At 36.6% G+C, this 60,948-nt stretch overlaps 1 protein-coding gene across 1 annotated transcript; it reads left to right on the forward strand.

Annotated features, from left to right (window-relative positions):
* The first annotated feature begins 22,050 nt into the window (after positions 1 to 22,050).
* Positions 22,051 to 59,760, forward strand: A2M (alpha-2-macroglobulin). Its single transcript, XM_058558839.1, has 37 exons — positions 22,051 to 22,137; positions 24,348 to 24,531; positions 25,365 to 25,524; positions 25,688 to 25,740; positions 27,721 to 27,741; positions 28,019 to 28,187; positions 28,640 to 28,724; positions 30,031 to 30,151; positions 30,901 to 31,015; positions 31,163 to 31,272; positions 33,351 to 33,512; positions 35,974 to 36,201; positions 36,451 to 36,514; positions 37,664 to 37,806; positions 38,411 to 38,560; positions 40,519 to 40,686; positions 41,161 to 41,269; positions 42,729 to 42,849; positions 43,536 to 43,764; positions 44,504 to 44,630; positions 44,986 to 45,107; positions 45,488 to 45,539; positions 48,465 to 48,548; positions 48,826 to 49,002; positions 49,322 to 49,409; positions 50,207 to 50,363; positions 50,643 to 50,717; positions 50,945 to 50,947; positions 51,182 to 51,359; positions 53,713 to 53,936; positions 55,375 to 55,593; positions 55,758 to 55,885; positions 57,022 to 57,112; positions 57,718 to 57,786; positions 58,670 to 58,772; positions 59,259 to 59,300; positions 59,639 to 59,760. Exons 1-37 carry the CDS (start codon positions 22,052 to 22,054, stop codon positions 59,653 to 59,655), a joined length of 4,434 nt encoding a protein of 1,477 aa, XP_058414822.1. The 5' UTR covers position 22,051; the 3' UTR covers positions 59,656 to 59,760.
* Positions 59,761 to 60,948: the final 1,188 nt, after the last annotated feature.

Below are 60,948 nucleotides of genomic sequence, written 5' to 3' on the forward strand. Positions count from 1 at the left end.
TTCCTGTTATACTTAACACCTCTAATTTATTTTGTTCATATTGGCTGAAACCTGTAGAACAAACTTAGAGTAGTGGAGATAACCTTTTTGTCTTATGTCTGACTTACTGTAAATACCTTAATGTTTTCTTATTAGCATGGTACAGGTTTTCATGGGAAGGTAATATATATATACACACACACACATATAGTTATACATATATAACACTGCATAATTACGGAATTATTCATTGATTACCCTTTTACCGGGTTTTTATAAAAAGTGGAAATTTAACTTTGTCAAACCCCTTTCTGCATCTATGGAACTTCTTTAATGTGTTGTTGGATTATGTTTACTAACTTTTCATTTAAGGCGTTTTATTGATATCTATGAATGAGATTAGTTTCTCTGTGTTATCTTTGGCAAGTTTGTACATAAATGCTATACTCAGTTCATAAAAAGAATTTTGAGGGGCCGGCCCGGTAGCCTAGTGGTTAAGTTCAGCCTGCTGCGCTTTGGCGGCCCACGCCCGCGGGTTCAGATCCCAGGTGCAGACCTACACCACTCGTCAGCCATGCTGTGGCGGCGACCCACACACAAAATAGAGGAAGGTTGGCACAGATGTCAGCTCAGGGCTAATCTTCCTGAACCAAAAAAAAAGAAGAAGAATTTTGAATTCCTTGTTTGTTTGTACTCAGAAACAATTTTGACATCACTGGAATTGTTGCTTGTACTTCGCTGTAAGAAATTACTCCACCAGTGCCACTCTGACTGTCACGTTTGTGCAAGCAGTGCCAGGTCCCAATCACGAGTCCTCTGCATATGCCAAGATTTTACATCCACAAGTTAACAAAGAAAGAACCTCACCACATTTTGGGGAAGAGCTATTCACCTTGAACTCAGTGTGTGCTCAATAAATGTTGTAGATGATAGATAGATGGAAGGAAAGGAAAGGAATGAATTATTGGTACACAGAATAAAGAGGTAGCCATTGTCTAACATGTTATTGGCAAGGAATCTAAAGAAATCATGATATTTTTATGCAAAAAAATTACAGAAGTGTGAATTACATATTTGTTAGTGAATTCATAGCTTAATTCATAATTGAATTACTATACCTAGAATGTTAATTAATAAATACTTTTTAACTTGGAAAATGTTCTTTGATAGAACACTTCAGGCCCTTAATACTTAGTCTTTTCAGTTCTACATGTTATGCCAGTGACTAAATACACAAAAGGAATGCTTATCAGTTTTGCAAATAACACAGTGCTGGGAAAGGCAACTCTCCGGTTATTGGAATCACATTTTAAAAACTAAAGATAAAGACCAACCTTTGCCAACACACAGCCTTCTTTTATACATTGAGTTTAGTAATTTGTTCTTTCGGCAATTATTTATTGAGCACCTAACATGAACAACTGGACACCGTTCTAGGCATTAATATGTATATATACTGTATATATTGTGTATATATATTCTATACACACAATATCATTTAGTTACACGTAGTATATTTTATATGTCATATAGTCATATATATTTATATATAATGTTATATAGTGATATATATAATGAAATGTGCTGTGAAGAATAAAAAACAGGGTAAGGAAATATAGGACAGCATGTGGAGGGCTGCTATTTTGGATAGAGGGTCAGGAAGGGCCTTTGTGAGGAGGTGTAGGAAAGGAGAAATGAACGAAGTGAAGGAGAAAGCCATATGCATAGCCCAAGTACCCCAAGAAGGCAAAACAGGGAGTGTAAATGTCCTGAGGCAAAAGCGGAATTTGTGTATTCTAGGAACAGGAAAGACACCAGTGTGATTGTACCAGAGTGACTGGGATGGGGACAAATAGTAAAAGATGAGATCAGACCAGAGGCCAGAATAGGAAAATCCTGTTTTTGTAGGCTTTCATAAAAATTTTGGATTTTATTTTAAGGATAATATGGAGCTGTTAGAAGAGTTTCCCAGGGCATGACATAATTAGATTTTCATTTTGAAAGATATATTTTGGCTTTTGTAAGAAAGTGGATTATAAGAGAGCAGTGGTAGAAACAGGGAGACAAGTTAGGAGACTCTTGCACTAGTATAGGATGATGGTGGTTTAGACTAGATTGAAGGTAGACGAGATAGAGAAAAGTGAGCAGATCAAAGGTACATTTTGACTTGCTGCTAAACTTCAGGTTGGAAGTAGTAGAAAGGGAGAAACCAAAGATGAATCCACAAAGTTTTGGTCTGAGCAGTTGGTTGAATGGTGATGCCAGTTACCGAGGGAAAAATCCTGAGGAGACAGGAGGAATCAGTTTTGGACATGTTGAATTTGAGGTCCATTAGCGATACGGTACTTAGAGCCCCAGGACAAGGAGAGATCCCTTTGGAGAGAGTATGACTCGAGAAGAGATAAAGTCAGAGGACTGAACTTTGAGACACAGCAACGTTTAAGTGTCAGGAAGATAAATAGTCAGAAAGGGATTCTGAAAGTGATTGACAGAATCAAAGGAGTGTGGGGTGTTGAAATCCAAGTGAAGAAATGCCTTCAAGGAGGATTTCAAGAACAGAGTAAGCAACTATGTCAGTTGCTTCTGAAAGAATAAAATGAAAACTGAGAATTGACTTCTGAAAGTGGCAGCATGGAGATCATTGGTGACCGACAAAAACTGTTTAGGAAGAACGCTGGAGGTAAAGGCTGATGGGAGTAGGTTTATGAGACAATGGGAGAAGCAGCAGCAGAAGCAGTAAGTTTGGCCAAATATTGAGAGGAGATTTGTGAAAGTGGGAGAAAAAATTGGAGTGGTACATGGAGGGAAATATGTTGTTAAGGATTTTGTTTTATATAGATGAAATATATATTTCTATGCTGATGAGAATAATGAAGTTAAGAGGAGAAATTTTATGGTGCAATAGAGAGAGGTAAATAATTTTAGTAATGAAGTTTTTGAGTATACAAAAAGAGATAAGTCCAGTAAAAAAATAAAAGAATGGTTTGGATTTAGAGGCACAGACAGTTCATCCAGTACAACACAAGAGAATGCAGAGTACCCAGGTACAGATGCAGAGGAGCTGGTAGTTTTGTTATCGGGGCAAGATGATCCGAAGTTTTAATTCTGATTGCTTCTGTTCTCTCAGTGAAATAAGAAGCAACATCATCAGTTGAGAGAAAAGAAGAAAAACAGCATTTGGAATATTGAAGAGAAATCAAATGTGTCAAACAATGACCTGAGAGCGTGGGAAGATGAAGTTACTTGAGCAATATAGTAGCACTGTGTTTTTATCAAAGTTTGTAGTCATGAGTTTACTAAAGTGAGATTTGTCAGCATGCTCGCATGTTCTCAACAGCCATATTCTTTCATTTTGATGCAAGCAAATGTAAACTCCCCAATGACAGAGACATGTGGTTTTTGTTAACCACAGAACAAGTACCTGGTACAAAGTGTGCATTAAAATATATGTGGACTGACTAAATAACATCCCTCTTCTCCACTTGGCTGCTTTACTCGTCACAATGTCCCCAGTACCCGATACAGAGCCTGGTTCATAGTAGGCCTTTAAATATTGAATGAATGAATGAATGACCCAATTAATCAATCTGGTTTTTTCCTTAATTTCTGAACTTGTTGCCCAGTACGCTATTGAATAGCTTCACTGGATATCTCAAGAGAGCCTCAAATTCAACATATCTAAGATTCTACTTCCTACTTTTCCTACATCTGTTATTAGCAAGATCATCCATGCATTTGCCCCAGTGAGAAACCTCGAGTCATCCTTTATTTATCATCTCTAAATCTCTAAATTCATCATCTCTAAAAGGTCCATAACTATTTCATAAATTTCTGAGCGCAATAAGTGAAACACCAAAGTAAAATGCTTAGCACAATGCCTGATATATAGTACCTACAAATATTAGCCATTATCAACTTTCAGTGTTTCTAAGATACACATCTTTCCACATCTCTTTAATCCAGACATGTTTTACAATCAGTAGTGTATCATAATCTAATTAGATGGAGGTTTTTTTAGTAGCATATTAGATAATGGTGTCCTTATTATCAATGGTGCCTTAGATCTGATAAAATGCAGTACTATAACTTCTTTCTTCAATATGCCCACCAATATTAAACTAGTAACTAAATCATGTCCAATATACTTCAAATTCATACTTTTCTCCCTCTCTCTATTGTTGCAACCTTACTTTAGGCCCTCATTTTCTCTCACCAGAATATTGAAATAACACCCTGAATGGCCTCCTTGCCACCTACACTGCCCTTCTCCAATGTATGTACCACATTCTTATCAGAGTGATCATGTTTCTCCCATGCCTAACCCACTTCATCGTCTAATTGCCTACAGAATCAAATCCAAATTCTTTCTTATGGCACACAAGGCTCTAATTCTCTAATCTTATCCCTAAGCCCCAGCCAAACTGGACCCCTTTCTGTCAGATCACCTAACACCCCATGTTGTTTCACAACCCCATGTCTTTGGTCACAATGAGCTATCTCTTTGGAACATATTTTGTATCTGTCTGTACATCAGCTAGGAATTCCTCTGGCAATAAACAACAGAAAAGCAGCTAGCTCGCTTAAATAAACAGGGACGAAGTCCATAAGTTGACATTTCAAAGTTTATACGATTGCCCAATAATGCTGGCAGAGACCAAGGCCTTTTCTATCTTTTGGACTTATTTAGCAAGCAGACCTTCATCCTGCTGCTTGTTGCTTCATCATCTCAAGGTGGCCGTTGAAAGTTCAAGCATTATATCTATGTTCCACGCAGGAAGAATGAGGAAGGACATTCAGTGTTGTGCCCACTGAAATTTTCTTCTTTTACTAAGAAAGCAAAAGTTTTCCATAAGCCTCACCCAGAAGTTTTCCGCTTACATGTATTGGCCAGAATAGATCAATTAACCACCCATTGCTTGAAGATGGCTAGGGGGAAAGATATTGTGTGGGTAGTTAGGCCAATGAGCAGTGTTTGCCATAGTCCACTTGACCTCTCATTTTTGATACTTAACTCAAGAGTTATATCTTAGAAATTTAGAAAATTTGTATATATATATATATAATATACACGCATATATTATACATATACCTTCATTGTAATAATATTTATTTATTTATTTATCACCTAGTACGTACCAGGTACTGTTCTAGCCGCTGGGGATACAGCAATGAACAAAATCCTTTCCCTTGTGAAACTTCCATCCTAGTATTGGTCCACTGATCCAATATTTCTACTTCTAGTAATTTATCTTACAGACTACTCTTCAAGCACAAGGATGCTAATTGATACAATAACTAGAATAACAGAAAAATTGATTGAATATTGATGTGGTATTGATTAAATATAATATGTAAATATAAGGTTGTTATTCAAAAGAATATATCTCTCAAGATAAATATTTATGCTGACTTGGGATGTTATCTCCAATATATATTTTCATGGAAAAATGGCAGAGCAAAATGCATAGTATAGTAAAATTGCACTTTTTAAAAAAATTCATCCCCAAATTCATATGAAACTTCAAGGGCCCCTGAATAGCTAAAACAATTTTGAAAAAGAATGAAGTTGGAGGATTCACACTTCATGTTTTCAAAACATGACAAAACTACAGTAACCAAAACACTGTGGTACTGGCATAAAAATAGACAAATAGATCAATGGAAGAGAATAGAGAGCCCAGAAACAAACCTTCATGTATATATGCAAGTGATCTGGAACAACAGTGCCAAGACCACTCAATGGGGAAAGGATAGTCTCTTCAACAAACGGTGCTGGGAAAACTGGATATCCACATGCAAAAGAATGAAGTTGGATCCTTGTCTTGCACCATATATAATAATTAACTCAAAATGGATTCAAGAAATAAATGTCAGACCTAAAACTATAAAACTCCCAGAAGAAAACATAGGGGAAAAGCTTCATAACATTGGACATGGCAATGATTTCTTGGCTATAACACCAAAATTACAGGAAACAAAAGCAAAAATAGGTTATTGGGACTACATCAAACTTAAAAGCTTTTCTACATCAAAGGACACAATCAACAAAGTGAAAAGACAACGTATGGAATGGAGACAATATTTGCAAATCATATATCTGATAAGGAGTTAATATCCATAATACATGAAGAACTCCTACAATTCAACAACATAAAATCATATCATTGGAATACTGAAAAAAAAAAATGAGCAAAGGACTTGAATAGACATTTCTCCAAAGGTGATATACAAATGGCCAATAAGCATATGAAAAGTTCAACATGACTAATAATCAGCGAAATGCAAATTAAAACCCCAATGAGATATCATCTCACACCCATTATGATGGCTATTATCAAAAGAAAAAAATAGGATGTGGAGAAATTGAAACCCTGCGCACTACTGGTGGGATTGTAAAACAGCACAACCACTACGGAAAAGAGTATAACGGTTCCTCAAAAAATTAAAAATAGAACAGCCTTACGATCCAGCAGTCTTAGTTCTGGGTATATATCCAAAAAATTAAAAACAAGGTCTCAAAGGGATATTTGCACACCCATGATCATGGCAGCACCATTCACAATAGCCAAAAGGTAGAAGCAACCTAAATGTCCATCAATAGATGAATGGATAAACAAAATGTTATATAGACATACAACGGAATATTACTCAGCCTTAAAAAAGGAAATCCTATCACATATTGCAACCTGGATGAACCTTGAGGATATTACACTAAGTGAAATAAGTCAGTCACAAGACAAATACTGTATGATTCCATTTATATGAGGTACCTAAAGTAATCAAAGCCATAGAAAGAAAGTAAAATGGTACTTATCAGGATCTGAGGTAAAGGGGAAAAGGGGAGTTGTTATTCAGTGGATATAGAGTTTTGAGTTCCAAGTTTCAAGACAAAAAAATCCACAAATCTGTTTTACAACAATGTGAATATATTTAATACAACTGAACTACTGAACTGTACATCTAAAAAAGATTAAGATGGTTAAAAAAAGTATACATACAATAATATACATCTGCATGTATATTATTATATACAATAATATTTGTAGACTAGAAATATCTGGAGTGGAAGCTCATATATTATTTCCTATTTTTTCCTTGCCTATGTATTTGACATGTGCATTATTTTTATAATCAGAGAAATATTTGAAAAACTTGAAAATGTTAAAGTTATGTTCTTCTCTCCAACTCTCTTCTCGAATAATATTGACCATTGCTTCTTGCTTATATTGTCACCAACAGAATTTATAACATTTACTGAATAAATTAATGAATTTATCATCCACTAGTGATAATAAATAATGCCTTCAACAACAATCTATATTTAGCATCAATTTAAAAATTAAACTTAGTATGGTTCTTCATTTAATAAATATTTATTGTTATTAAATGCTTATGAAGTGCTAGACTATAGGTTTTGAGTAACTGAATATTATTTTTTCCTGCAACCATCTTTTGATAAAATAAGAGAGAAAAAAAGAGAGAGGTTATGACAAGCTAGTGACATTAAAAAACAAACCACCTAATGAAATCCTGCAACAAGCCAAGACAATACAACCCAGATGTGTAGTTGTGGTTTGGTTTTACAAAAGTCAGAGCCTATATATATAGTTAAGTGAATATATTTAACATGCTTTCAAAAAGTGTAACTGAAAGCATGAAATAGCTTCTGACTCCAGACACACCACCCCAGCTTCTGCCAGAGAAAATTGGTGGGAGAACAACTATCTCTTGACTTAAAAATTCATTGCATTCTTACCAACTATAAGAATTTTTGTGGTGAGTTATGCATTCTTCCACAAAAATTAAGGAGCCTATACCAGGTTCACACAAAGAGAAGCAAGAGTAATAGGAGACAAAACTCAAATTTTCCTCTCAAAAGGTCCTATGTCACATAAAGAGCTGTTTCATAGAGTATATTTTGTCCTCAACAGGAAATCTCAACAGTTGTTACTCCTTTGAAATAAAGTTTCAATGGAAAATCATGATTACATAATATTCAAATGAATTGTAGTTAAAACTTCAACTAGTCTTCACTTAAGAGATCACTAGATAAAATAGCATTCTTCATTTCAGAAAAATGAAACCAGTGAAATATTAAATGCCTGTGGCTAACCATAATCTCTAATATCCTCACACACTTTCGCTCCTAATAGTTGAGCTATGTGCTTGCTCAGAATTACTTGTGGTATATTGCCAAATCTGTTATGCAGCTGCATACACAGAATCATTGTGGGATATTGCCAAATCTGTTACACAGTGGCACACTCAGAATCACTGTGGTATATTGCCAAATCTGTTATGCAGTTGCATTATTACAATTACAAATTTTAGTAATATATTACATGAACTGATAAAATATAAATATTGAAAAGGATCTCAGTTTTTATATAAAAACTAGGTTGAAGTCATTGGAAAGACTCAAAGGAAATGAACAATTTAAAAATGCCATTGAATTAGATCTAGGGGAAATAAGCATAAATTTTAAAGAAAAGTATAAAGAATCTAGGAGGATTTGTAACTCCAATTACTTCACAAAAGAGAGAACCTGAAACCACAAACGTAGTCAATGTATTGAGATGTGCTTTATGCAAGAAAGATAGTGCACAGGATTTAATCAGTTCTTTAATTTTTATTTATAAAATTACATCATAAAATATTTATTCCAATAACAATAAATCTTCAACTTATTTCATCTAAAAAATTAACATTTTTTACTTTCTAATAAAAATTAAAACATGTGAATCACATCAGCAAGACAGCAGAACAGGAAGTCCCCAGCCCTCATCCTCCCACAGAAACACCAATTTGGCAACTATGCACAAGCAAAAGTGCCTTTGTGGGATCTTTGGAATCCAGGTAGGAAGTTGTGACACTCCAGTGGAGCCCAAGACTGAAGAAGACTGCTTTGAGAAGGCAGGCCCATGCCCTGGTGGCAGGCTTACTGACCGTGGAACTGACCACAGATCTGAAGTGGCCCCATCTCCCTGTGGACTCAGCTCCAGCCTTGCTCTTCCACAGCTCTGCCACCAGCCCCACCTGTCCACAGACCTAGCAGGAACCACGCCCGCCTGTGACCCCAGTAGCAGGCCTACCTGCCACGGACCTGATTGCAAACTGGCAGCAGCCCTGTGATCCAGCTCCAGCCCACTCAACCAAAGACCCGAAGGCGGTCCTGTCCATCCAGGGACTCCGGAGGAGCAATACCCATCTGCACCCATGGTAACAGGCCCACTGACCCTGGAACCAACTGAGGACCTAAAGCATCCCTGAGACCTGACTCCAGTCCACTCAATCACAACCCCAGTGCAGATCCATCAGTCCAGAAACATGGCAGAAGTCTTTACCTGCCAAAACCAGTCTGTAAAGACTGGAAGAGGTGACTGTTCATTCAAATGCAGAGACATCAATGCAAGGCTTCAAGGATCATGAATAATCAGGCAAATATGACACTACTAAAGGAAATTAACAATGCTCTAGTAACCAACCCTAAAAAAAAAAAAATGGAGATTCATGAACTGCTTGACAAAGAATTTGAAATAATCATCTTAAAGAAACTCAATTAGCTACAAGGGAACACACATAGACAACTAAATGAAATTAGGAAAAAAAAACAGGAACAAAATGAGAAATTCAATAAAGAAATAGAAACTATTAAAAAAGAACCAAACAGTCCTGGAGTTGAAGAATATGACTGAACTGAAAAATTCAACAGAGAACTTCAAAGGCAAAATCAATCAAGCAGAAGAAAAAATCAGCAAACTCAAAGACAAGCCATTTGAAATTACCCAGTTAGAGAAACAAAAAGAAAAAAGAATTGAAAAGAGTGAAGAAAGCCTATGTGACTTATGGGATCTCATGAAGCAAACCAATATAAACATGAGGGGAATACTAGGAGAAGAGGGAGAAAGGGGCATTAAAGAAATAATGGCAGAGAAGTTCCCCAGTCTAGGAAGGGAAATAGACAACTAGATTCATGAAGCCCAAAAATTCCCAATAGATTGAATCCAAAGAGGTCTACATAGAGACACATTATAATTAAATTATCAAAAGTCAAAGGCAAGGAGTGAATCTTGAAAGCAGATTGTCACATGCAAGAGAAAAGCAACTTGTCACATGCAAGGGAGCCACCATATGACTATCAGCATACTTCTCAGCATAAACCTGGCAGACCAAGAAAGAAGGGGGTGACATATTCAAAGTACAAAAGAAAAAAATTGCCAACCAAGAATATTTCACCAGCAAAACTGTCATTTAAGAATGAAGGAGAAATAAAGACTTTCCCAGACAAACAAAAACTGAGGGAGTTCATCACCACTAGACCTGTCTTACAAGAAGTACTAAAAGGAGTTCTACAAGTTGAAACAGAAAGATGCCCAACAGCAACACAAAAGCATATAAAAGTATGTATCTCACTGCTAAAGGTAAACATAAAGACAAACACAAAATATTGTAATAATGTATGATGGCACCTAAACCACTTTTAACGGTAGTATATAAATTGAAAGAAAAAGTAGTGAGAATAACTATAACCACAGATTTCTTAATGGAAAAACAATATAGAAAGAAGTAAAATCTGACATCGATTACATAATGTGGGAGAGGAAGTAAAGTGTAGACTATGTGATTGAAGTTAAGTTGTTATTAGCTTCAAACACACTGCTATAACTATGAAATATTCAATGCAAGCCCCATGGTAACAACAACAAAACAAATACAGTAGACATACAAAAAGATAAAGAGAAAAGAATCAAATATCCCACTACAAAAAATCAACCAAACCACAAAGAAAGACAACAGGAGAGGAACAAGAGAACTACAAAACAGACAAGAATAAACAAAATGGCAATAGTAAATCCTTCCCTATCAGTAATCACTTTATATGTAAATGGACTAAACTCTTTAGTCAAAAGTCATAAAGTGGCTGAATGGATAAAAATAAAACAAGACACAACTATATACTGTCTGCAAAAGACTCATTTTAGATTTAAGGACATACATAGGTTTAAAGTGAAGGGATGGAAAAAGAAATTGCATGGAAATAGGAATCAAAAAACAGCAGAGGTGGCTAAACTTATACCAGACAAAATAGACTTTAAGTCAAAAACCGTCTCAGGAAACAAAGAAGTTCATTATATAATGATAAGAGGGTCAATTCAAAGGAAGATACAATGATTATAAATATATGTGCACCCAATATCAGAGCACCTAAATATATAAAGCAAACATTGACAGAACTGAAGAGAGAAATAGGCAGCAATACAATAATAGTAGGATACTTCAATACTCCACTCCCTAAAAAGGATAGATCATCCAGACAGACAATCAATAAGGAAACAGCAGAATTGAGCGATACTATAGACTAATCGGGCCTAACAGACACATATAAAACATTCTGCACAACTCATTCTTCCCAAGTATACATGACACGTTATCAAGGGTGGAGGATGGATCACATGCTACGTGACAAACAACTCTTAACAAATTTAAGAAGACTGAAATCATTCCAAGTATCTTTTCCAATCACAATGACATGAAACTAGGAATCAATAATAGACAGAAAATGGGAAAATTCACAAACACATGGAAATTAAACAATACACTTTTAAACAAATAAAGGGTCAAAGGAAATTAGAAATTATCTCAAGAAAAACAAAAATGAAACACAATACACCAAAATTTAAGGGATACAGCAAAAGCAATACTGAGAGGGAAATTTATGGCAATAAATGCCTATGACATAGGAGAAGAAAGATATCAAATAAACGATCTAACTTTACACCTCAAGGAACTAGAAAATGAAGAACAAACTAAACCCGAATTTAGCAGAATAAGGACTATCATAAAGATTAGACCATAAATAAGTATAATAGGGAAAAGAAAGCCAATTTAAAAAATCAAGGAAACCGAGTTGGTTTTTTGAAAAAATAAACAAAATTGACAAATCCTTAGCTAGACTAAGAGAAAAAGAGAGGATTCACATAAATAAAACCAGAAATGAAAGAGAAGATATTACAACTATTCACACAGAAATAAAAAAAATCATAAGGGACTATTATAAACAATTTTAAACCAACAAATTGGGCAATCCAGAAAAAATGGAGAAATTCCTAGACATACAACCTACCAAGACTGAATCATGAAGAAATAGAAAGCCTGAACAGATGAACAACAAATAAGGAGATTGAAGGAATAATCAAAACGCTCCCAATAAAGGAAAGCCCAGGGTCAGATGGCTTCATGGGTAAATTCTACCAACCATTTAAAAAAGAATTAATACCTTCCAAACTTACCTAATATCTTAAACTCTTCCAAAAAAACAGAAGAAGAGGGAAGACTTCCAAACTCAAATTTTATGAGGCCAGCATCATCCCAATACCAGAAGCAAAGACATCACAAGAAAGGAAAACTACAGACCAATATCCCTGATGAACATAGATGCAAAAATCCTAAACAAAATACTAGCAAAGTGAATTGAACACCACATTGAAAGAATCATACACCATGATCAAGTTGAATTTATCCCTGATATGCAAGGGTGGTTTGATATACACAAATTAATCAATGTGACACACCACATTAACAGAATGAAAGAAAAACCACATGACCATCTCAATAGATGCAGAAAAAGCTTTTAACAAAATTCAAAACCCTTTCATGTTGAAAACTCTCAGTAAATTAGGTATAGAAGAAACTTATCCTAACACAATGAAAACCACTTATGAAAAGCCCACAGCTAACATCATGCTCAATGGTAAAAAGCTGAAAATTTCCTTTCTAAAATCCACAACAATGCAAGGATGCCCACGCTCCCCTTTTCTATTCAACATGGTGCTGGAAGTCCTAGCCAGAACAGTTATGCAAGAAAAAAAAATAAAAGGCATCTATATTAGAAAGGAAGAAATAAAACTATCTCTGTTTACAGATGTTACGACCTTATAGGTAGAAAACCCTAAAGATTCTACACACAGGAAAAAAATTGTTAGAGCTAATAAACAAATGTAGTAAAGTTGCGGGATACTAAATCAACATACAAAAATCAGTTGTGTTTCTATACACTAACAACTTATATGAAAAGGAAATTAAGGAAACAATTCCACTTACAATGGCATCAAAAAGAATAAAATATTTAGGAAAACTTAACTAAGTAGGTGAAAGATTTGTACACTGAAAACTACAGAACATTGATGAGAGAAATTTTAAAAAACACAAATGGAAGGACATCCTGTGCCTATGGGTTGCAAGAATTAATAGAGTTAAAATGTCCATAGTTCCCAAATTGGTCTATAAATTCAAAGAAGTTCCTATCAAAATCTCAATAGCATTTTTTGAAGAAACAGAAAAATCAATCCTAAAACTCATTTGGAACTACCAAAGACCCTGAATAGCCAAAGTAATTTTGAATAAGAGCAAAGCTGAAGGTATTACACTCCTTGATTTCAAAACATATTGCAAAACTACAGTAATCAAAATAGTGTGGCATTGACATAAAGACAGACCAGTGGAACAGAATAGAGGGCCCAGAAATAACCCCTCCCATATATGGTCAATATGATATTCAACAGGGGAGCCAAGAATACACAATGGGGGAAAGATAGTCTCCTTAATAAATGGTGTTGGGAAAATTGGAAATATAAATGCAAAAAAAAAAAATAAAATTGAACCTCTATCTCACACTATATACAATAATCAGAAATGACTTAAAGACTTAAATGTGAAACCTGAAACAATACAACTCTTAGAAGAAAATAAAGGGGAAAGTTTGTAGACATTAGACTGGGCAATGATTTCCTGGATATGACACCAAAAGCACAAGACAACAAAGATAAAAACAGACAAATGAGATTACATCAAACTGAAAAGCACCTGCACAGCAAAAGAAACAATTAACAAAAAGAAAAGGCTACCTACGGAATGGGAGAAAATATTTTCAGATTATCTATCTGATAAGGGGTTAATATACAAAATATATAAGTAACTCATACAACTCAAAAGTAAAGAAAAAAACAAATAACCTGATTTTAAAATGTGCAAAATATCTAAATAGACATTTCTCAAAAGAAGACATACAATGGCCGACAGGTACATGAAAAGGTACTCCACATCACTCACTAATCATCAAGGAAATGCAAATCAAAACCACAATGAGGGGCCAGCCAGGTGGCATAGTGGTTAAGTTCCAGCACTCTGCTTCAGCAGCCTGGGGTTTGCAGTTTCAGATCCCGGGCACGGACCTACGCACCGCTTATCAGGCCATGCTGTGCTGGCGTCCCATATAAAGTAGAGGAAGATGGGCATGGCTGTTAGCCCAGGGCCTGTCTTCCTCATCAAAAAGAGGATTGGCAACAGATGTTAGCTCAGCTAATCTTCCTCACATACACACAAAAAAAACCACAATGAGATATTACCTCACACCTATTAGCATGGTTATTATCAAAAAACAAAGAACAACAAGTGCTGGTGAGGATGTGGAGAAAAGAGAACTCTTGTACATTGTTGGTAGGAACATAAATTGGTGAAGCTACTACGAAAAACAGAATGGGAGGACCAGCCATAGGCGTGGATGAACCTTGAAGGCATTATGCTAAGTGAAATGTCAGACACAGAAAGACAAATACTGTACGATTTCACTTATATGTAGAATTTTAAAAAGCTGAACTCATATAAACAGAGAGCAGAATGGTGGTTGACGGAGCTGGGGGTGGGGGAAATGGGGAAATGTTAGTCCAAGGGTACAAACTTCCAGTTAGAAGATGCACTAGTTCTGGAGATCTAATGTTTAGCATGGTGATTATAGTTAACAATACTATATTATATATTTGAAAGTTGCTAAGACAGTAGATCTTAAAAGTTTTCACCACACACACAATGGTAATTGTGTGAGGTGATGGAGGTATTAACACTATTGTGGTAATCATTTTGTAATATGTATGTGTATCAAATCATCACATTGTACACCTCAAATTTATATAATGTTATATATCAATTCTATCGCAATAAAGCTGAGGAAAAAATTACAGAATAAATGGATAATTACTAAAAAAATTAAAATGTTAGCAGTCTATACCATCTCTTTAATTACATGGGAAAAATTACATCATGATGCCTAACTAATTAATGAAGTTATTTGTGATTATTGCCAAAAGCCAAAGACCAAAGTTTGATACACACACACTTATTAAAGGAATACCACGCCTTTTTTTCATACCCCTTGCTTCATAAGTAACTTACAATTTTACTTTCAAATTATACTGCATCATTTCAAATTAAGTAATAGAAGACTATATATTTATAACTTGCTGTGAAAACACATGAATTAAAAGAGCAATACAATTTAAAACAACAATTTTTAATCAGTTATTTAAAAGACTCACAATTCAACTAATGGTTAAATAACCTTTGGGCATGACAAAAATTAAATAAATTAAAACATATAAAGCTCTTAGAACATTACTTGGCACATTCATACAGTAAGTACTATGTAATTACTAGCTATCATTACTATTGTTGCTGTTAGTATCATCATTTATCATCTAAGTAATTAAATAAAGCTTGACAAATACTTTCATCTTTCCTTATTCTTAAAAACTGACTCCAGGGGCCGGCCCGGTGGCGCAGGCGGTTAAGTGCGCGCGCTCCGCTGCGGCGGCCCGGGGTTCGCTGGTTCGGATCCCGGGCGCGCACCGACGCACTGCTTGGTAAGCCATGCTGTGGCGGCGTCCCACATAAAGTGGAGGAAGATGGGCACCGATGTTAGCCCAGGGCCGTCTTCCTCAGCAAAAAAAAAAAAAAAAAGAGGAGGATTGGCGGATGTTAGCTCAGGGCTGATCTCCTCACAAAAAAAAAAAAAAAAAAAAAAAAAAAAAAAACAACTGACTCCAATGTTTGTTCCCAGACTAAATATGTTTCTCTAAAAGGAAAGTTTTGACACTGAAAAGTTCCACAGTGAACATGAGAGCCACAGAGAACAAAGAGGATTCACATGGTCAAGAGTCAGGAGACAACTATGCATGCAAGCACACTCACACACGCACACACATACACAAACATTTTTTGCTCCCAAAGGAAAGTTCCCCCTGCAACATATCCCCTACCTTGCTTTGTATTCAAAAATAAACTACATACAGTTAAAGATAAAAATATAAAACACAAACACTTAAATTAGGGAAAACATATAGAGGAATATTGTTAAAATTTGGGGATACAAAAGGACTTCCTAATCAGAAAATAAAACCCCAAGTACAAGCAACAGACAATGTACAAGTACAGACAAGTACAAGCAAGTGACAATGATACAGGACTTCACTAGTAATTATAAACTTGAAAAATAAAAAAATATATATATCACGCACCCCTTCCTATCAGATTGTGAAAATTTAAAAAGATGTGAGAAAACGCATGGCCTTAGGCATTGCTGGTAGAAGATAACTGGCAGAGTAATTTTAGAAAGGTGATGTGACATCATCTATAAAAAGTTTTAAAAGTCTATACTTTCTGACAGCAAATTCATAGTATAGATTCATCATACAAAAATACTTCTACATGCCCCAAAGCATGTTATGTTAGGACAGTCATTGAATTCTATAGTTTGTAGTAAGTTGTTTTAATTCAGGCACTAATTCCTCTGTATCACAACATACGGTCTAGTAAAATAGATTATTTGTGGGTATCACTACTCTTTAGAAACCTAAAGGAGCAAGTGGATTTTAACTTAAAGGATAAAACACAAACTTTTTGATACTTTTGAGAAACTATAGCAGGCATATTGTTTGACTAGAAGCAATCTGAGGATTTGTTATGCTTTTATCTCTGTACATTCAAATATTTTTCTCAATAAAAATTAGAAAAGGTGGTTAACGAGACAGCACAAATGAGAAATACTGACATTGAGAACATCTCTGTGGATCATATTGCCCTAACTCCAAGCTTTGCCCAAGATGCTTGTGCAGAGACAAGGCAAGCGCACTCTGACAGAGCGAGTATGGTAAGCCATCGACAGAGCTCTCTGATTTTGAAGGTGGTTAATATGTAACCAGCTGAAATACCCTTCATTACCATTACTATCAGGAACTACACATAGCCTAAATCCTCTCATTTCTCAGGCAAAGTGAACTAAGTGTAATAATTGGTACCATCAGAGAAGCTATATTCGGTTCCTGGCAAGCACTCCAGCAATAAAAGAGAAAAAAAATGTTTTATACCTCTTAATTTTTATACCTCCTAATCCTATTTTTTTCTCAGTTCCCAAATATTCCTCCTTTGTTCTTAACAGCATGTGTTTTCCTGTATTTTGCTCCATTACGTTTTTTCCATGAACTGCCTTTCTTCTTTCTCCTACTTTCTTTTCTCTCTTACCTCTTTACCTCAGCTTTCTAACAGCAATTATTTGCTAAATACTTCAAAATTGTATAGAACTTGTCCAAGTTGTGTGCTCTTTTTTCAGTCAAGGACTTGTTATTCAAGTAACCTGGCTTGCTTTATTTGGATGCTGTTCTAAACCGCAGCCTAGAGCAGATATGAAACAGACCACTTCCTCAGTCATTAAGATTCATAATATAAATATTAATTATCACTGGGACAGTAAGGTTTACAGTTTTAAAAACTGTTCCATATAGCATCTTGTGTAAAACTATCCCCATGAAGCTGAGAGCACAGTTGTTATTATCCCCCTATCTATTGGCGAGGAACCTGAGACTCAGAGCAGTTAACTGAGTTATCCGGGCCCACATGGCTGAGTCAGAACTAGGACTCGGGTGTCCTGACAACTGACCTAGTCATTTTTCCCCTCCAGCTCATTTTCCCTCTTCCCAAGAAGAGAAAGTTTCATTTTGGTGAAGGGGGCATCTCTCTCTATCTGTGGTTATACTGAAGTGATGTTGCTTCTCCTGAGGAATTCCTCCATCCACTTACTTAATACATCTATCTCAGGCATCTTCCGAGTCCTCTCCTGGGATTATGTATCACTTCTCTTTCCTCCTTGTTCAACCTCTCCCCCTTCATTTGATCCTCCCACTCAGCATTTAAAGAGCTAACATTTCATTTAAACTTGTTCAAGACTCTCTCCCCTTAAAGAAACCTTTTCATTCTAACATCTCTGCCAAGTACTGCTCTATGATTCTCCTCCCTTCAGACAAACTCTGGGAAACTGGCTCCAGTTCCTCACATTCCTCTTACTCCTCCACAAGCTGCAATCAGGTTTCTGCCCTACAGAGACACTGAAACAGCTGGGTCCCAACGTTCTCCTTGTCCCTAAATCCAGCAGAAAAAGGATCATTCAATCTTTTACTTGATTTCACAGTGACGTTTGACATGAATAGCCAGGGACTTAGCAATAACAATCTTTACAGATCATCTTTGTAATCTATGATAAGGCAACAAATGAATGTTATTAATTAATCTTGCAAACAAGAGTTTAGTTAGTTCTAGTTTCTTAAAAACAATTTGAGTTCTGTTACATTTTGGATCAACGCACTATAAAATCACGCAAGCTTTCGGAATGATTTTTTTAAAATTTTGTATGCTATTAACATTGACGTCTTGGCATAAAGCCCCAGTCACTCTGACTAGCAAAAATCTTCTCTTGACTATTGTCTTCAAAATTGTCCCTTCTTTGGGATTCAGAAACTCCACAACCTCCTGACTGCGTTTCTCTCTCTCTCTCTCTCTCTCTCTGGCCCTTCTTGTTCCATGTGGGTGCTTCTGCCCGTTGCCTGGACACTAGTATTCCTTGGGGTTCTGTCCTGGGTTCTTTTCTCTTTTTATCAACATATCCTACCTGGGTATTATGATCCATTCCCAAGGCATCAGCTCTCCCAATAAGTTGATAAATCTCTAATCTACATAAGCAGGCCAGATCTTGGTAAACTAGTGGTGTTCAGATTGCTTTAACCTATAAGAAATTTTATACATTCTCATTAGTTCACAATGTAACACTGTAATCACATTTTCACAATGTAACTTCTACTTTGTGACCTAGGACACTCATAGCTAAGGATAAAGAGGATCAAGATAGAGAGAGTGATAAAAAAAAAAGAGAAATGAAATGATATTGATTAGGATACAAGTTTTACTGCTCTAACAAAGAGATTTCAAAATGCAGTGACTTAAATCGGAGAAATTATTTTTCTCTTACACGAAAGTCCAGTGGCCTTTGGATGATTCAGGGACTCAGACTGTGTCTTCCTTGTTATTCTGCCTTCCTTGACAAATGGCTTCCATCTTACGGTCTATGATAGAAACTCAGATACCGTCATCACGTCCACTTTCCAGCCAGTGGTAAGGAAAAAAGGGATGGCACAGAACCTAACCCTCTTTTCTTAAGTCATAAACTGAAAGTTGCATACATCCCTTCCACTCACACTCCAATCACCAGAACTTAGTCATATGCCATACCCAGCTTCAGGAGAGAAGGCTAGGAAATAAAGTTTTAGCTCGGCAGTTTGTGCCCAGCTAAAACTCAGGAGTTCTGTTAATAAAGACAGAATTGTAGAAAGGGTAATAGGGCACAACCAACAAGTTCTGCTGCATATATGTGAAACAGATGTTTCCAAAATCAATATTTTCACTTATTCTGTTTGATACACTGTATTTTCTATTTTATTATATTCTATTTTTAAAAATCTTGATCATGACTCAGTGATCATGATATCATAATTCACTATAGATAGTGACCCATACTTCGAAAAACATTGCTCTAAGCACACTATGTCAAATATGGTAACCAGTAGCCGCATGAGCTATTGAGCACTTGGAATGTGGCTAGTCTAAATTGATAAGTGTTGTAAGTGTAAGATCCACACCAGATTTCAAAGACTTAGAACAAAAAAAGAATGTAAAGTATCTCACTAACAATTTTTATATTGATTAAATGTTGAAATGATAATATTTTGGTTATATTGAGATAAGGAAAATATATGATTAAAATTAATTTAATGTTTCTTTTTGTCCTTTAATGTGGCTAACAGAAAATGTAAAATTACATAAGAAGCTCAAATTATATTTCTATTAGACCACACTGCTCTAAGCTCTAGATGCAAATGTTAAACTCCCCATGAATATTAATACTTAAATATCCTACAAGCACATTCTAAAACTGGACTCTTTATCTTCTCAACCCTCATCCCTCCGTCCTCCATCTGCTCCCACCCTGTGTTTCCTCTGTTTCCCTCAGTCAGTTCAAGGCAGCACAGTTCACTCAGAGACCAGCCAGGAAAATTGAAAGGCACATTCTCCTTTATCCATCACACGCATATACTCACTGTGAACTATAATTTTACCTCTTAAATATGAACTAAATCCATCAACCACTGTCCGTTCTCATCATGAACACCCTAGCTCAAAATGCCATCGTCTCTCATCTATATAATTGTACCAATTCCCAAGTGGTCTCCCTGCCCCCTGGACTGCCTCCTTCCAGTCAGTCTTCCAAATTTCAGTGAGAGTGATCTTTCCAAGAAACAGATCAGGGAAAGTCACTCCACTGATTTCTCCCTAAACACCTTAATAGTGCCAACAAGTTCCTTTTTGATTTGAAACCGGCTTGCTTCACCACTTTTCTCTTGTGTGTGTGTGTGTGTGTGTGAGGAAGATCAGCCCTGAGCTAACATCTGATGCCAGCTCTCCTCTTTTTTTGCTGAGGAAGACTTGCTTTGGGCTAACATCCGTGCCCATCTTCCTCTACTTTTACAAGGGACACTGCCACAACATGGCTTGACAAGCAGTGTGTCGGTGCGCGCCCGGGATCCGAACCTGCGAACTCTGGGCCGCCGAAGCACAGCGCGCGCACTTAACCCCTTGCGCTGCCAGGCTGGCCCCCACCACTTTTCCAAGTGTATAGATATTTTCTCCATTCCAAATACTTCTCACTTCACTGAACGTGTCATGATTGTTTTCACCCCCCAGAGCCTTTGTGTGTGTCAATCCTTACCTGCACTTTCACCTCCTTCTTTCCTCTAGCTAACCACTATTCTCACTTGAGAGCTTAATTTACATTTTGCTTTCCCTTAGATTTCCTTTCCAAGGCCCATGTCTGCATTATGTACCCCTCTTATGTGCTCCCAGAGCACTCTGAACTTCTCCGATAATAATGCTTGGCTATTGTATTTTTGTTGCTTGTTTATTTGTCTGCTTTCACACCCACAAGAAGGTAAGACCTTTTAGTGCATGTTTATTTCTACATATTTGATCATTCCAGCTCCATGATTTGGCATGCTATCTAGCCCTACCAGGCTCAACAAATACTTATAAAACAACCAAATGGAAGATGGATGGATGGAGTTGTTCATATGATTAAAGATTGGTGAGGAGCAGCATATTTAGAAGGCAATAACGAAATTTGTTTGTATAGTAGCTGGTAAAGGCAACTGGATCTTTGTTAGGCACAATAGGTCAAAGCTTGTTTTTGAGGTCATCCTACTTCTCCTTTCATCTTTTCACTTTCTTAACACAGGAAAATATTTTCTGTTATCATTCTTCCAGGGCCTGGCTCTGCATCTGCAGTCCAGTCATATCACTAAGGTCAAAAACCTATTAGCTTCATCCAACATCATTTCCATAGAGGACTACTGAATCCTGAAACTGCTTCAACATTTAAGGTAGGCATACCTAATGGAGGACTTGCAGGCACACTGACTTGTAGTGAAATATCTATTTTCAGCCTGTCCAGTGTTGCTTAAATTGTACCTTCCCTTGCCAATCATGCATGCAAGAGATGTGAGGAAAGCCATAAAAGGCGCTGTGGGGAAGTGGAAGGAAGGAGTGAGAGAAGGGGTTGAAAAGCCGATTAGCTGCTTTACAGTAAAACCCAGAGAAAGTGAGCACTAACGAGAATGTCGATTTTATCCCTCCGGAAATTCTATTTAGCCCGCTAGGAATTAACCTTGACTCTAATTAGACCCCTGAGAGCAATGACCCTTTCAGAAAATGTTCAGAGACCTGTACTTTGTTTAGACACCTTGTGTGGGTGGAACTTCCCGTTTGCACAGAGAGCAGCATAAAACCCAGTTGCTCTGCAGAATGTTTGGGACCAGACCAATTGCAGGGAGTGGGGTACAATACTCTAGGTCTGGTCTGCAACATGGGAAAGAACAAACACCTTCATCCAAGTCTTATTCTCCTCCTTTTGGTCTTCCTGCCTACAAATGTCTCAGCCTCTGGAAAACCGTGAGTTTCACATAGAGCATAAACTTCAAGAGTCCTTACCTTTATTTCAGAGTCCTCTCTCTATCATTCGTCTTTCCTATGAAACTCTGACTTTCTTATCTCTAAGGTCTCTTCCAATGATGAGATTTCATAAATCTGGCTTGTTCATTCTTCACTTTTTCTCAACCATTTTTCTCCAACACTCTGGATCTCTGACTCTCTAAATTCTCTGGGAATATACAAAGATTTTCTAAGGGGCATTGGAAATTGACACTTTTAAAGGAATCAATTTTCAGATCCTCACATTCCTACTGATCTGCTTGAGACCATGCTATTTATCCTTTCTTACCTCCCCTTCTTAACTGCCTATCTAACACTTTATAAGAGAAAGATAAACCTTTCCCTCAATCAGATGTTACCATGGAGCATTGTCATGGAGTATAAAAACCTCTAGAATGCCAAATAAAGGAACAATTTGAAATACTGATGTTGACGTTGAGAAAGCAAAGGGCTCTAATGACAGCGGAGAAAATCCTTTCGCAGATCAAGTGGTGGCGAATTCTCTGTTTCAAAAAAATTGAAGGAAGATCTAAAGGAAATACCAGCTGATAGATGATTAGAAGCAATTCTTGATAATAGGGCACTGGGTGATTTGGCACATGAAATGCAGAAGGAGTTACAAGAACTGCTAGCAATGATATAATTGTTTTCTCTGTCATTTATTTACTTTTATGTGAACAATTTTTCACAGGACTTACATCTACACAAACCAAAAATAGCAACAGAATTAATGTTAGACTTTGTTTAATTCTTGCAATAAGGAATATCTATCCATGGACACACAAAAACAGCTCATCATTCTTATTAAAGATGTGCTTTGAAAGTATTTTGATTTTATATTTAATATGTATGAATCATAATTTGCAATATATTTATTTTGTTTTGATCTGTTGTATACTAGTAAGACTTTTGAAAATAGCTCAATCCAGAAGAAACTGTTTAATATTTACAACTTTATGGTCACATTAAATTTAAAAGAATTAAAGTTAAATTTATATACCCACATATAATATTATATATGTGTGTGTGCATATAGATATATATCTATACCTATATATACTTGTTAATAAAGAAGCAAGAGTGATCCATGAAATATTTTGAAGCATAAAAATCTTAGGATAAACTTGTGTGGAAAGTGGCATGGAAATTCAAGTTCAAGAAGGAAAAAAGGGAAAGATGTTAAATTTCTGATCATTACAAAAAGAACATTTTGATGTATTTTTAAAGTAGGTCATATTGGGTATCTTATCACTATGGTATTTAAGATTCCAAGGGAAACTTAAAATGTAAGTTTTAACTTAAAATATCATCAAAAATAATATATTTTGCTCTTACTTAAACTTGTGATTAAAAAATGGATGTTTACTTGAAGATATGTAGGGAGTACATAATGTTAACAATTTTTTTAGGAGTTCTGTAGGCAAAAGTATTTGAAAACTACAGGATCAATAAAATTATATATAAGGGTATTGGGAAAGTTTCTGTTCTGCTCCTGAGTTACCAAGAGCCAAAATTCAATCACTAGAAGGCCATTTTTGAGTGGAGGCGTTGTCTAGCTGTGAGTTGAAAGACAAATATTTAAAGTGCAAATGTCCAGGGTTAGGTAACACACTAAGATTTCATTAGTTGCTTTATCACAACTGAGACTTTAAACTAATGACTCACTTTCTTTGAGCCTCAGATTCCATATCTATAAAGTGGAAGCAAGGACTTGCCATACGATTTTCACAGGGTGGTTGAATATATATATTTCTTTTTTCAATGAAATTCTGTAAATTGATTTTTGTAGTGTCCCACCTGAGAGCTTGCTTGCTCTTTAAAACAAGCCTAATGTAAAATAGATTTACAAAATGAATAAATATAATTAGTATATTTTTATTTGAATTGAGATGCTCACATATTTGAGTTCCTTACAGTGAGGTATACCTGTAAATTTTAATCTATTTGAGGCTCACTTCAAGTAAAATGTTCACTGCCATGGCGCTGATGATGGAAAGGGGAACAATTCTCACCCATGTCATTCAACAGCAGAAATCAATTTCACGCTTATCAATAGTCTTCTCTTGGTATAGAACTAATGATAGTAACAATAGTTGTGATGTTGAATAGTGCTGTTGATAACAATACCTCTCCTCCTACACTCTCCTCTAACTGGACTCGCTCATTCCCAGGCACTATATGGTGCTGGTCCCCTCCCTGCTCCACTCTGGGGCCATCGAGAAGGGCTGCCTCCTTCTGAGCCACCTGAATGAGACAGTGACTGTAAGTGCTTCCTTGGAGTCTCTCAGGGAGAACAAAAGCCTCTTCGCTGACCAAGTGGCAGAAAAGGACTTATTTCAATGTGTCTCCTTCACTGTGAGTATGGCTACTTGACTTAATATACTTGGTTCTATTGGTTAGCACCATAGGGATCTAGAATTCAGTCAAGATAAGGCTTTGGGAGGCTGGCAAGAACTTCAGGAAGGAATCTAAATGTAGATGCTAAGTGTAGAAATTAAGAAGCAATGCATGAACTTCCAACCATGGGAGACAAATATTTACAAGCATATTAAAAATCAACTTAATAATAAAGGAAAATTCCTATCAGCCAGAAAGAAAAAAAAGCAGTATGCACCAAAGGGAAAATGTGACTTCTTAAAATTAAAATGGAAAAAAATATTAATAAAGCAAACTAGGCCAACGATCACATAAGCCCCAAGTGGGTTGACGGGAATGTATTGCCCCATGCTCTTTCTAAAGGTGAAAATTGTAGAAATTGCCATGGACAACTATTCAACATCTCTTCAGAGTTGCTCATACGAAAATGCTCACAGCCTACAGCCAATAAAATATTGTAGTTTTCTTCCTCATAGACTTATGATATGCTTCTACCATGCCCTTTTAGCACATAATATCAACTTAGTCAAGTTCAGTGTATAATTAAATCGAGACTGTCTCGGCTTGATCTATAAGGAGATATGAGTCTCATTTATGACCTCTCTTACCGATGCATTTTCCTCCATCTTGTGTTCTGTCTCCCCATTTGTAAAAGGGCAGAAGTAATTCCTGTCCATGCCAACTCTCCCCGATGAGAATGAGGGAGTGAAGTTAAGTAAAAGGGCCAAGATCTCCAGTGAGGAGTGGAACAGGGGATTGGGGAGGACACTTGAGAGACTGATTGGGTTCTCAGGATCTCTCCTGTATTTCAGGTCCCAGAATCTTCATCCAATGAGGAGGTAATGTTCCTCACTGTCCAAGTGAAAGGACCAACCCAAGAATTCAGGAAGCGGACCACAGTAGTGATTAAAAACAAAGAGAATCTGGTCTTTGTCCAGACAGACAAACCCATCTACAAACCAGGGCAGACAGGTATGAAGAGGCCTACAGTCAGGACAACTTCAAAAAGGAATGATCTTTCTTTCCTGTGTATTCTCCAAAGGCCCTATAATTCTGATTCCTTAATAGTTTGTCTTACCAGCCTATAGGCCTGGTTTAAAGTTTCTGGAGCTCATGGAAAATATTTCTGTTTCAGTGAAGTTTCGTGTTGTCATGTTGGATGAAAATTTTCACCCCCTGAATGAGTTGGTGAGTTTCCTAATACCTATATAGAATCATTATTATCTGTATAAACAAGCTGGGAGTCTGTTTTTGGTGCTGAAGAGCTACCAGGGGGAGGAAAAAGCTGGTATCAATTACAGTAATTTCTAGCATTACAACAGTGCAAGATCTTGTCAAGAGAGGAGTTAATTTTTTCTATCTTGGTACTGGTAGTCAGTTGTCACACAATTAAACTTACTCCTCCTTAGATAGTTCTCAATTAGGCAAATTAGAAAGACACATTAAATAATAGACACATCTAAACCATAAAGTAACTTAAGTTCAAATAATTTCTCAAAGATTTAGAATTTTTCTAAACACACCAACCAAAAACTCTTCTATAAAGGAAGATGAGTGTAATCAATGTTTGTTCCTCAAGACTAACACTTGACATTTATGATAAGAAATAACTCAATTTTAATGCAGACATCAAACCAAAGTCTTAATTTTTCTCTCCCAAATCTATTCCTCCACTACATTTTCTTATCTCAAAAAGAGGCCATTATTTTCTTCTAGTTCCTAAGGAAAAAGATTATGACATAATCCTTGCTTCTTCTCTCTCACACCTACATCTACTTCATCAGTAAATCATGTTAGTTTAAAATACATCCAGATGTTTTTTACCACCTGAATTGCTACAACCTCATCCTGGCCAATATCACCTCTAAACGAGACCATTGCAATAGCCTTAAAACAGGTCTCCTAAAATCAAACGCCTCATCCATCACTCTGTCAGCTTAACCCTGCTTTATTTTTTCTTCTTGACACCTACCACTACCTGATAGGTAGACAGATGATAGATATCTGAGATATATATGATATACTTATCATATATATAAGGTTTATATATTTGAGATATATATGATACTTACATACATATATATGTATATACATAGATATATATTGAGATATTTATATATTATGATATATACATATATACATATGTGTATATACATGTGTGTATGTATACACTTAGGTATACATATATATGTATGCATCATAAACATATAAATATCTCAATATATATGTAATATATATCTCAAAAATATATGTGCATATATATACATATATGTGTGTATTTTTCTTATGTATTCATCCTTATTAGAATGTAAGCTCCATAAGAGCAGATATATTGTTCTTTTGTGCACTGCTGTATTCCCAGCACCTGGTATGATACACAGCACGTGGTAGGCACTTAATACATATTAATTTTAAAAAATGAATAACCACTGATAGTAGAGGAGGTATTCTCTTTCCTCCTTATTCTTAGAACTACCTAAGAATTCTGCGACTCATCTGAATATTTGGATCTGAACATGGTTACAGTCCCCCTGGAGGGCCCCCACAGATACCAAAATCTGTGGATGCTCAAGTCCCTTATATAAAATGGTGTGTAGTATTTGCATATCACTTACGCACATCCTCCCATATACTTTAAATCATCTCTGGATTACTTAAAATACCTAATACAACATAAATGCTATGTAAATAGCTGTTATACTGTATCGTTTAGGGAATAATAACAAGGAAAAAAAGTCTGCACATGGTCAGTACAGATGCAACTCTCATAGGCTTTTTGATCTGCAGTTGGTTGAATCCTTGGATGTAGAACTCACAGATACAGTGGGCGAGCCGTACTTATAGTTTTGTTAGTGTCTATTTCTTAAACTGTAAAATTTCATAGCAAAGGAGTGTTCTTTACTGGGACTCTATAAGCGTTTAAGTAATGTTAGTAAATTTATTCCTAATGAATAGCAGTGCATACATATATTTGTTGCTGATGGCCTAGTAAGGTTTTATCATTATTTATTAATTGTTTAAAATGGATTAATTAAAAGTTAGGTAAAATTTAACCGGAAATTTTTCTGCGTTTAACTACAGATAGAGCTATTCTACATAAAGCTGTCTTGCTTATAAACCAGAATTGAGAACAATTCTAAACTGCTTTCTTTCTCTTTTGTCTTTCAGATTCCACTCGTATACATTCAGGTAAGCAACATGAAACATTTGATAATTATAAACAAAGTAATACAGCCAGGGGAAATGTTCTTATTTGAGAGGTTCTTACAATCTCCCAGAAATTTGTCATTAAGGGAGAAGCCTTCAAACTCATATAGTGCTAGATGGTTCTAACTCATCTCCCCTTCCCACCCCTCACCATGACCCTATTTGTCCTCTTTGTGGATAACATAGGGGTTTCCTAGAGTTCCTTTATTGTCTCTAATGCTCTAGACCCTTTTGTAAGTTATAATTAATGTATCCATAGGACCCCAAAGGAAATCGCATCATGCAATGGCAGAATCTCAAGTTAGAGAGTGGCCTCAAGCAATTGAAGTTCTCCCTCTCATCAGAGCCCTTTCAGGGCTCCTACGAGGTGGTTGTACAGAAGGAATCAGGTGGAAGGACAGAGCACTCCTTCATCGTGCAGGAATTTGGTATGGATTACGGAAAATCATGGACCATTTTTCTTCATATTTAAACTTCTAGGGCCTAGAATTTGAGCTTATTTGGAGTCCTTCCATTTCCCATGGGTGAGATTGGGCTTGGAGTAGAATTAATTATATCTAACTTCAGTGAGGACCATCAATGATTTGTGAATAGGACTTCGTATGGCTTGGTTATTTTTGTAGCAATTTTTAATTTCTAAAAAAAGAAATGTAAAACATGCTTGTTTTAGTGGAGTCTTCATAATTCATTAAGGTTACAGTGATCCTTCATAGTCCTTCAACCAGAATCTCCATTTGAGAGTAAGGTAGAAATACTGGAGAGTAGAGTTATCTTTTCAGACCCTAAAATATTATTAGAGACTTGTTATAGAGAACCTGAAAATACTAATTCCCCAAAAGTAGAAAACCAATCACCAACTTCCTTTATCTCCAATGAACAGTGCTTCCCAAGTTTGAAGTGCAAGTAACAGTGCCAAAGATAATCACCATCTTGGAAGAAGAGGTGAATGTCTCAGTGTGTGGCCTGTGAGTTGATTTTTTTAATCTTTTGAGGGTTATTATGTAAAGGAGACTCACCATTTGGAATATTCTGGCTAGTTTCTCTAGAAGCAGTGGCAGTACAAATACTTTAAGTACATGGGAGCATCTCTATCTCTAGAACTTTCCTGTTGCTTTTCTATTTTTCCTTCTTATTTTCTTTCTTTTCCTTACCAGCATTATTATAACTGTGACGAGGCAGGCAACTGTTCCTAGAGAAGCTCTGCTACTAGGATGGATTCTGAAAGTGACAGAGCTGCATGTGCGCACACACACAAAGGGGACAGTGTTGAAGGGTACTGACTTTCCCTTCAGCAGATTGTAGAGGAAATTCAATCAACAACAGGTCATTTACCTGACCTTGCATACATAATGGAAAAATAGCTTAGATTCAGGATTTGTAGAAATAAGCATATTACCGAAATCTCATCTAACTGATCATTCTACCTAAGGCAGGTCGCATACCTCTCTGCACCGTCATTTTTACTGATGAGACTGGACATGTTCTTTCAGTACCATGTTCCCAGGATCTTATGCTTCCATCTCCAGTGGTCCAGCAGTAGCACTAGCAGAAAGAGCAGACAGAGTGAAGAAATCTGTCCTGCCTAACAACCGCACATGTAATGCCCCCACTATTCAGCTGAGTCCCTGCCCCAGCACTATCTCAGAGTAACGGCCACCAAGTTCCTGTTCCCATATAACTGGTGAGCCAATACTCTTGCAAATAGAGATATAGAGGATATTTTAAATAGGGAAGGAAACAAATGCCCTCGAACACACAGCAATCCTCAATGACATATTTATGGCACAATCTCATTTTTGTAAAAAGTAAACAAGTAAAACTCTATATAAATATAGATGGCTACATATGGGGAGATGAGGGTGGAAGGAGAGACACTGTCATATTAATAATTTGTAGTCTTAAGTAGAATTGAGGGTGTTTGTTTCTTCTCTTTGTTTTGTTTTCTTGGTATTGTTTTTTCTCTTAAGAACAGGTTTCGTTTTTGCAGTACGAAAAATATTTTTTTAAAGATGAAATAGAAAATACAAAATTAAGGAAAAGAAAGACATAATAAAAGAAAACTAGTAGATTTCAGCGTGTTGCGCTGGAGATTTTTTAAAGAGAAGGGTCATTGCGTAGTTCACTTGCCCTCAACACTGTGAGCCCTGCAGAGGTTTGAGGGCAGTACAGAGAGTAAATGCACAGTAGCCAAAGGGGAAATATAAACAGGCAGAGAAGGGGGATGTTCAATGTCTGTCTGCTTTAATTCATTTGGCCACATTCTTATGACAGATACACATATGGGAAGCCTGTCCCAGGACACGCGACTGTGAGCATATGCAGAAAATATAGCAGCCCTTCTAACTGCTTTGGTGGAGAGTCAGAGGCCGTCTGTGAGAAATTCAGTCAGCAGGTAGGTGGAAAACCATTCCTTCTAGAGATAACAACAGAAGCACTGCTGATAAATGGTGAGTTTCAACATGATACTAACTTGGAAAGAGAGCAATCTATAAGAGAATTCTATGCTAGTTATTGTAGTTTTTCAAAAATTCAGTGATTTGGCACAATAGGAATTATTTATGTCTTGTAATTTTTCATTGTGGGTGTTCTCGGCACATCAAGCACCTAAAATGATGGAAGTTGAACCAGCTCCAATACCTGGCATCCAAAGCTTCCTTGGGCATCTACTTGTATGATGAAGAAGAAAAATCATACCCCTCTTAACCACCTTGGTTGGGAAGGGTGTCGGTTTTGCTGTCTTTCTATGAGCAAGAACTTGTCACATGGCCCCACCTAGATGCCAGGGAGGTGGGAAACAGTCCCCTGATGGGCAGCCATTCCCCAGCCACAGCTGTAACCTATGGGAGGGGAACCCGACTTTGATAAAGAGTTAGCCGCCTGCTATACTGAGATTACCCCCAAATGTTTAAGTTATTTCTATCTCATCCACCCTAAGGAATATCAGGGACTAAGGAATACACTTGCCAATTATAAACCAGATACAGCTATGAAATTTAATAATAATTAATCCCTAGAGAATATTTATTGTGTTCTTATCATATAAAATGCGTAGGCCATGTTTCCTTCTAAACTCCCAACAGATTAACTGACCACTGATCTGTCTGGTGTTATGTTTTTGTATTTTATTTTTTTCCTTCTTAGCTAAACAGTCAGGGCTGCTTCTCTCAGCAAGTAAAAACCAAGATCTTCCAGCTGAAGAAAGTAGGATTTGAAATGGAACTTGTAGTGGAGGCCAAGATCCAAGAAGAAGGAACAGGTTTGTGTACCACACGGATATGAAAGAAAAAACAATGGACATTGATTTATTCTCTTTGCTAAATTATAAACTGAAGAGACGCGGTCGTCTAAGAAGTTCAGGGAGATCATTTTTCTAAAAAAAACTTATTTTTTTCTTCTTTTTCAGGGGTGGAATTAACCGGAAGCGCATCCAGTGAAATAACATCAACCATAACCAAAGTCTCATTTGTGACAGTGGACTCAAACTTTAGACGAGGGATCCCCTTCTTTGGGCAGGTGGAGTATTTTACAATTCACAAATCAGACTGTGCACTATCACCTAATAAGTACAGCAGATTTTGCTAAAACCATACCTGGCTAATGTTATCTGTTGATTAATACAACCAAAGATATAAAACCACGTAAAACTAAATCTGTTCCTCTGTAACTTTGTCTATGAAATCTATAAACTCATTCTAAAGGCACTATCAAAGTAGGAGGTTTTTTTCACTTTTGCAACAGCATTGTGTGATGTCACTCAATCTCCTCTTCCTAATTTACCAGGCAGTCTCAGATTTCTATATTTTCTCACAAGAATCTCAAAATTCATGGTGGCCACTTACATTATCCTTCTAACATCAACTTTGTATGGAAATGACTAGGTAGTTGGCTTTAATTTTTATTTTGAAGTATAAAAGACTCTACTGTACCTAGCTTTTTTTTTGTGAATATTATATTTACATTACTTTTTCTATAATAGCAAGTATATTTTAAATACAGTGCATATAAAGGTAAAATACTATTTAAGGTTCCCAGATTTTAAAATTATAAACTTTCTCACAGGTCTACAAAAAAATCTTCTATTGTTATTTTTCTGTTATAAGAAGATGTGCAAATGGATCTTTCTGACTTGAGAAGTCTGAGATAACAGTTGTATGTACCTCAATGTCTAATTATCGTGTATCATGTTCTTAATGGATGTGCTATAGGATTTCAGCTGTGGAGAGTGTAAAAGACAGAGAGAACAGACTCGACAAAAGAGTGATGGAGCAAATTTTAGAAAGTTTTGATTATGTTACGACAGCAAACATATTCAGAAACTTTGGTCACTTCCTAAAATGAAAGCATAGTCCATTTTTTAAAATTTCTCAGAGGTATATCGTACTTTTTTGATATTTTATTCCTGCTAAATAACTATCTCATTAGTCATAAGACTCTCTCACCAAAAGAGTAAGAATCAGAATTGTGTGCCTATCCTTGTCTTCGTACATGCAGCCGACATTTCATGGTCAAACTTAGATTTTGTTAATCAGTTACAAATACTGATTCAAGTCTGCTATTCAGGCTTCCTTCTGCCAAAGAAGCTTATACTGAAAAATAATCACCATCTTTACAGTCTGAACTAGACTACTCATCTGCTGAGTTCAATTATTAGTAACTTGACTTACACCCTTATTTAATACTGTGTGAGTCGTCTCAATTTTACTTTTTTCACATGGGAAGAGCCTCATAAACTCTGCCTCCCTTCCAAAAGATAGAAAAGGTTGAAAATCTAGGTTGAGAAGCAGATATCATATATAAAACAACTAGAGAAGCACACAGGACAACGTATTAGCAATTGCTTACTTGGGCACTCATTATACTTCAGCACACTAGTCCATAGAAAGTTAACAGTCTGTCGCAAAATAAGTGTTTGTGGCTCAATTAAATTTGGCTAATGGGGGGCTGGCCCCGTGGCGTAGCGGTTAAGTGCGTGCGCTCCGCTGCTGGCGGCCTGGGTTCAGATCCCGGGCCGCACTGATGCACCGCTTGTCAGGCCATGCTGTGGCGGCATCCCATATAAAGTGGAGGAACATGGGCATGGATGTTAACCCAGGGCCAGTCTTCCTCAGCAAAATGAGGAGCATTGGCGTGGATGTTAGCTCAGGGCTGATCTTCCTCAAAAAAAAAGAAAAAAAAAGTTTGGCTAATGGGTTAAAAATTTTTATTACTATATGACTCTCGTGTTCTGTGACTCTCCAAGAGTTATATATAGTGCACAGCATTTTCAAAATATCCACAGAATACATTTTTCAGGTCATCCCTATTATCATCTCCATCATTCTCTATCCCTTTACACTGCTTTATTTTTCCTCTTAGGATTGATTACTACTAAATAAGTATATATTATTTATGCATTCATTTAACACCTATCTCCTTTACTAGATTGTAAGCTCTATGATGGAAGAAAACATTTTGTTGACTGCTATAGACTCAATGCCTGGAACCATGCCCAACATGTAGGACACACTCAATAGGCATTTGTGATAAGATGAATATGTTTGGTGTCTATTGGATATTAGCCATCTAACTGATCCACACCTTTTAATCTTCAGGTGCTCCTAGTAGATGGGAAAGGTGTCCCTATCCCAAATGAACTCATCTCCATCCAAGCAAATGAAGCTAACTATTCCTCCAACAGTACCACCGATGAGCATGGCCTGGTGCAGTTCTCTATCGACACCGCCAATGTTGTGGACACCACCCTCACCGTCAGGGTAATTATTTGGAAAGAAGTTACCAATGACATGAAGTAGCCTTGGAAAAAAGGTTGCAACCCAAAAGTGACGAAATTTCCAAGTTGTCTTTAGTCCTATGGAGAGAAAAAAACCTAGAAATTAGAAAATAATTTAAGGTCAAGTTTGAAAAAGTTCACAAAAAAGGAGGCAGTATAGTGTTGTGGTTAAAAATGTGGGTTCTAGGGCCGGCCCCGGGGCGCAGTGGTTAAGTGCGAGCGCTCCGCTGCCGGCGGCCCGGGTTCAGATCCCGGGTGTGCACTGACGCACCGCTTGTCAGGCCATGCTGTGGCGGCATCCCATATAAAGGGGAAGAAGATGGGCACAGATGTTAGCCCAGAGCCAGTTTTCCTGAGCAAAAAGAGGAAGATTGCCATGGATGTCAGCTCAAGGCTGACCTTCTTCACACACACACAAAAAAAAGTGTGGGTTCTACTTGTGCACTGTTGTTGGGAACGTAAAATGGTGCAATTTCTATGGAAGACAGTATGGCAGCTCCTCAAAAGATTAAAAATAGAATTGCCATATGATCCAGCCATCCCACTTCTGGGTATATATCCAAAAGAATTGAAAGCAGAGTCTCAAAGGGATATTTGTACACCCATGTTCATAGCAGCACCATTCACAATAGCCAAGAAGTGGAAGCAACTCAAATATCTATCAACAGATAAATGGACAAACATAATGTGATATATACATATAACAGAATAGTAATAAGCCTTAAAAAGAAAGGAAACCCTGTCACATGCTACAACATAGATGAACCTTGAAGATATTATGCAAAGTGAAATAGCCAGTCACAAAAAAACAAACACTGTATGATTCCACTTATATGAGGTTATCTAAAGTAGTCAAAGTCATAGAAATACAGTTGAATGGTGGTTGCCAGGGGCTGGGGAGAAGGAGAAACAAGGAGCTGTTATTTAACGGTTATAGAGTTTTAGTTTTGCAAGATGAAAAAGTTATGGAGATCTGTTGCACAAACTCTACACTTAAAAATGGTTAAGATGGTAATTTTATCTTGTGTGTTTTTTTACCACAACTTTTTTTTAAAGTATAAGTTCCAGGATCAGATAAATTAGGTTCAAATCCTGGCTCAATTCTATATTAAGAGCAAATAACTAAAAACTTCCACACTTCATTTCCTTATCTGTAAAATGGGTGCAATATTAGTACTTAACTGTTTGGGTTGTTGTGAGGATTAAATGAGATAATACATGTAAGCCCCCTTTAACAGTTAAAGAGTATTACTATAAAAGCCCATTTCAATATCATTAGCATTTAGTTTAAGTATATACACCCCGTAAATTACTTTTCTTACTTTATTTTTGCCCTGCTATTCTAATTTTCTCCAGATTCTTGTCCATATCCATATAGCTTGCTTTGTATAGCATACAGTCCTCCATTCATCAATGGAGACATAGATATACATTTATAGATACATGGATACACAACAAATATTACATAATAATAGTTATGGAAAACTCCTGCCTCTTAGGATTTTCCATATAAATATAAAAAAAGGAATAAATAATATATTTTATTGATTCAGCTTTAAATAGATGGCATAAAAACCCATACCTCCAATAACTCAAAATTGAATGTTCACTCATTTATTCAATCAAGAAGTGTCTTGAATGCTTTCTATGTGCTAGGCACTGTCCTAGTCCTGAAAATGAAAATATTATTTTTAAATGCTCCCTCTTTTTGATGATCTTTTATACATTATCACTAGAACATATATTGAGTTACGAACCAAGTGTTTTGCTGACACGAGGATTCACTCATGCTACTTGGGAGGTGAGGATGAGGGTAGAAGAAGCCTGGAAAGAATAAAGAACCACTTCTACATGGAGAAAAGTTGAAACACAACCCAAAAAGGGCCTATAGAGCTTGGGAATCCAGAACCACAGGAAGCATTAAAAATAATCAGCCTAAGACAGCACAAGAAACGTAGACTTCAGTTAATTCACCAACTCAACTCTTGACCCGATGCTATTTATAGGAAGTGTTCTCAAGCCCCAAAAGTTGCAATATTACATTTATTCATAATACCTATTTGAAACCCATCATGAGACATCTACTTCCTGAAATGCGATCCTTTGGTTTCTGGAGGTTATTTAGTCTCCTCAATGAGATCTCATAGCTCCAGTGTTTTCTGTCTGCAAAGGTAAGGTGGCCAAAGAAATGTCGAACAAGTTAATCAGAGCAAAGGATGCCTCCTTTCATGCTCTTCCAAAACCAACCAAGGAGCCTCTGCAGTGTAAAGGCCTGCAATACAGATGAACAGAATAAAGGGCCCTTCCCTCTCACTTGTTACTGTGCAGCAAAATATTTCTAGGTACTAGTTAGGGTACGAAAGTAAACAAATGCAGTTTTGTGAGAACATTGATTCTCTATGACATATAATCTATAAAATAATATTGTTTTTCTCATTCATTAGGCCAAACACAAGGATCATACTATCTGTTATGCCCACCAATGGGTGTCAGAAGAAAATGAAGAAGCTCATCACACTGCTAATCTCGTCTTCTCCCCAAGCAAGAGTTTTGTCCACCTTGAGCCCCTGCCTCGTGAACTGCCCTGCGGCAAAACTCAGACAGTCCAAGCACATTATATTCTGAACGGACAGGTCCTGCAGGAGCTGAAGGAGCTTGCGTTCTATTATCTGGTGAGAAGGGAGGCCACTGCATTGACTCATCTGTATAGACAAAAGCTCTCTGAGGGGCAAGGAGTTATGAAAGGCTTAAGACATCACTATTTTGACTTCTTATCCATGTTTCTTTTGCAAGTTTGACTTCTCTCGGGGCTAATTATTGCCGGCAGGGGCTCAATAAAACAAGCATATCACACGGAGGGTAAGACTTAGGGTGCCATCTCTGTCAGGCAAATTAAACCCTTTTCATTTCCTTTTCTGCAGATAATGGCAAAGGGAGGCATTGTCCGAACTGGGACTCACGTCCTGCCTGTGGAGCAGGGAGACAGTAAGTGTATCCGCAATTCCACATTTCTGCCCTACTCCGACACATTCGACCTTACACTGCAGAAATACTAGGAATAGTCTCAAGTAAAGAGACATAACTTCCACCTAACCCAAAAAAAAGGAGTTGTTGAGAGGAGAAAGCAATAATGTTTCTTTTTTTCACCCTTTATCACATATTTCTTTTCTTTTCCTTCATCATATTCTGTTCAGATTATTTACAATGCTGATATTGTTGTTTTATAATCTATGCTTATTCTACATTTTCAAACTATAAATATTCATGGACCTTCTTCCCAAAATGACATTTCAAAATTGTTTTTAGACAGTAGAGGGAAGGTAAAAATTTGGAGTTTCTTCTATATATGAGGGCTTGTGCTGAGGCATTTATATCTTTATACCATATTTCTCTTTTGAAGATAGTTATGATTTATGAAGAGTTAAATTGGATACTTCCACCATTGAATTAGATTCTCCCCATGAACAAATATGGAACAATATAAATCTTTGAAGGTGTCTCCTCTTCTAAGGAAAAACTATCAGGGAACTACTCTTCTGTTGCGTCTTCATAGCAACACGAAAGCACCATGGTAGACTTACAGAAGTTTAATGCAGCCTCTAAAAAGTCTACGTAGGCATCAAAAAATAACTTTTAAAAGAGCACAGTACTCCTCTTAAGAAGAAAAGAATAGAATATTTGGTTCATAGAAAGTTAAAGAGGATGTGAGGATAAATACAATGTGTTAAACTCTTACTATTATATCTCACAATGTCAGGTTCTATTTCCCTTCTCAGTGTGAGGTCTAGATCAAATCGTAGCCAAGTGGATGTCTCCATACCCTTAGATAGCATCAGAGCCTTGTATAGTTGAGCTAAAACTTAAAACTGGTGAGAAATGATTATGATTTAAGAGACGAGAGAGGACCTTGATAAGATTTTTTTCTAAAGCTAGAGTTCTTAGAGATATAATGTTTTTAGAGGTAGTCATCCATTTATTACATCTACTGTTTATCATATCTATTACCCCTACTAAGAGAAACAGTCATTAACCAGACCAGGCTCCTAAAATGGCCTTGTGCAACAGAAAAATTTCATTTCATCCTTGGGGAGATGTCTAACCCATAATCACTTCTTCATTCTCTTTGTGCCCCAGTGAGAGGCCACTTTTCCGTGTCAGTCCCTGTGGAGTCAGACATCGCTCCGGTCGCTCGATTGCTCATCTATGCCATTCTACCTGATGGGGAAGTGGTGGGGGATGCTGCAAAATACGAGGTTGAAAATTGTCTGGCCAACAAGGTGGGTGCTCTATATCACAAATTTTCAACATTAAAACTATAAGTTACTATTGTTATCAATTATTTTCTACATGCACACATTGGAGCCAAAGGGGTTAAATGAATTTCTCAGAGAATTTCAGCAAAGTAATGACAGAGTCACATTAAGAAGCCCTGTCGCTTGACTTCTAGTGCAAAATTCTCATGCATTGTCTCTTACCATATGGTACAGTTCAGAGTACTTCATTCCTTTCTATGATGAAATGTTGGGAGATTGGTAAGCAAGTTTTTAAGACTACTAAAGAGCCAAAAAAGGAAAAAATACAAGAGCATCCAGAACAATTTGCATTCTACCCACAGGTAATACACACTTCACCGGGCATCAAAGGTAAAAATAGTATTTCAAATCTAATAATTTATAAGAATAATTAGATATCATTATAGTGACTCAACTGATTCTTGAGAGCGAAGTGTAGGGGAAAAACAGTCTCGAGTCTCACACAGTGCCAACCACCACGAAGTCAAAGTGATTATGCATTGAATTTGAGGAACACTCGGGAAATGATAGCAAATGCATGATTAAATCAGGAAATTTGTTTTTCTGACCTTTCTCCCCGATTCCACAGGTGGATTTGAGCTTCCGCCCAACACAAACTCTCCCCGCCTCACATGCCGACCTGCTAGTCACAGCTTCCCCTCAGTCCCTCTGCGCCCTCCGCGCCGTGGACCAAAGTGTGCTGCTCATGAAGCCTGAGGCTGAGCTCTCCCGGGCCTCGGTGAGTTCACATCAGCCTCAGCGGTCGGGAAGGGCCAGGCAAGAGTCCGCAGACAAGAAAAAAATGCCTATCAGAGTAGGATAGGATCTATTACAATTATATTTACCTAGGAGTTAATAGTTTTGAGTTCTTTCATGTGCACATTTTTTGGTGAGGAAAATATTACATATGAATATATATATATATATATAAAAAATCATGCGTCGTTCAAAGTCTCTGAAAACCTAGAGCTCAATAAAACCAGTAATAGGAGTTTTCAAACTGGTTTCAACATTTTGAAAAGCCTAACAAGATGGTACGTTTACCTGCACTAAGACTGCACAGGCTAAATGAAATATCAAATTTCTGTCAATATAAGAATTATAGCCATTGAAACACCGGATGTCCCAAGATGAACACAATTTCTGAAGGAAGATGTGTATTGTCTCTGATGAATAAAAATTAGGAATAATGCATTACTATATGATAAAAGACATTGATAAATGAAATCTTTTAAATATTGGGTTAATAGAAGAAATAACAAAATGATATGCTGGAGTGGAACAATAAAAAACTACTTAACATGCACTAATAGTCATTTGCTCATATCTTCAAAGTTTCAATAGGAGGCCAACTGGAATATTCTCTTAGCGAAGTTTTTTCATTATTAAAAGTTTACAAAGGGAAATTTATATCTTTACTTCCCTAAAAGAGAAACTTATAAGAAAAGATTTCTTACTCTTTGGTCTTTCCAATGGGATTTAATTGAAAATATTATAATAATTCTAGAAGAAGCGTTAAGTACATTTCAATAGTGGAAGCAAAGGAAATATATGGAAAAATAACATTAATGTTTTACGTTTATATAACATAATTTTATAATTCTCAAAGTTTTTTTTTTTATTAAAACAACTCTGGTGGATAGATAAGGCAGAAAATCCTATTTAATTTGTTAATAATAAAGCGGAAGCATTCAGATATATAGTAGTATTTCTGGGTTAGAACACTAGTTCCTCTCAATCCTTAATAACGTTTTACTAATGAAACACTTTCCTCCTAGTAGCATGTCATTCATTCAACACACATTTATTTAGTGCCTACTGTGTTCTAGGTGTGCCTACTGTGTGTCTAAGTTCTGGGGATCTAGTAGGGAACTACTGGAAAGACAAAAATCCACGCTATCATGGAACTTCCATTTTCCTACATGAGACAAACAGTAATTATGTGATATGCTTTGGAGAAAAATAAAGTAGAGAGGGGAGATGGAGAATAGTAAGAGGGAGCTGCCTTTGAGAAAGTGTCTAATTTCATTACACTACTCACTTTGCTAATCTATTCTTGTCAATCAATTTTAGACTCCTATAGATATAATACAGTACGCCTATCAGCATTTTTATATTTGTCTTACTGTTCCCCTTCAAATGAATTTGAAAGCCTCATTTCCAGTATTTTACAGTTAAAATTTTCTGTGTTGTGTGAAGATCTAGAGCATTTTGCTCCCATGAATAATACCTAAGAAAATACTATCCTAACCTATATAGAGGTTATATACTTATTCATGTGCCTTTTCAGAACATGTATCCATTTACTTTGTTATACTCTGAGTCATTCCTAATCACAGGGTAGAGATAAAAACTATCATTTCATTCCATCATCCAAAGCTCTGTACAATGTCTCAAATATAGCAGACCTCAATTTCTCTTAATAAAATTTTATTTCATTCTAGTATGGAGTCTAGGGTTTGCCTCTGAACTGTGAAACAAATTATTATGATCCTTGAATACCTAGATAGGAAAGTTTTGATTGTTTTTTTTTCCCTAAAGTTGTTACACATCTTCAAAATCATCTTCTTTATAAATTATCTAAGCAACAGAGGCACTCAAAGAAAGACTGATGGTGATTATTCTTTTCTTTTCTCCTTGCACTTAAGAAAAATAAACCACAAATAAGTTTGTCCCTTTGTCCTTGCGTTTGTACAGATTTATAACCTGCTACCAGTAAAGGACCTCACTGGTTTCCCTGGGAGTTTAAATCAACAGGAGGAAGACGTTGGAGACTGTGTCAATTATCATAACGTCTATATCAATGGAATCCTGTATTCTCCAGTATCAAATACAAATGAAAAAGATATGTATAGCTTCCTAAAGGTAAATTCCTTATATTGTAGATAGTCAGTTCTTAAGGTTCACAAAATATTATATACGGAAAAAAATATTTATTTTAATGCTTTCATACCAGAGTTAATGATAATGAGACAGAGAGAGTTAAGGATAATGAGACATGGTGACTTCTCCAAGGTCACTAATAGTAGCAGATCTGCTAATAGCAATAAAGCCAGGACTGGAACTTTTTGGACTGTTAATCAACGTTTTTTTTACTGAAATTTATTGCCGTGTGATATTTATAAATATCACATAGATAAAATAATTACTATTGACGGAGGTTTAAAAACAGAATGAAATTATCTCTATGAGTGAACCAATATCCGTTCTACATATGTGAACATTAAAAGTTTAATATTAAGCTAATTGGATTGTGTGCTAAATTCAATGATAAGAAGTATGTGCCTGTATATATTTTATAATATTTATGTACTGATGAGATGATAATTTCCTTTACAGGATATGGGCTTAAAGGTATTTACCAACTCAAAGATTCGTAAACCCAAAGTATGTCCCCAGCCTGTACACTATAAAGAAGAGGTACATCAAAGACTATTAGGTTCTCCAGGTAAAAAAAATTAATAAAAGTTCATTGCCTAATATAGTGAATGGAATAAAAGAATTTTTTAAAAGATAAAATGTGAGAAAATTTAAAAAAACGGACTGTGATTCAGATATATTAAAGTTCTTGCTCAAGATAATATAGCAACATAAAGCCCCAAATTCTGATTATGCCAAGCACCCACGTATGCAAAGCTGGAGAGAATACAAGGCAGATGAGGAAAAGTGTTATAAGAGAGGTGCAGATAGGTAGAATAAAAGAAAGGATTAATTCCAATTGAGGAATCAGAAAATCATTCATAAAGAATCTGCCTCCAGTAGGTGGAGATGTTATGGGGCTCAAAAGGGGAGAGAAAGTTTCCAGGCACAAGATCAGTGTAAACAGAAATAGAAGTGTTCACAAATTGGGACTACATTCTCACCAGTGAAGTAAAGAAGGTCTTTTTTTTTTTTTTATAATTTTTTGTTTATTGCAGTAACATTGGTTTATAACATTGTAAAAATTTCAGGTGTACATCATTATACTTCTATTTCTGCAAAAAAAAAAAAAAAAAGGTAAAGAACCTCTTTAACCTCCCCAAAACGTCAGCCAACATTCACGTTGAAATCACACTCATTTGTCAATGCTATGGCTACCACTTTGATGAATCAGACAGTAGTCAAGCCTTTATTTGTAGTCTGATATTGTCAAATCGTGGTTGAATATAAGTTTAGCACAAACAAAAGAGTTTGTCAAAAATCATGGAAAACATTCAGTGACAATCAATTGGCTATATGGAATTTTTAAGAAGATTATTGTGTATTGCTTTATTTACAAATTATATTTTAGAATCTATTACCAGTAAGATTTATAGTAAACTTGTGTATGTACAAATATATATATACGCAAATTTTTTTCCAGAGAGTTGGTTGTAAATTACTTACCAGCACACCATTAACAGAAGGTAAATAGGGTGAGAGATCCTAACTCTGATCTTCTGACACGTGTGGGAATAAAGAGTCTTTTTATCCTTGATCCTCTCACTCTTATAGACTGTTTCTCAAAGCCACTGTCATAATATCTGGGTATGATTTTTCTTTGCTCCTACAGAGGAACACGCCAAATGGAAACTTTGACTCCTGCCCTCCTCCCAACCCCCTATCCTAGGCACTCTCCGCCTGGCTCAAGGTGCAGGAGCCACAGAGGACTCCTTTCTGCTTCACAGACGATCCCAGACTCTTTCTGCCTCTAGGTCTCTATGTTCTCTGCTTGCGATTCTCTTCCCTCAGCTCACTCCCAACTTGTTCTAATACTTCAGAATTAGCTAAAATATCACTTCCTCAAAGAAGTTTCCCTTAACAACGAAGCGTCCTCTCCTGGTTCCTGTCTATTTCATCACACTGTTTCTTTTTTAGCACTTATTACAATCTCTTGTAAGTTTTATCTTTATATTTATTGTTTCTATCTCCTCCCTCACCCACCATAGGCGTAGCTGGAATGACAAGAGTCCATGACGTTTTGAAAATGACACATGTTTCAGAGCCTCCCGCAGAGACTGTGAGAAAGTACTTCCCTGAGACGTGGATCTGGGATTTGGTGGCAGTAAAGTAAGTAACTTACTTTGTATAAACGATGCAGCAATATAGATTCCCTACAATTTTCAATTCTTAACTAATTTTTCAATATCCAAGTATTTCTTTAAGACACATCGCTGTTTTCAGGAAAGGTTTAACATAAATACTCCTGTTAAGAAATCTCACTAAGCTAATTGTATCAGAACTAAGAAATTTTGCCCAAATTGAATTCTAAGATATCCAGAAAATGGGCATAAGGACTAAATATAACCAAGCACTGCACCAATTAACACCTTTAAGAGATCCTTCATTGGTCAGTAAGCTGGAGTTAAGCATAGAATCAGTCAGGCCAACTCTACACAATAGTAGTGGAATTAAAAATTATAAACTTGCCCTCAGCAGAACAATATTTTAGAGAGGAAAACTTAAGAACAATCTCAAATTACATAGTTAGCTTATAACTTTATTATCTGTAATAGGTTATACTACAACTGAAATGTCTATAGGAGATTCTGATATAGACTAGAATTGAAAACAGTCAGAGTTGGAAGAAAAGGACTTATGTGTTCCCACTTCAAGCCTTGATTATACTCTCCATTATCGGTATTTCTACTGAGTGCCTTCAAGTTATGACCATAGAATCGTTTATAGGGGTTCTGTCCTAGAAAGGATTTATTTAACTGCTTACTTTCTGTTCTTCACATTGCCATCCTCCCCAGCTCATTAGGTGTGGCTGAAGTAGGAGTAAGAGTCCCTGACACCATCACTGAGTGGAAGGCAGGGGCCCTCTGCCTGTCCAGTGACACTGGACTTGGTCTCTCTCTTCCCACCTCTCTCCGAGTCTTCCAGCCCTTCTTTGTGGAGCTCACAATGCCCTACTCTGTGATCCGAGGAGAAGCCTTCACACTCAAGGCCACGGTGTTAAACTACCTTCCCAAATGCATCCGAGTAAGGCCCTCTCTTTCTTAAATTGAACACAAGGTAACAGTCAAGTAAATTAAAAATTGCATCCCTAGGAATACTGACAATACTATACTCCTGTGTATAAGTTGGGGTGGCCAGAGGAAGAATACAATCAGAGATATTCATATGTTATATAACTACAGTTGCTGATATCTCCAAATACCAAATTGCAAATTCAAACAAGTTTCTGACCCTTATTATGACCCTTTAAAGTTAGGAAGCTTATGTAATATGAAGATTTCTGACATGAGCCAGAAAAATCAGTATGCTTATTCTCATGTCTTAGATTCTCCAAGGTTTCAACCTCTACATTCTCATGTATTTATTTTCATATATCATTAATTTTTTTAAACTTATATTAAAAGTTATTTATGAGCATCTTACCTCTGCTGAAACCGTAACGGTTCGTAACTCTTGAATACTCTTCTGGGAGAGCTCAGAGAATGGTCAAGATCCCAAGAAAGAAGCAGATCTCCCACAGGCAGCATGCCATCATGACGTTTCCTCACCTCTGGTCCCACCTCATGAAAGAGCAAATTATCCCCAAATACTAAGATTTAGATAGCAAATCCACCTATAAGGTGCTTGGTCTTCACTTATATCATTTCCAGTATGAGGCAACCTGAAATCTAACCTGTCCTCCAATATGATTTATTTCAATCCATTCTCCCTTTGGTCCCTTCTCCCTCTGATCTGTCTCTTTGTCTCATGTATGTGGTTTCAGGTCAGTGTGAACCTAGAACAGTCTCCTGCATTTCTAGCTGTCCCAGCAGAGAAGGAACAAGAGTCTCACTGCATCTGTGGAAATGGCCGGGAAACTGTGTCCTGGGCAGTAACCCCAAAGTCATTAGGTGAGGGACAGTCTCCTGGAGACAATTCTCTACTCAAGGATTGTATTTATCCATGGATCCTTATATCCACTGCTGCTTCCCTCAGGCAAAGCCCCTCCAGATGGTAGGACTTTTTTTCTTTCTTTCATTCTAGGATGTCTAGAAGAATATCCCCACTTCCCTCACCTCCACCTCCACCTCCACCTCCACCTTGGATTCTCAGTAGCATTAGCCTTTAGTGCTGCTTCCACTTCTGTTCCTGTGTCTTTATAGAACAGAAAAAGCTTACAGAGCCTTAAACATTTATAAATCTTGGGGTTTGGAGACACGGAGGAAGGGAGAGATGGTGCTCACCTCTGTTGGCCCCTTTTCTCAGGGAATGTGAATTTCACTGTGAGCGCAGAGGCACTGGAGTCGAAAGAGCTGTGTGAGACTGAGGTGCCTGAGGTCCCTGAACATGGAAAGAAAGACACAATCATCAAGCCTCTGTTGGTTGAAGTAAGTAATCCTGCCCATTTGGTAGATCACAATGTGTCAAGAAAAGCAATGGTGAATCTAGTTAGGGTTCCAACTTTTAAATAAAAAAGGGTGAGTAATATATGATCATGAGATATTTCACAATATTATTATTCTCTCTCTATATATATATACGTATATGTATGAGTATGTGTCTATGTATATATATCCCCTCACTTTCTTATCTATCAACCTGTCTCCTTCATATTGCTTATACTTATGGAATTTATTTGTATAATACATTTGAAAATCAGTTCCAATTCTTTTCTTCACTATCAGAAATTTGTGGTTCCCCTATCAACACATATGTCCTAAAAGTCAGTCCATTCTCATCTCTAATTTTTCCTTCTTTCCACCTAAAGCCTGAAGGACTAGAGAAGGAAATAACATTCAACTCCCTGCTTTGCCCATCAGGTAAGAGTCAGCCATCATAATTAAAATAACATTGACTAAAGTTTGTGTAACGTTTGAAGTTCAAAGAATTTTACATATTATTCCTACACTTTCCCTATGAGGTAAGTAAGACCCGAAGAACCAACAGCCCATTTGACAAACAAGAAAACTGGTCTGAGAGATGCCAAATAATTTGATCAAGAGGATATCCCTAGCTCATGCATTCTGAGTCTTTATCTCTTACAGCACCTGCACAAACACCAAAATATCTTTCTGACCAGTGTAAGATGTGGTTATAGGTAGAAAGCGGGTAGAATCAAAATGAACCTTACCAAAGGGATATTTCCTTGAATATTTAATAATACAACGCATGGGTTGCTAAATTCAGGCCACCCCAGCACTGAGTTTTGCATAGGCAACAGCATTTGATAATGGGACCATGCTATTTCCTGAAGAAAGAGTTAGCCTTTACAATTAATGTCATATCAAGATTTGTTTGATGCCAGTCCTGTACCTAATCCCTTATCAGTCATTTGAGAAGGGACTAAAGAAGCTTACACTAAAAGATATAACTTTATCTTGATGGAGAATTTTCCAGTCTAAACAAAAGCATTTCTAGAAATTTAGTACACTAAGAAATTTATCAGCATAAAATGTTCTCACCTCAACCAATGTTGAATCTACATTATAATATGTTCCTTGCCTCTCTCTATCTACTTACTAATTTCTATTTACTATGTTTTTTATATTGTCAAGATGTAAAATATATAAAATGTGTTCTAAAAACATAATTACCTGGTTGTTTAGCCTTATTTCTACATTTAAATGCTGTTAGCACTTACCACCAAATCCTTTTATGATGGATTCTCCTCCTTTTCTGAGTTCTTTATTTTGATTTATCTCTGATGCATCTAAGGCTAATCATCAAGTAGTTCTATAAAAATTAATTTTAATTACCCATGTAATACAAAAAGACATTTTCCTTTATAAAACAAAACAGAACCTCATATTAAATGCTAATGTCACCCTTTTGCAATCGTTTTCAATACTTGAATGATCATCCATGTACCTTTAGAAATAATACGTATAGATAAATTTGTTTCTGTAGGTGTGATTTACATAAATGGTATAAGTTTCATTCCATCACTTTATATTCTTTTTTTTACTCAGCAATTTGTCTTAGAAATCTATCCATGTTAAATTATAGATCTAGATAATTTCTTTTAATTCCATACTTTAATATATCATAATTATGCTTGATTTTTTAGCCATGCCCAAGTTGGTTTATCCAACTATTTGCCAGTATAAATAAATAAATAAATAAATAAATAAATAAATAAATAAATAAATAAAAACAAATCAATCAAAAAATAAAATCATCTTTGTGTACATAGGCAAGTATATCTAAGGTAGATACCAAAATGTGAAGTTCTTGATTAAGAAGCCGTAGGTATATCCTTAGTTTTAATAGAACTCAAAAAAACCCTCTCTATATTATCTAAATATGCTTATACTTCCACCAGTTTATACTTCCCTGCAGGATCACCATCATCTATTACCATCAAAATTTTTAACTTTTACCAAAAATTTGGATGAAAAAGTACATCATTGTTTTTTAATTTATATTTCTCTAATTACAAGTGAGGATGAGCTTATTTTTCCATATTTATGAATTGCCTTCATATCCTTTGACCATTCATGCTGGAGTAGTTTGTCTTTTTTCTGATTCAGCTATATGGCCCTGATTCTTTACCTATTGAATATGTTGCAAATATTTTCTTTCACTTGGTAATTTGTCTTTTAACTTTACTTATGGTATCTGTTTTTTTTTACAAAAGTTTTTTATTTTTTGGAAGGGAAGAGAGCTTTTTTGGATATACAAGTAATACGTATGTAATTAATATAACTGTGTCTGTATTTAATACAAAATTATACTATGCATTTATACACACAAGTAAATTTAAATTTTATTACATAATTGTGTGTACTTAATATAATTACTAATACATACAAATTAATGTATATACTTTGATGATAAATACGCACCCATGAAACCATCACCACAATCTATACCATAAACCTATCCATCACCTCCAAAAATTTCTTTCCACTCTCTTATTCATTGTTATATTTTTTGTGTGATAAGAATCCATAATATAAGATCTATCCTACCAGTGAATTTTTAAGTGTACGATATAGTATTGTTAACTATAGGTACTATGCTGTACAGTAGATCTCTAGCACTTATTGATCTTGCGTAACTGAAACTTTGTACCCTTTGACAAAAGTTTTAATATTAACTTTATGAGGAAGAGATGCAGTATGAAGAAAAATACTACAATAATTCACCAGTATTAAAATGGCAGTAAATGTATGCTTATCCGCAGCATTTATTTTATTTTTAATGAGTCTAATATGGTTCATCTTCACCCCCTTGCTCACGTCTAAAGCTTCCATAAAAATATTATCTTCATATCTTGTGAAATTTGACAGAAGTAAGGACAGAGCATTATTATAGAATTCAGGAACTTTTTGGAGATTTTTCCTTTGCTTGTGTATAAGTAGATTTTTTTTCCATACAACCATTGAGTAAGGAATTGGGGATGGACACTAAATGGGTAATCTTCTGATAACCATCCTGTGTTGGCCATAGGATGGCTACAACAGAATCACAACATCATGGGCACTTGTTAATTTGTAGCCTTCTTTTGGAACGCAACTCTACATACAGGGGGAAAAGATGGTTGGGGAAGGAAAAGTTCTGGAAATCTTAGAATCCTGTTCATTCATGTTTAAGATATAAAAAACTGGAATATTAAAAAAGGGACAACTTTTCAGAAGTTGTTTAGGTGTAAGGTTTAGTTCTGGCTTCTGGATCTTGGAGCTCTTCAGAAAGATATACAGCAGAAATAATTTTCATTATGGCTGATTTGTTTCTTTCTCTAGATGCTGAGTTGTCTGAAAAATTATCTCTGAAGCTGCCTACAAATGTTGTAGAAGAATCTGCCCGAGCCTCCTTCTCAGTTTTGGGTGAATCTCCAGCCCCTAGTGGACTATTCTACTCTATTGACAGTTTCTACTATATTTCTTTTCCATAAATACTCAAAATAACAACTATAATTTTAACTTCTTTTTTTCTCCTTCTTTGGGCTTATTTATTGCTTCCAATCATACTTCTGTCCTTAGAAGACTCATCTTTCCTAAAAATTCTCATTTCTTTACCTCGGCTAATTTTCATTTCTTCTTAATGATTCTGATAGGTTCCAATCTCTAAGCTTCATGACATCCCATCTCTTCCAATCCCTAGGAGACATATTAGGCTCTGCAATGCGAGACACACAAAATCTCCTCAAAATGCCCTATGGCTGTGGAGAACAGAATATGGTCCTCTTTGCTCCTAACATCTATGTTCTGGAATATCTAAATGAAACACAGCAGCTGACTCCAGAGGCCAAGTCCAAGGCCCTTGGCTACCTCAACACTGGTGAGTGATTTAATGAGTGAGTGGAAACTTCACAGTGTTATTTTAACTGAATTTCCCAGTAGGCTTGAGTTATTTATCAATACTATGATATGTTAAGTTATCATACTATGATAATTACTATGATAAGAATACTATGACAGTTAATTTCGTGGTAACTATCCAGTGTCCAGTCTCTGATAAAATGTTTAGGACTCAGAATCTTTTAACGTATGACAGCAAAATTTAGGAAATACTACAAGAGAGATTAATGCATTTTAATAATTTCTCTGTCCCCAGCATGTACAATCTGTCATGTTGTTTCATTAACCTTCCATTCCAGGTTATCAGAGACAGCTGATCTACAAGCACCATGATGGCTCCTATAGCACCTTTGGGGAGCAACGTGGCAGAAGTGAGGGAAATACCTGGTAAGGGAAAGACAGTTTTTTGAGCTCCTATTTTTGTGCCAGCTCTTTTACATATATTATCACAACTATATTCACAGTAACCCTATCAGATATGTATTATTAAACCTACAGTTGGTTATACTAGATAAATACACCATGACTAGCAAGGTAACAAGCAGAAAAGCTGAGATTCAAGTACACGTATGTTAGATTTGTCTCCAAAATTCATCCTGTTAATACTGTAACAAGGTACTTTTTCTAAAATAGCTCCCATAACCATGAGTTTTTTAATGATAGGGGCAGTGAACATATCACATAACTTCTAGATAGACCATGTTATCTTCAGCTCACATTATGTTTTTTAGATCATACTCTACTTGACTGAGAGTAAATTCACTGACAGGAGGAAAGAAACGAGAAGGAGCCAGTGATATGAAACACTGTTTTAAAATCCCTAAGGTAAAGAAATGTTAGAAGTTATTACATGTAAGAGCTAAGAAGATTCTGCCATCAACAGAAGGAAATCTCTAAAGAAAAGAAAGATTTAAAGCCTTATTCAAATAAGTAAAAAAATAAAAATAAGTAACATTAGAAATACTTAGACTCTCTGTAGCAAAGAGAAGGGGAGTCAGCAAGAAAATACTAAATCTAGCAGATTCATCAAGTAGTCTAAAGAAGATGGGAGCTCTAAGTACACAAGAATTCCTATTAGATGACTCACATCAATGTAAGAAGTGTCATATGAAGCCTGTTGCTGTGAAGTGGTTATAAAACCATTGTAACAACATAGGTATCATCATCATTTCCTCCCCCCTTAGGCTCACGGCCTTTGTACTGAAGACTTTTGCAAGGGCTCGAACCTATATCTTCATTGATGAAACACACATTAACCAAGCCTTGTTCTGGCTCTCCAACAAGCAGAAGGACAATGGCTGTTTCAGGAGTTCTGGGTCACTGCTCAACAATGCCATCAAGGTGAAGTGTTCTTGGAGCTAGTGTTGATTTGTCCATTACGATGTGTACAAGAATGAGGAGAGGAAATAACAACATAGGAAATCCATAGGGAAAGTGTCAGAAGAAAATAAAACCTGAGTAGCACCAGGAAGGAAGGGGTGGAACTTAGATTGAATGTGATACTTTGCCCCATGGGGATGAAGGTGGGTGAGAATAAATCCCATGACATAGCAGAAAACAAAGAGCTCATTAAAAGCATTCTCAGAAGTTAAATTACTCAAATCTCTTTCATATTTCCAGGGTGGAGTAGAAGACGAAGTGACCCTCTCTGCCTATATCACCATTGCCCTTCTGGAGATTCCTCTCCCCTACAATGTAGGTACCTTTTCCTTCCTCTGATGAAGCATAGCTTGGGATGCAGTGAAACCGCTGACCTGCTGTCTGAAACATCACCCTACCAAAAGCCAAGTGTCAGCTTTCCTTCTACACGATGTCAATGCTTCGCAGATCAATGGAGAATTTGGTCAATTTATTAAGAAAGATTTATACTTTCCAAGTGATGCCCCTAGGCTATTTCATCCCTAACACACCACCATCGCGAGCACGTGCGCGCTCACACACACAAAATGAATTCTAAAGATACAGCGTATATTCCTGCCTCATGGATGTGAGAATAACAGATGAAAAATACCATTCTCTCTATCCATAAGAGCAAGAATAGATGGACAAATGCATCTGAAAAACTTCTTTACCTCCTGTGCTATGATCTGTGTGTTTCCCCAGGAATGCTAACCTCCCTGTTCACATAGCTAGGTTCCCTTCTTGTTCTCCCTTCACAGAACGTTGTCCGCAATGCCCTTTTCTGCCTGGAGTCTGCCTGGAAGTCAGTGAAGGAAGGATCCCATGGCAGCCATGTCTACACCAAGGCACTGTTGGCCTATGCTTTTGCCCTGGCAGGTAACCAGGACAAGAAGAGAGACGTACTCGAGTCACTTAATAAGGAAGCTGTGAAGGAAGGTAAGAGCACACTTGAGATCTTTCTCCCATCCCACATTCTCTGTATCAAGAACTACACTGCAGGGCCGGCCCCCTTGACTTAGCGGTTAAGTGCCCGCGCTCCGCTACTGGCGGCCCAGGTTCGGATCCCGGGTGCGCACCGATGCACCGCTTCTCGGGCCATGCTGAGGCGGCGTCCCACATACAGCAACTAGAAGAATGTGCAACTATGACATACAACTATCTACTGGGGCTTTGGGGGGAAGAAAAAAGGAGGAGGATTGGGAATAGATGTTAGCTCAGAGCCGGTCTTCCTCAGCAAAAAGAGGAGGATTAGCATGGATGTTAGCTCAGGGCTGATCTTCCTCACAAAAAAAAAAAAAAAAAAAGAACTACACTGCAAAAGCCTCCTATGCCTACCTCCTGTGATCCCCTTCCCCTCTCTTCTTTTGTCTATACCACTATAAAATCTAGGCTTTCTTATTCAAGTCAAATATCAAAAGATAAGAGGCAGTATCCTGTGGTGGTGAGAAGCTCGGCCTCTGGAGACTAGCTCCAAAACGGATTACCTGTGTGACCTTGGGCAAGTCACTTAACTTGTCTGTGTTTCAGTTCCTTCATCAGTAAAATGGGGATAATAATAGTATTTTCCTCATAGAGTTGTTTCAGTGTTAAATGAGTTAATACATGTCAAGCACTTAGCAGAGTCCATGACATGTAGTAAGTGCTGTAAAAGTACTAGTTAGTCAACAACAAACAAACACATAGAAACAGAGATTGGATTGGTGGATACCAGAGGGGAAAGGGGAAAGGAGGAGGGCAAAAGGGATAATTAGGCACATGTGTGTGGTGATGGATTGTAATTAGTATTTGGGTGGTGAACATGAGAACATGATGTAATCCATGCAGAAATAGACACATAATGATGTACATCTGAAATTTATACAGTGTTATAAACCAATGTTACCACAATAAACAAAAAATTTTTTAAAAATTAAAAAATTAAGAAGAAAAAGTACTAGTTAGTATGACTAAGATTTCAGTTCTTAACATGTACCCAACCCTGATCTGGTGCATCATATCTTCTTAAATATAAGAAAAGATTGAAGTAGCTCCCTGGATAAAGTCTGGTACTTTATGCTCATTTCACAAGATTGATAATGTTAACAAATCCATTCACGTTCACACAATACTTCCACATAGACAATGGTCTATATGAAGGGTCAAAGAAATAGAAAATAAAATGCAAATGGTAATAAGATATCCAATAAAACATATTATTCCTTTCTCCCTTGACAGTGCCATTAATTGTTTATTCTTAAAATGTATTGGGAAATATTTCAGATATAGGCAAAAATACATAAAGAATCATCAGCAAATATCTTTACACTCCCCTCACACCCTAAGAAGCAAAATATTACCAGTGCTGGAAAAATTCCCCATGAACCACTCCCACCCCCAAAGGTAATCATCATCCTGAATTTGTCATTACAATTTCCATAGATTTCTTTATATTTTTACTGTATATGTATCCCTAAATAATATTCAGAATTTTTGCATGTTTTTCCTCTAAGCGGTGTGATACTTTTGAGTATTTCTGCATCTTGTTGTCTTGTCTGCTTGTTTGCTTTTTGTTTTTTAAGTTAAACATTATGCTAATAGGAATTCCCTATACGGATGTCTGTAGCTCTAGTTCATTCATTTTCACTGCTGCATACAAACCATGCCACAGTGAATACTCATATACATGTCTCCTTATGCATGTGTGTGAGTTTCTGCAAATTATACTTAGAGAAGAGTCATTGCTGATTAGTAAGCTAAGCACATCTTTCTCTTCGCTGGAAATTGCTAAATTGCTCTCTGAGTGTACTTCCCACAGCAGTGTAAACCAGTTCCCATTATCTCACACCCTTGCCAGCCTTTGGTAATTTTAAGGATTACTGTATTTTTTCCCAATATAATGAGTGTGAACTCCATTGTCTTGCATGATCTGTGATCCTCACAAGGAACCTCTAAGGACAGGCTTTATGAAAATATAACAAACCTCAGATAAAGTCTGGATAACTTCAGAAATAGGAAATTACCACAACCAGTGAGAGAACTCGCTCTGCTGTTGCTCTCTCCCACCAACCCATTTATAGCAACCACTTGAAAACTTAGATGGCTATGGGCTTCTGACGCCAGCAACATTATCTGCCTTAGCCTGGCTGAAACAAACCAAGTGCAGATTTACAGAGAGCGAAAAGCATCTAGATCAAGTTCAAAAGATTATAATTGGAATGCAACCCTCACTTCAGCTCTGGCTTGGGTACTTTCACCTTAAATTAAATGTGAATATGTAGTCACTTATAAATCTCTTTTTCTCACTCCCCAGATAATTCCGTCCACTGGACACGACCTCAGAAACCCAGGGCACCAGTGGAGCCTTTTTACAAACCCCGGGCTCCCTCTGCTGAGGTGGAGATGACGTCCTACGTGCTCCTCGCTTACCTCACAGCCCAGCCTGCCCCAACCCCAGACGACCTGACTTCTGCAACGAACATTGTGAAGTGGATCACAAAGCAACAGAATTCCCAGGGGGGCTTCTCCTCCACCCAGGTCTGTGGTTTGCCAGAACCTTTCCCTTCACCTTCAGGTAGCAAAAGGTTTGAACAAGATATAAACATATCCAATAAAAAAAAATGAAGATGAGCATAACAAGAAATGAGAAAAATATTATTAATATTTGAGGATAGTGAGAAATAAGGAAAAATGAAAGTCAAAGAGGGCTAAAAAGAAAATGCCTAGAATTCTGGCACCCATCCTGTGTTATTATCACAGTCTCTTCTTTTCAATAACAACTCTACCTCTCTCAAGCAATAGTGGGGCACCAGGACCCTGTGTCCTGGCCACCATACTCAGTGGCCACAGCAGAATGAATGAAAATTCTACCATTCTTACAGAAGTTCTAAGAGTTCCTTTCAAACTGTTTCCAAGAATGCTACTCAAAACCCAATAATCTCTCCTTGCAAATCTTAGGACCTTCTTAGGTCCCCTTGAACTGGTTTCTTTTAAATCTGACATATTTCATGCTTCCTCTATCTACCTCTTAATATACAAACACTTGTTCATCAGGAGCATAAAGAACTATTTTTACTCATCCAACCTCCTGAGCCTAACTATATAATCTTATATCTAAAAAATTCATCAATATGTAAACAGCAAGAAGTTTCATCTTCAGAGAATTTAAATGTTAGCCTATACATCCTAAATGAGAAAGAGAATGTGACAAAATGACATCCCATCCTTTTTCCATTGTATTTAATGTTTTATTTTTTCATATGAATGGAAAAAACTGAATAATTTTGTTAAAGCAGTTGTCATTCATTTCTTAGAAATCTATTATTTGGATTTCTGAATAAATGTTGTCATCCAGGTTCAGTGTTGATGAGAACTGAGAATATGACATACCAGGGAGAATCCAAACTTCTAGGAAAAAAGTGACAGTCAAATTGAAATGTCAATAAATCAAGAAAATAATTATAATTATTCTCTTTTATTTCCTTTGGAGAAACTGAAGCATGACCCTGATGATGGCTGCAAAGGATGCTGGGTTCTCTCAGGCACCGACCTCAGCAGCACAGTAGAGTTTAGTTTTGAGTGAGAGCCCGACTGAACTTTGGTTGGGTGGCGGCAGATATGACCACAGCTGTCAAGTAAGACAGCTTAGGTAAACAGCTAATGCCAATAAATGATTCCCATCCATATATATTTTCTACATTCCATATCCCACATATATTTCTAGAAAGAAAAGAATCAATTTTCTGTGAAATAAAATAAACTCTAGGGCATATAGTCCAAGGCAGATAGGTGAATGCTATGGTTTTGTCATCTGTCTAAGGACTATAATCAATCTTGAAATTAGAACTCCAATATTTAAGTAGTGAGGGAAACAGGAACTAGGAGATCAAAGCTCTTTTTGTGGCAGCTAACATGAGCCTTTGGGCCCTCAAAGGGTTATCATACCTAAGCAGGTTCTCTCACTCGTCTCTTTCAGGACACAGTGGTGGCTCTCCAAGCTTTGTCCAAATATGGAGCAGCCACTTTCACCAAGGCTGGAAAGGCTGCACAAGTGACCATCCAATCTTCAGAGAAATTTTCCTCAAAATTCCAAGTGGACAACAACAACCGCCTATTACTACAGCAAATTTCATTGCCAAAGGTGCCTGGAGAATACGACGTGACAGTGAGTGGAGGAGGATGTGTCTACCTCCAGGTGAGACTCGGAGCAGATGGGGGCAGAGGGCCTACAGTAACCATTCTCATCGAAAAGTCTAACTCAGAAAATGATGGTGCAAATCAGAGAAAGAGTTGAGGAAGTGGGGAGGAATCCTGGGGAAGGGAGGAGAAACACAGATTTTTGTCTTTGATGTTCCACAGACATCCTTCAAATACAATATTCTCCCAGAAAAGGAAAAGTTTCCATTTTCTTTGGAGGTGCAGACTCTGCCCCAAACTTGCAGTGGACCCAAAGCCTACACCAACTTCCAGATCACACTGAAAGTCAGGTAAGACGGCTTCTGGCTGTATCACCTAATTCCAGTATAACAACCAGTCTTCTTACTGGGACTCCTCATTAAGCAGAGCAATATAACAATAAATGTTTTTACTACATTTATGGAAAAAGTATTGTGTTCTCATGTTGATACAAAATTTCTCAGTGATGGAGTTCACATTGTACATCCTCTGCCTCCAAGACCTCTTATTGTCGAACCTCATTATTTAAAGGTTATTAATTTCCCTCAATAATAACTAAATAAACAACATTACCCCTTGCCTCTGACCTGAATTTCTGATTTCATTCTAATGTAATGATTTATCCTGATTTCATTCTATTGCAATGAAATCCTATATTATTCTCATTCTATCCAGAACAGAGATGGAGAATTCTTGAAAAGCATGAATAGAAGGAACTAGTGACTCTCTAATTAGAATTCCTACTGGCAATAATTAAATCTCACATTATATACAAAATAATCAATTTGGGGAAAAAATACATATATATGCAGCAATATTCAAATAGCTACAGGGCTTCCAAAAAAGTGTATCTGTCCACAAGCATATTATAACCTGGTTGGGACCACTGTTCAGGAGAAAAGTTAAGATATAGTATATGCAACAAATAAGTGGCATAGATTAGAGATCTCAAGCCTAGCTATGTAGCACTTATAGAACTTTCTTTTTCGTTTTTGTTTTTGCTGAGGAAGATTCGCCCTGAGCTAACATCTGCTACCAATCTTCCTCTTTTTGTATGTGAGCCGCCACCACAGGATGGCCACTAACAGATGAGTGGTATAGGTCCATGCCCGGGAACCAAACCCAGGCCACCAAAGCGGAGCATGCCAAACTTAACCACTAGACCACTGGGGCTGGCCCTTATAGAGCTTTCTTAAAATGTATATCCTCAGAGTCCACACATGTGAATTTCTGATTCATCATATCTAGAGCAGGCCCAATCTCTGTGGCTTTAACAGGCTCCCTGAAGATTCTAACACACAGCCAGTTTTCTGAACCACTTGAGTAGGATATGTTAGGAAGATTTCCACATACCTTTCAGGGCTGTTGAGTGCTTACTGTGAACATAGAAAAAGAGAATATTTAAGAACACAGAAAACCCTAATTCTTTTCACCCTTGGATCTTCAGTTACACTGGGAGCCGTCCTGCCTCCAACATGGCAATTGCTGATGTGAAGATGGTATCTGGCTTCATTCCCCTAAAATCAACAGTGAAAATGGTAGGTTTATCACAAGCCCAGGAGTCCCTATTTTATTTAATGTTTTATGTATCTCCAGACTAAGACAACATTAATATTAAAATACTATAATATCAACCTCTATGAAAGACTATACTTTCTCCAAACTCAGAAATATAATTTAGCATGTTTGTATGGGTGCTCACCAAGTGCATAACATTCTGCTGGGAGCCACATCTACTAGGAAAAAAAAAAAAAAGGTTCCTGCTTTCATGGAGCTTAGAATCTTGTTAAGAAGATAAAGCATATGCACATAACCAAGTGAAAAAAATATGAGATTGACAGATTGATATAAACTATAAGTATTATATAAGTTCAGAGATTGCTATAAGGTAGAGTAAGCAAAAAAAGTGAAAAAAAAAGATAGACCAACTTTATACATAGGTCATATGTCATGCCAATATTAAACCCTGTATCCCGATTATCTTTCATTTTTAATTTTACCACATTATTGTCTTTACTTACAAAAAGCATTGGAAGAAATTTTACCCTCAGGCTTAATTTGGTAATAAAAATTATTCTTTTCTCTGGGTTCCCCAGGGGTTTCATCTGTTTATTAATGTTTGTGATGTCTTAATTTTCTTCAGCTTGAAAGAATTGACAATGTGACCCGAACAGAAGTCAGCAACAACCATGTTTTGATTTACCTGGATCAGGTGAGAGCCCTGCCACTGTAGTTGCAAAAAATATAGATAATAATCCCTCTGAGAGAGCTATCTGGGAACTGAATGAAGGCATTTTGGAGATATCACTTCCATACTAAAAATGTGAGAATTCTAATATTAATTACAGTATAACATTCTCCCCTCCTTCTTTATATTTCATCTGGAACTCTGGGAATAAATGCCTTATTGTAATATTGGGATATGAATATCTCCAGGACTGTATAAGCAAGAAATTCTCCACAAAACGTTTTTATTATGTCCCCAAGTTATTTTGAAGTTATTGAGTAATGTAATGTAATGAAGATATTGACTAATCCATGGAGATTAGTCCATTATTATATCAATGTCACAATAACAATATAAAAGGAGAAAATATTTGATTTCAACAAGGACTTGAACCATAAAATAATAAGATAGGCCCACCAATAAATCAATCTCATTTTATAGTTGTGTGTTGTAGCATAGTTTATTCATTCACATATTGATGGATATTATAGTTTACAAATCTTATGAAACTTAAACAAGGCTGCAATGATCAACCTTCAATATTCCTTTTTGAGTCAACACATGTATTTCTACAAGGTACAGAAGTGAAACTGTACCAAATCTCTGGATATTTAAAAATAATATATGATTCGCCCCCTGTGAACAGAGCCATATACTAGCATTAATAGGAGTATATGAATTGTTTTAGTTTTTTAAGAAACAATTTGCGGAAGTTTTCATGCACCCTGGGAGCTTTCCACACAATTTAAGGACTCTGTTGGTTGATAAAAAGTTATTCTACCTCAAAAATAGATGAATAGTTAAATTCATTCAAAGAAGAGAGAAGAGAGCTCCCTGGAATGTGATTTAATTCCCTTTTGTTTTCTAGGTGACAGATAAGACACTGAGCTTGTCGTTCACAGTTGTGCAAGACATCCCAGTAAGAGATCTGAAACCAGCCATAGTGAAAATCTACGATTACTATGAGACAGGTGAGTGCGAGCAACTTTCACATAGAAATTAAATCTCTCATCACAGAAATTAGATTTGAGAAGTGTGTTGGTGTACTTTATTACACTAATGACTCTTATCACTTCATTTTGTCTCCACCAATCTGATTCTTCTCTCTTTGTCTTTATACATACACTATAAAAGCTATCTGAATATGTCAACTACTAATAAAAAACACCAGTGAGATATTTAGTTTCCTTTTCTTCAGATAAATCAATTATAGGACAATGTGATATTTAAATATGTGTAACATCTGAACCGTCCCTCAAGAGTTTAGAGTAAAAAGAAACGTATACTGTATTTGAAAAGTTAGCAATATAAGGCAGCAAGCCATGAATCAAATGAATGATGCTGATGCTTCCGATACAATATAATTCTTCTCACAATAAAGATTCTTTCACTGACCTGTATCCCATAGATGTTTGCTTTCCCTCTCACTTCACCTAATGATTTTTGTTTTTATTCAGATGAGTTTGCAATTGCTGAGTACAATGCTCCTTGCAGTAAAGGTAAGCAATTCACACTGTTTCCAAATGCAGTTAGAATCCCTTTGACTTGTCCCTCAAATCTCCTCCATAAAATTCTAGCTAAATATTTTTCATAGACATCATATTCCTCACAATGCAACTTATAGAAAAATGCATTTATTGGGAGAGGGTTACTGATGGCCAAACCTCAGATGGTTCATAGGATTCCTTATTGGATAATTATAAACAATGGATCTCATTTCCCACTTATACTAATTAGGTTTCCTTAGGCACTATGCTACCCAGATCTCAGGGAAGGAATATTCACTGCTCAGGAGCTCCAAGTCCATCTTAATTTTCTATTTTTTTCACTATCACAGATGGTGGAAATGCTTGAAGACCATGTCAATGAAAACCGCTTTGCTGGAGTCCCTGTTCCACAGATTCAGGTCTCTGTGGAAGAAAAGAGTTTTTGTATCTCTGAAGACTTGATGAATAAATCTTTTTTTCTGCTCAATACCTATCACTGTTTCCTCATTCATTCAATAAACATTTATTACATTTCCATGTGATTCCCAATGGAATCCATAGATAAAAATTCAAAGTAATAAAGACATGAGAGACTTCACAAAATGAAAAATATTACAGTGATGTTGGTCTGAATAGATTTCCTGTAGGGATTGCATGGAAAAGAAGAAAATATTGGATTATGTATTAGGAGAGTTTAAAGTGTGTTTGGTTATGAGAATTCCCTAAGAAAAAGCTGAAGAGTGGATTTTATGAGAAAATAAAAGACTGATTTGGCTAGAAATGATCTTCCACATTAAAAGGAAGTAATGAAATATAAAGTTGGATAGATTACATTGAGAGGCAGTGTAATTAATTGGGACTTGATCCGAACTGGGAGTTCTATGTCCTCAGTTAGAATCAGATCTGCCATTCACTGATACAAGTGATCTGTCAGTTAACCTTGGGTCTCAGATTCAATAAAGGGTGACAAGATTGAAAATGTTGAAGAGGTTATACATGTAGAAGCGAGTTTTCTTAAAAGAAAGGATTTCTAGGACCCAAAGCCCAAATAAGAGTATTATATTGGAGCATCTCTTTTCTGGAACTTTGAGCCAGGATCAAACGATAGATATAAACTCAAGGAGGTATTCAGATGTCAAAATCAGAACTCTCATAATATCTAGTCTCTACATTTTCTTTGTGTTAAGTATTGAAATAATCTATTATATAGAAGGGCAGAAGCTTCAGGAGTTTTTAGAGAAGATCTCTGGAGTCTTAAGAGTCCTAGTCTTCATTTGGCTTAGTTTGACAAGAAGCCTGGATGGTAGAAACTAAGACTTCTAAAGGACTTTGAAGTTTAAGCATCCTTAGCTCTGTCTCCAGACTAGGCAAAAATAAAAGATAAAAGCTATTGTTTTTGTACCAAGTTCTACTCTCTAAGCACCTCGCCAGTATTAATATATCAACCCTATGAAATACATACTATTATAACAGAGCACAGAGCAATGTCACTTGCCCAAAGTTACTCAGCTAGTAAATGGCAGAACCAAAATTAATACCAAGAAGTCTGACTTCCGGGTCCACTCTTGTAACCTCAAGAACCTTGCTGCCTCTCCAACTCACTTCAGACAAGGAGGCCAGAAGAAAACACATCTCAGAGCTGAAAAAATGTTATAATTAG

Source organism: Diceros bicornis, chromosome 17 (assembly GCF_020826845.1).
Source record: "Diceros bicornis minor isolate mBicDic1 chromosome 17, mDicBic1.mat.cur, whole genome shotgun sequence".
NCBI classification, from domain to species: Eukaryota; Metazoa; Chordata; class Mammalia; order Perissodactyla; family Rhinocerotidae; genus Diceros; species Diceros bicornis.

Excerpts from the sequence above, each read along its gene's own strand:
- A2M (XM_058558839.1), top strand. The coding sequence starts at position 22,052 with ATGGGAAAGAACAAACACCTTCATCCAAGTCTTATTCTCCTCCTTTTG. Across the intron at positions 25,525-25,687 it reads CTACAAACCAGGGCAGACAG|TGAAGTTTCGTGTTGTCATG; the intron begins GTATGAAGAGGC and ends TTTCTGTTTCAG. Across the intron at positions 31,273-33,350 it reads GGATCCCCTTCTTTGGGCAG|GTGCTCCTAGTAGATGGGAA; the intron begins GTGGAGTATTTT and ends TTTAATCTTCAG.